At 47.2% G+C, this 67,872-nt stretch overlaps 1 protein-coding gene across 3 annotated transcripts; it reads left to right on the top strand.

The window, feature by feature from the left end:
* Window positions 1-10,913: 10,913 nt before the first annotated feature.
* ARRDC1 (arrestin domain containing 1) lies at window positions 10,914-67,121 on the top strand. 3 transcript variants are annotated; one of them, XM_053373877.1, is made up of 8 exons: window positions 10,915-11,346; window positions 36,969-37,079; window positions 59,038-59,088; window positions 62,358-62,512; window positions 62,801-62,980; window positions 63,695-63,871; window positions 64,324-64,735; window positions 65,552-67,121. In XM_053373877.1, exons 1-8 carry the CDS (start codon window positions 11,229-11,231, stop codon window positions 65,614-65,616), a joined length of 1,269 nt encoding a protein of 422 aa, XP_053229852.1. In that variant the 5' UTR covers window positions 10,915-11,228; the 3' UTR covers window positions 65,617-67,121. The 3 variants fall into 3 exon arrangements, with proteins under 3 accessions (XP_053229853.1, XP_053229852.1, XP_053229851.1); XM_053373876.1 differs by having other exon boundaries at window positions 10,917-11,346; window positions 62,798-62,980; XM_053373878.1 differs by lacking the exon at window positions 62,801-62,980 and having other exon boundaries at window positions 10,914-11,346.
* The last annotated feature ends 751 nt before the right edge of the window (window positions 67,122-67,872 follow it).

Raw genomic sequence — 67,872 nt, 5'->3', positions numbered from 1 at the left:
CTAGACAGCATCTTAAAAAGCAGAGACATCACCTTGCCAACAAAGGTTCGTATAGTTAAAGCTATGATTTTCCCAGCAATGATGTAAGGAAGTGAGAGCTGGACCATAAAGAAGGCTGATCGCCGAAGAATGGATGCTTTTGAATTATGGTGCTGGAGGAGACTCTTGAGAGTCCCATGGACTGCAAGAAGATCAAACCTCTCCATTCTTAAGGAAATCAGCCCTGAGTGCTCACTGGAAGGACAGATCCTGAAGCTGAGGCTCCAATACTTTGGTCACCTCATGAGAGGAGAAGACTCCCTGGAAAAGACCCTGATGTTGGGAAAGATGGAGGGCACAAGGAGAAGGGGACGACAGAGGACAAGATGGTTGGACAGTGTTCTTGAAGCTACGAACATGAGTTTGACCAAACTGCGGGAGGCAGTGGAAGACAGGAGTGCCTGGCATGCTCTGGTCCAGGGGGTCACGAAGAGTCGGACATGACTAAACGACTAAACAACAACAACATTACAAAGACACCACAGTCTCTGTTGCACCTCATTCTCCAAAAGGGAACACAGACCTTGGCAAGCAATTCTGCAACCCCTGGAATCTCACACTGATCATGGAACTTGGGGTTGCAAGTAACAATACATACACACATGCCTGCAGCGCATTCATCTAAAATCCTGTGTCAGGTAAAATGCACTTGTGCAACAAGTACTAATTAGCTAAACTTCTGCTAATTATAGGGAGGAGCTATGACCACCCCTCCCACGAGTGTTGGTGATTTCATCAGTGATAGCTCACACATTTCTTTCACGAGGGCCAGAAACTTGAGCAGTGAGTTTCTCAAGATTGCTGAATTTTCAGCTTGATATCAAATGCAGTGCTGCCCTGACTCGTTGCATGGGCTGAACAACTTCTGTGGGTCCCCTTATCTTGCAAGAAACAAGGGGGTGCCAACTGAGAATGCGCCCAAGCTGACTCCAATCTTGAACAAAGATTGTTAGAATCACAGTCGGTGGGTTTGAACACTGGTTTCGTAGCCTCAGTTATTACTATTGAACCTGTTGGCTGATTTGAGAAACCTTGATTAATCACTGAGGGTCATATTCAAGTAAGCTCCACTCAGAGTCAAGCCATTGAAAATTATGGACCTAATTTTGTCATGTTCATTAACTTCAATGGGTCCACTCCGAGTAGAACTTAGTTGGGATTAGTTGATTAACTGTTTCATTGATTAATCCTGTATCCTTTTCTACCTATCAAAAACTACAAACGGTGCAAAGTGAGGAGAGCATCCTTTGTTTATAAAAGACGGACACATAGGGGCACTTGTTTAAGTTGTGGGTCAAGACAACAGTGTTGTTAACTAAAGGGTGTGTGTGTGTGTGTGTGTGAGAGAGAGAGAGAGAGAGAGAGAGAGAGAGAGAGAGAGAGAATATAATGCCTCTTTTCATATGTCACCTAGGAATGCGGGTGGCACTGTGGGTTAAACCACAGAGCCTAGGATTTGCCCATCAGAAGGTCGGCAGTTTGAATCCCCGCGACGGGGTGAGCTCCCATTGCTCAGTCCCTGCTCCTGCCAACCTAGCAGTTCGAAAGCACGTCAAAGTGCAAGTAGATAAATAGGTACCACTCCGGCGGGAAGGTAAACGGCGTTTCCGTGCACTGCTCTGGTTCGCCAGAAGCAGCTTAGTCATGCTGGCCACATGACCCAGAAGCTGTACGCTGGCTCCCTCAGCCAATAAAGCGAGATGAGCGCCACAACCCCAGAGTCGGCCACGACTGGACCTAATGGTCAGGAGTCCCTTTACCTTTACCTTCATATGTCACCAGTCACCCATCTCCCTGTGTTGCACAGTTATCCATGCACATGTGAGTGCAGGCATCATATCAGAAGAGGTTTCCTCTCTGCTAAAGGAAGAGGGAATGTCTTTTCTTGGAAGAGACTGTGCTGCATGGGGTTCTATGTATGTGTCACAGCCTGCATCCTCTCTCTTCAGATAGCACCCTCCCCCCTGCATTGCCTGTAGGTCTTACAACAAGCCTTGTCTATGAAGAAGCATTCTCTCTTCTAAGGGAATAAAGCCTCTAAGACAGGGCTTGCCGCCTGAAGCTCTTTCAACTCACAATAGTCAATTAATTTTGTCATTAATTGATATGGTTCCATGTTTATTTTATGAATGCTTAAAAAAAATTTTTGCTAGGGGGTAACAGCTCTGCTTGAATCACTTCCCATGAACATAGCCAGGATTTTTTTTTGGTGGGGGGACAGGCCTTTTGTTAGAGGGGGCTAAAAGGTAAAGGGACCCTGACAGTTAAGTCCAGTCATGAACGACTCTGGGGTTGCGGCACTCATCTCGCTTTACTGGCCAAGGGAGCCGGCGTACAGCTTCCGGGTCATGTGGCCAGGATGACTAAGCCGCTTCTGGCGAACTAGAGCAGCACACGGAAACGCCGTTTACCTTCCCGCTGGAGCGGTACCAATTTATCTACTTGCACTTTGACGTGCTTTCGAACTGCTACGTTGTATACTGCAATTTAATTTAATTTTTTTAAAATGTAGCTAAGAACAATTAAAATAACTAAGAGCAATGCAAAAATTAAGCAAGCCACCAGCTGACTGTTACAGAACAGTATGTTTTTCTTAATTGTCCTCATAATGGTCATATAAATCAAACTGAGTTGTTTGCTGGATTGTCGAATTAAAGTTTCAAACTGATTTAGTATTTGAATGTTATTGTAACAATTGACTTGCATTTTTATTGCTCTGTTGTCAGCCACTTTGAGCCTGTTTATAGGGAATGTAGCATTCAAATTTAAATAATAAATTAAAAGTTTCCCACATTCATCTTAATCATTCGGGTTTTTTTTTTAAAAAAAAATATGTTCAGGATTATATGGGAGTGATTTTTAGCTGATCAAAACTTTTTAAAAATTGATGTTGTTGAACTACAACTCCCATCATTCCTGAGCTCTGGCCTTGCTGGCTAGGGGTGATGGGAGTTGTAGTTCAACAACATCTGGAGACCCACATGTTGAGAAAGGCTGGCTAGCTGATGAGCCAGTTCCAACATGGCAGCTTTCATTCCTTTACGTGTCCCATGTCACGACACTGATAGATAGCAGACCGTTCAGAGCTGACTCAGGTAAAGAGATGACATAATCTGCCACCTCTTGTGGGTCACTGTCTTGTGGGTTGTGACATGGTAGGAGTGTGCCCTTTGTAACTGCGCCATGCGGAGAAACAGGTTGCTCCTGCCTCACCTCACGAGAGCCCTCTGGCAAACACAGTTGTGAGCTCTGGAAATAGACCTGATCATGCCTAGTTCTTATCCTATGCCTACTTCCAGTCCCAGTTAGTCCTACCTAAGGAAGAGCTACTGAAATTTATGGGCAACTAACTTAGGTTCGTAGGACGTGGGTGACGCTGTGGGTTAAACCACAGAGCCTAGGACTTGCCGATCAGAAGGTTGGCAGTTCGAATCCCCACGACAGGGTGAGCTCCCGTTGCTCAGTCCCTGCTCCTGCCAACCTAGCAGTTCAAAAGCACATCAAAGTGCAAATAGATAAATAGGTACCACTCTGGCAGGAAGGTAAACGGTGTTTCTGTGTGCTGCTCTGGTTTGCCTGAAGTGGCTTAGTCATGCTGGCCACATGACCCGGCAGCTGTACGCTGGCTCCCTCGGCCAATAAAGCGAGATGAGCGCCACAACCCCAGAGTCGCTCACGACTGGACCTAATGGTCAGGGGCCCCTTTACCTAACTTAGGTTCATGAATTCCAGTGGGTCTGCTTTGAGGAGGACCTAGTTGGGATACAAATCACAGCTGCTCTGGAAGACGAGGAGCCTTGGTGCAAAACCGAACCGTTCTTCCAATGTAGGCACAGAGAGCCTGAATTCAGATTGAAGTCATAGTCTCTCTGTGTGTCTGTGTGTATGAGAGAGAGAGGAGGAAGGATGAAAGCTCCCTACCACCTGGGACCTGATATACATTGGGGTTTGTCTACCCCCACTATTTGCCTTTTTAAAATTCCATGCAGTTGCCTTGCATACATTGGTGGAAAGGCAGGGTAGAAATCTATTTTTGTTATTAAGTAATATTAAGGTTGCTGCTGACCCATGACAGAGCCTTCTCAGTGGTGGTTCCCTGGTTGTGGAATGTCCTGCCTAGTAAGATGTGCTTGTTTCCATTACAGTCATACCTCGGGTTAGATGTGCTTCAGGTTGAGCACTTTCAGGTTGCGCTCCGCGGCGCTTCTGGGCAATCTCCGCTTCTGGGCAATCTTCTGAGGGCCACATGCCAGGGGTTGCCAGAGCAAAAGGCAAAAGCGAGTGGAGCAAATTAATGCTAGGACCAATGGGTGTGGCCTAGCAAGAGTTCTGAGGGATACACAGACAGGCCTGGAAGACCACATCCAGCCCATGCCCTGAGCTTCCCCACTGCTGCTCAATACTGTGCTACCTTTTCACTGATCACCAGAAAGCTTTCACACAGCTGTTTCTTTCAGACATGTGCATTTATTTTCACACTTTGGTCACCGCCACATTAATTGTGGTGTCCGTTTACATTCCAACTGCTTGTGATGCTCCTCTCAGATGCCTTGTCATCGAGAGCAATCTTCAGGGGCCAGCCATAGACCTGATGTGCATATCTGCAAGTTTTTGCCTTGTGTGTTCAGTCAGATGATTATCAGCTACTTTCATCACTTGACGTGCAGAGGTGACTAAGGAGGAGAGGTGTGTAACCGTGCACTTGACAAAGAGCCTTGGAGGCTCAGGATTGATCCGCAAGGCTTCGGTCCCGCATTCCTGGACTTCCCCCTGCTTTGTTTGTGTTTTGTAAGGCAAACCTGCTTTGTCACCATTCCTGATCACTGCTCATGTAAAAAAATATATTCCTGGAATCATAAAATCAAAGGCTGTGAAATGTCTTCTCAGCAGAAAGGAAAGCACGCTGGTTGCGTCTTTTAAACAAGCACGCCTGAGTGTTGTAGAACAGCGGTGGGGAGCCCTCAAGGCCACGTCCTTCGCCACCCTTGTCCCACCCACTTTTACATCTGGCCCCACCCATCCCTGGATTGCAGCCCCCAGTCTATAAAAGTACAGAGGTATCTCGGGTTAAGTACTTAATTCGTTCCAGAGGTCCATTCTTAACCTGAAACTGTTCTTAACCTGAAGCACCACTTTAGCTAATGGGGCCTCCTGCTGCTGCCGCACCACTGGAGCCCGATTTCTGTTCTTATCCTGAAGCAAAGTTCTTAACCTGAAGCACTATTTCTGGGTTAGCGGAGTCTGTAACCTGAAGTGTATGTAACCTGAAGCGTATGTAACCCGAGGTACCACTGTACAGTGGTACCTCGGGTTAAGTACTTAATTCGTTCCGGAGGTCCGTTCTTAACCTGAACCTGTTCTTAACCTGAAGCACCACTTTAGCTAATGGGGCCTCCTGCTGCGGCCACGGCACGAGAGCACAATTTCTGTTCTGAAGCAAAGTTCTTAACCTGAAGTACTATTTCTGGGTTAGCGGAGTCTGTAACCTGAAGCATATGAAACCTGTATTCCACCCCTGTTGGGTTGAGAGGCTGTGTTTGTTTCCCCCATTATTGCATCTCTCCACTGCGAGGGGAATGTCACTGTCAAATAATCTATGCCTCACTGGAGATATAAGAAGAGGCAGTGTGGTTTAGGGGTTGGAGTCCTAGGCTATGTTTGTGGAGTCCTTGATTCACTGCTGCACTCGGATGCAAAGTTTGCAGGCTGTACGTTGCTGAGCCAATCACTATCCTTCAGCTTAGCCTACCTTGGAGGCCTGTGGTGAGAATAAAAGGTGTATGGGAATAAAAAATGAGGTGTGTGCACACCTTCCCACAGCCCCCCCCCACATTGTAATCCTTCAGCAGGAAGGAGGATGGGGGCAAAATTAAAATTAGTTGGCTCCGCCTATTCTCGGCTGTGGCTCCACTTCCTGTTGGCTGCCCTGCCTTCTGCCCTTATCAGTCCCATATAAAACTGCAGAGTCACCCGCCACTGAAAGCCCTCTTGAAAAATAAGTTCTGCAAAACTAAAAGCAAAAATGTTAGACAAACTTGTCAACGTTTGACCAGGAGCTGATCCATAGAGATGGAGCCACCACACCGAACCCCCAGTTTACAGAATTCTTAACAACACTGCTATGGAAGCGTACAATTGCAGGACAGGTGCTTATACAGTGGTACCTCGGGTTACAGACGCTTCAGGTTACAGACGATTCAGGTGACAGACTCCGCTAACCCAGAAATAGTACCTTGGGTTAAGAACTTTGCTTCAGGATGAGAACGGAAATTGCGCAGCGGGAGGCCCCATTAGCTAAAGAAGTGCTTCAGGTTAAGAACAGTTTCAGGTTAAGAACAGACCTCCCGAACGAAGTTCTTAACCCGAGGTACCACTGTAGAGGCAAGGGGGCGCTTCAGGTAACCTGGCCCCCAAGCTGCATTGGGCTTTAAAAATACTGTGCTGAAAACATAACATTGAATTGAGCCCAGTAAAGTAGCCATTAAAACAAACAAATGTTTTGCACTCCTCTGTAAGTGTGCAAAAGGCAACAGGTTGTATATAAAGCTTGTTGTATGCCACAGAGAGCCATTGATAAATAATGGACATGGCCAACTTAGATCAGGGTCTTCTCTGAGTAGAACTTAGTTGGCGACACCCCTAAGTTTGCAGTGGAAAGGGCAGTCAACAGTAGGCTATTAACACACACACACACACACAACCTACATTACCAGTTTGTTTCCAGGCCAGGTTCAAGGATTTTGTGTTAATTCCAAAAGCCCTAAGCAACTTGGATCCAGAGAACTATCTGATCCCTTATATTCCACCTTAATTCTCTGATAGGGCACTTATGGGGTTCTCCATACTCTTCAGGGTTTGGTTGACCTTTACTAGGTGCCCTGTGGAACTCACTGCCACTTGAGGTTAGGGCAGGAACCGTCCCTGCCTTTTTTCAGACATCCTCTGAAAACTATTGTTTAGACCTGCCTTTGCTCTATGAATTTCTCTTTTTGACCAACTGGTATCTACTTATCATTTTTTGATGTTTTTTTTAAAAATTAATTTTACAGGTATTTATGTATCGATTTCATTCTGTTTTGTAACCTGCCTGGAGATTATAAAGGTGAGATTATAAACATTTAAATAAGATATAGAATATATAAATATAAACTTAGGGATGCTGGGGTAGTGGAATTCCTACATTGGCTGGGGGGTTGCTAGATGACCTCTGAATTCCTTCCAGCTCGCTTATTCTGTCTACCATGTGCCTAGCTGATCTCTTTTCAATCTTTGCTTCAGCTGGGTTCCACTTCGGAGAGCTATGAAAAAGGCCAGAGGGTGGGAAGTGAGAGAGGATGTCCTGACCCACAGGCCCAAAGGAGGGCCTATGCGAGTGGTTTGGTGCAAACAAACGAAAGAAGGATGTCAAAACCACCAGAATGGCCAGTTCTAGTGCTTTATTAATGAAAGGTGTAAACTTACAACACAGCCCTTTACAGACTGCAGAGGGATGCCAAAGCACCAAGCTGTCGCCATGACTTGTCTGCTAGGTGCCATTAAAGATTCAAGGAGGTAGCCGTGTTGGTCTGACGCAGTCTAAATAAATTAAAAAAATTTTTAAATGTCCAGTAGCACCTTAGAGACCAACTAAGTTTGTTCTGGGTATAAGCTTTCATGTGCATGCACATTTCGGTGCTGTTAAGTTAGTCATTAAAAGGTAAAGCGACCCCTGACCATTAGGTCCAGTGCTCATCTCACTCTATTGGCCGAGGGAGCCAGCGTACAGCTTCCGGGTCATGTGGCCAGCATGACTAAGCCGCTTCTGGCGAACCAGAGCAGCGCACGTTTACCTTCCTGCCGGAGCGGTACCTATTTATCTACTTGCACTTTGATGTGCTTTCAAACTGCTAGGTTGGCAGGAGCAGGGACCGAGCAACGGGAGCTCACCCCGTCACGGGGATTCGAACCGCAACCTTCTGATCGGCAAGTCCTAGGCTCTGTGGTTTAACCCACAGCGCCACCTGCGTCCCTTAAGTTACTCATTAAAGGTAAAGGTACCCCTGCCCGTACGGGCCAGTCTTGACAGACTCTGGGGTTGTGCGCCCATCTCACTTAAGAGGCCAGGGGCCAGCGCTGTCCAGAGACACTTCCGGGTCACGTGGCCAGCGTGACAAAGCTGCATCTGGCGAGCCAGCGCAGCACACGGAAACGCCGTTTACCTTCCCGCCAGTAAGCGGTCCCTATTTATCTACTTGCACCTGGGGGTGCTTTCGAAGTGCTAGGTTGGCAGGCGCTGGGACCGAGCAACGGGAGCGCACCCCGCCACGGGGATTCGAACCGCCGACCTTTTGATTGGCAAGCCCTAGGGGCTCATTACTTATACACAAAGGCTGGCATCATTAACCCACCCCTGGCTTAGAGGCCCATTCCCAACTCTTCATCCATCTCCCAGGTAAGGGAGTAGCTACTGGCTCCTCCCCCACTTACCTAAAACTAAGGCTTCAAAGCAGGTAAACGTATATGAGCTCATTCTTGCAGCTCTTAACTATTAAGATGGCATTTATAGGCCTTCTGGAACATTTTCACCATTTGGTTCTACACAGGGGACCACTTGCTTCTGTCAAAATTAAGTAATTTATCCATAGGAGGGGGGTGTTATTTCACCCACTCCTTGACTTACATCTTGTCACTGCAGTAAATGAATAGAGAGAGACAGAGAGACAGAGAGACAGAGAGACAGAGAGACAGAGAGACAGAGAGAGAGAGAGAGAGAGAGAGAGAGAGAGAGAGAGAGAGAGAGAGAACACATATGCTTGGCTGCCCTTCATGTGGCTAAACACTCTTGTTGCCGATAACCACCAGCCACTAAGTTCCTGGAACATGAATCAGTGCTCTGAGCTCAGGAGCCTGTCGTTAACCGTGACAGAGGAGACAGCTCTGGGATAATGTGCAGCAGGCTAGCTTTTCCCTTTAATAGGGTTACCAATGGTTTGTGTGCCATTATGGCTTACTCTAGGGGTGTATGGGGGGGGAACCTTCTATCAATCCCTTCCAAGTGAAATCTACATTTGTTGCTCCACCCCACCTTTGCCCCTGGCTCTGCCTATTATTAGCATATGGCCCCCAGTTGGCTGCCCAGAAGGGAATGTGGCTCTCAGGCTGAGAAAGGTTCCCCACTCCTGCATCAGGAGCTCCTGTGCAGAGCAACATGGGAACAGGGAGGAAAAAGTGCACCCCCATAGCCACAGCTCTGGCATCATGATTGGTGTGTTTCCCTGCTTCCTGGTGTCCATTCTCACAGCCCTTATCGTGCATGGTTCCAGGTTTCGTGGAAACTTCCACATGTACAGCTGTATGCTCTAAAGCTCCCCTTCCCTGCAGTACTCTGCACTTTGCACATGACACGAGAAGCATGGCTGCTTGGTCCGGTTGCGTCCAAGCACTCCTCTTTGTGAGTGCTATGGCACTTCACTAATGCTTAAGCCATTCTAATGCTTAAGAAGTAATTTTAGAAGTCATTCCAAGGCTGGGGATAACAAGGTAAAGGTAAAGGACCCCTGACAGTTAAGTCCAGTTGCGGACAACTCTGGGGTTGCGGCGCTCATCTCGCTTTACTGGTCAAGGGAGCCGACGTTTGTCCACAGACAGTTTTTCTGGTTTATGGGGCCAGCATGACTAAGCCACTTTGGCGAACCAGAGCAGCGCACGGAAACGCTGTTTACCTTCCTGCTGGAGCAGTACCTATTTATCTACTTGCACTTTGGCGTGCTTTCGAACTGCTAGGCTGGCAGGTGCTGGGACCGAGCAATGGGAGCTCACCCCGTCACGGGGATTTGAACCTCCAACTTTCTGATCGGCAAGTCCTAGGCTGCACAAGGGCATGAATAATTCCCAAAATATAATTACAAATGAGCCTCTTAAATATGTAAAAGTATGCATTCAATGAGAGGCGTGAACTTGCTTTTGCTGGGTTATCTCATTTATATTAGGTCTAACTTGAGACAAACAAACTCTCATCTCCTCATCAACACAAATAAACCTTTCTGTTTTCTGATCTTTAATATTTGTCAGAATTGAAAATCCCTGTTCCCAACAATGCATCGTGGAGAACTATAGAAGAATATCCAATGCTCTTGGAAAGAGGCATGGAATCTTTAATGTTTCTTTGATTGTCCCTGAATCTTCCTGCCTCACTTACCATCCTCTCCTTCCACACCAGTGTGGGGCATTGCACCCTTAAAAACCACTATAAGTTTATAGTATAGAGAAACTTCCAGCTCTGAATGGCTGGAATGTAGTCTACTGTAGAAAGGGAAGAGGCATATCCATTTTCCTGCCCACTTTTGCCCTTGACCCTGCCCATCCACGGGCATATGGCCCCTGGAAGGTAGTTCACAAGTGAATTTGGCCCTCGGACTGCAAAAAGCCCCCACCCCCAATGCACAGGATATTGACTAGAGGGACGGATGGTGTGACTCAGTACTAAGGTGCCCCCAACCCCCGCGCAGAAGACTGGGTAAGATAGGATGGCAGATTTTACTTCTGTTAACTTGTTAATTCTGTGGTTTTCTGAAGCTGTGCAGGGGTGATGATTGAGAGATTCAGCAGGTATCTTTTGCACTGGACTTGAGTGAGAATGACCCCCAAAGCCCTGTCCTGACGGCGCTGCTGCTTGCGGCCGGGCGATAGACTGCCTCCGAGCCGGGAGGCTCCATCCTCAGCTCTTCTGTCTGGAAGATAAACCTGCACAGCGTCTTATGAATGCGGCTGATCCTCGTGTGACACACAGAGACCCAAACATAGACCCAACTTCCAAGATAAACCCATCATCTCATCTCGCGGGGATGAAATCCAAACGCGTAAATAGCGGCGGCGCGGAGTTAGTGTTTCCTTGACTGGCTGCCTCTGAAGCTGAACACCAGGATTAAGGAAGGCAGGAGGAGAGGAGGCGGGGCCACGGGATGGCCCTTTAAGGGGCCGGCCATGCGCAGGCCGTCCCCTGAGCAAGCAGGTAGAGAGCGAACGAGAGACGAGCTGCGCCTTCCGCAGTTTTGCCCGGAGAGGCGGAGAGAGCAGAGCGGAGCGTAAAAGCGCAGCAGGCACCAGCCGCCGCCGACCGTCGTCCCGAAGCAGGAATAAAAGAGGAGCCCGTAGCGACAGCAAGAGCGCAAGGCCTCCATCGTTCGACCCCTTCTAGCCCCGGCTCGGCTATGGGGAAGATCCAGCTCTTCGAGATCCGCCTGGGCGACAGCCGCGTCGTCTACAGCCCCGGCGAGCCTCTGACTGGCACGGTCACCGTCCGCCTGGCTGGAGCGCTCCAGTACCGCGGTGAGCGAGCAAGTAGGGAGGGAGCGCCGGGCGGAGGGGAGGGGGACTCCGTTTCCCACGTCCGTTCCACTACCCTCTCCACGTCTTCCTATTCACATTAACCCTCTGCGCGAAGCCTGCTTGCGAATAGGTGCAAGGGTTCACAGCTGTCGGGACACTTTTTTGGGTGGGTGGGGGGAACCTTTCCACCTGTCGTCCATCTTCTATCACTCTCTAAGCCCCCTTGCAATTAGGTGCCGAGGCTCACAGTCGCACCGTGTAGCGCCAGGGTTACTTTCTTCTTCCCACTTTCTTCCGTGGGGGAGAAAGAGGAGTGGCTTTGATGTGCGCGCAGCGGGGGGAAGTTTAATTACGGTTGAGGAAAATATCCTCTGTCTATGCTCAGGGACTGTGTATTGTATCTTTGCCTGGTTTGAGCAGCGAGACTTGATTTTGGGGCGTTGAAGGAGGCCTTAACGTCAAATAAGCCACACCCCACAACTACCTGTCTGAAATGATAACTTTTTCCCAGTTGCCTGTGGCTCTGTATCCCTCTGCCCCATGTCTTTGCTGCCATGTAGGTGTATTTCTCTCCGTGTCTCTTCTGTAGGTCTACGGTGGTAAAAATCTTAACCCCACCCAGATCCGCTGAAGTGGTGGGATGAATCTTAAAATACTTTAGGACCTACATTTTTATTATTGTAAGTTGTTTTAAACTGTTGTTGACATTTTGTTTTAGTGTTATAACCTGCTCTGGGACTCTAGGGTTAAAGGCAGGTAATAAATTAATAATAGTAATAGCCACACACAAGGAAACCCCCCCCCCCAATTGTCTGGCTAACTCTTCAGCATTCTTTCGGAAAGGAGTGCCCCAGAGGCTTAACTCCTGAGTGAGTGGTCAGGTCTGGTAAAACCACTTTCTGTATGTTTTGCCTCGTGACGTGATTGTGTTAGGAGCTTCTGAACATGTGGAGAGTGCTTCAAATTCTTAGTGCTTGAGTAATCTTAGGCATCTGAGCTTAATGGGTTCAATGCTTCCAGATTTGGTGGAATGGGAGAGTTACAGCACCCCAGAACTCTCTTAGTAGAACTTAAGTGTGTTCAGCACAGTTAGGGAGTTTGTGTGAACTGGGGTGGGGAGTGGTCTTCTGGAAGGGGACAGTGTTCTGTTTGGTTTAAGGCGGGGTGGGCAGGAGACAACCTGTGGCTCTTCAGATGTCGCTGAAGTCCAACTCCCACCAGTGCCAACCAGCATGGCTATTAGTAGAGGATTATGGGAGCTGTGGCTCAGCAACATCTGCAGTGCCACAGGTTTCCCCACATGTATAAGAAGCAACCCTGAGATTCTGAAATATTGGTTGCAGGGGAGACAACTTTTTCTATATTCAGCTGAGCCGGAATGAATCAAATATACCAAAAGTCCAAGTTGCATCCCTCCTTGTTGATGGTTGACTGAGGCCACAATCCTGTGCATGCTTACCTGAGAGTAAGCCCTATTGAGCATAAAACATCTTGTTGTAGACATGTATATCATTGCTCTATCTGTGGCATAAACTCCGGACAAACCTTTTTCTGCACGAGGAGAAAAAGGCTGGGTGAGATATATTATTACATTGACTTCTTGAATTTTATGGCTTCCCACCAACCTTGCATGGTAGGTGGGTGACTGGCCCATAGTGACTAGGTGAGTTTTGTTGAGTGAGGATTTGAACCCAAAGCTCCCTAGCTCTGATCCAATGCTCTTAGCCACTACCCCAGAGGTAGCCAATGTGCCCGCTAGATGTTGCTGAAGCGCAACTCACCCTTGACCATTGGCTGCACTTGACTGGGCCTGATGGGAGCTGGAAGTCTGGAAACATCTGGCAGGCACCAGTACACCACTAGCTATACCTGCACTATTAGACGCATGAATAGCCTCTGGAGGCAGAGTGACTTGCTGTGCCCTTTGCGTGGATGCGCATAATGTGTGAAATGTATGTAGCATTGACATCTGGAAATTGGAACATATGGTGGACTTGGATAAGCAGGTTAGGCTTGGGTGTTGTGTGGCCAGGTGATGGTTGGGGAAGGTGTAGAGCAGAGCTTTCCAAACTTTTCATGTTGGCGACGCACTTTTTAAGACATGCATCATTTTGCGACACAGTAATTCAGTTTTACTAGCAAACCAGAGGTTAAACTAACCCCTTCCCAGCCCTGGAAGGGAGTGTGGGGAACGTTTGTGTGACACACCTACGCACTGCAGCCTGACACATTAATGTGTCGCGACACACGGTTTGGAAAGCTCTGGCACAGAGGAACCTGGATAAAACAGATGCCTACATTGGGAGTGGATTTGGAAGTAGATTTCCTTCAACTGTGCAGATCTGCAAGGTAGGGATTGAAGCTTCCAGTTTTCTTGTTTTCAACCTGTCCCAATGAGATATAATGCCATGATATTCATCAGCAGGTAGGGAGACTTCTACCAGCCTGAGGTCCACATTCCTCTCCTAGGCAGTGTTCCAAGGGTTGCATGACAATGGCGGGCACAACCAGAACCCAAAAGTAAATGGAACAATGGCTTGTACAGTAGGCTATAGTACACCAAAACCAAGATCAAGTTCAGTCTATAATTTTTATTATGATGACCCACCCTTTAGCAGCAGGTCCCAGGGCAGGTTAGAATAATTTAAAATCCAGTATTAAAAGCAGTGAAAACAGACTGCAGTCACAGGAACGGGGTGAGCTTTAAAGTCACATAGTTCAGGTTTGTCTGCATATACACACAATCTTCCATTCTTCAGTCACACAGAAGCACTCAAGGAGGACACGAAGTGGGAGTGGAAAGGGGTGTGGTCTGGGAAGAGGGGGTGTGGCTTGCAGAGAAGGAATGGCCATATCTGGCCCTCTGGTCCTGAGATTTCCCCCTTCCTGATATTTGTAGTTCAATTCTTAAGCGCTCAAAGTGATTTTCTTATATCTCCAGTTGTTCTCACAGTAGCCCTCTCAGGTAGGCTGATGATATTAACCACATAGTGCAGCTTGTGTAGGCTGGACTTGAGTTGTTATTATGTTGTTATTATTTATTAAGCTTATATACCACCCTCTACCCATGCTTCACAAGATAAAATCACAATATAAAAACGCAAAATGCATAATCAAAATAAGGCAGTTCAGTGAAGTCCCTGTTGGAGGTTAGGTTCCAATGGGCAGGGGTACTTCTTCATCATGCACAGCAAATACTTCCACCTGCTTACTGGGGGAGTAAGTCCCCCTGGGGCTTAGTAAATTGACTTGGTATAGCTCAACCTCAGGATTTTTACTCACAAGTAAGCCCCTTTATGTTCAGTGGGAATTCCTAGCAGGTGTGCTTCAGGCTACAACCCTAATATCTCTTGGCCACCTTTGTTAGAACTTTTATTCCAAATTATAACCTATATTTCTTCTGAGTATGCCTAGTATCTGAAATGGTAAGTATCATTGCAATGTCCTTGCAAAGAAGTAGGATAGACTGAGAGGTGGTGATTTGCCCAAGGCCACCCACTGAACTTCAAAGCTGAAGTTCAGTCTAACACTCTAACAGGAATGGCCCATGGTCAGAGAGGATGAGAATTTTAGTACAACAGCCAGTTGTGCTGTGGTCTGTTGTCAGAGACCTGTTGCTATTTCTGCAGCAGGGGCCCTGCTTCTAGCATTATAGAGCCACTCCATCAGCATGAAAGGGGGATTTTTAGCCACTGTGTACTCCAAATCGGGATGCAGGTGGCCCTGGGATGCAGGTAGCGCTGTGGTCTAAACCACAGAGCCTAGGGCTTGCTGATCAGAAGGTTGGCGGTTCGAATCCCCACAATGGGGTGAGCTCCCATTCTCGGTCCCTGCTCCTGCCAACCTAGCAGTTCGAAAGCACGTCAAAGTGCAAGTAGATGAATAGGTACTGCTCCGGCGGGAAGGTAAATGGCATTTCCGTGCGCTGCTCTGGTTCGCCGGAAGTGGCTTAGTCATGCTGGCCACATGCCCCGGAAGCTGTACGCCGGCTCCCTCGGCCAGTAAAGTGAGATGAGTGCCACAACCCCAGAGTCGTCAGCAACTGGACCTAATGGTCAGGGGTCCCCTTTACTCCATACTCCAAATCTAAGTATTTAGGATTACTGAAAACACAAGGAGCTCCATTTTCAAGAGCATGGCATGCAAGCTCTTTTAGGTACAATGGAACTCCACAGGAATCACAGTTCAAGTCATTCTGAAAGAAGATATTGGATTACATGCCTACTGCCCCAGGAAATTATTTTCTATGAAACATTCCAAAATTACACCAAGCTTAACTCTGCATTGTCATGCAAGACAATGTCAAGAATACTGCCCTATGCCAATCATAGTGTACAGAGGGTGGGGTTTATACTCCCAGTGCCTTATATATTTCTAAATACACTATGTTTTGGGCAACCAGAAACCATACACTTGCAGAGCTAGGAGAGTGATTCCTCTTAGACGTCCCAGTGTTGTCTCTAGGTCAACACTAAGTTTTCTTTCCAGGGTAGGGAACCTTTTCCAGCCTGGGTGTCGCATTCCCTTCTGGGAAAGCTCCCAAAGGTCAGTGGTTGGTGGGGTCAGAGGCAAATGTGGGTGGAGCAAGTAATGTAAATCATTTAATGCACAGTAGCCAAAATTCTACACTCACTTGCATACCCTTCTCCATCCTTCAACTAAACAAGGAAGAGGCATGATAAGAATTCAGGGACATACAGCGGACACTTGGATTGCGAACGTGATCCGTGCAGGAGGCACATTCCCAACCCGCAGCGCCGTGCCTGTGCACTTGTAGGTCGTGACTCGGTGCTTCTGCACATGTGCAAAGCGCAATTTAGTGCTTCTGTGCATGCGTGAGTGCCGAAACCTGGAAGTAACCTGTTCTGGTACTTCTGGGTTTGGTGCGGTGCGCAACCTGAAAACGTGCAACCTGAAGCGTCTGTAACCCGAAGTATGACTGGCAAAAACACTGAAAAAAAGGGGTAAGGCATGTGATCTAGGGAAAGTTCTGAGGACCAGATAGAGAGGTGTGGAGGACCACAATGGGATTCTGGGTCTCTCTGTTCCTTATTCCTAATGGTTCCTGGGTCTGAAAAGGTTGACGACAACTGTCCTGAAGGATACATTCTTGGTTGTGTCATTGTAGGATAGGATGTTGTTCAAAGCTATGGGACAAGGATAACTGTGACTTTAAAGGTGAATGGGAACCCTTTACAAAGTATTTGAAGACGCAACAAAGCGAACTGGACTCCTTGGCTGGCTTTGAATAAACATTCACAAACATTTAATTGATAATAATCAGCTAAATAGATTGAGGATCTATACCACTTTGTAACATGCAGAAAACAGCATTCTCAGAGAAATCAAAGACTGGAACTGAGGGAAGTTGGGGGGGTGTGGGAGGGAGGGAGGAAAAATGGGGGGGGGGAATAAGGTTGATATGTTTCTGGATAATATGTTTTGTTTTAATTTTGAATTTTTTTTTAAAGGATGATGTTCAAAGCTTAGGGTGCATCCCTCCACTTCCTTACTTTTAAGTGTGTTTTGGGGTCACCCCAGGTTTAATAGCATAGAACTAACAAACAGGCTCTTACTGAAGAATGTTCTTCTGCATTGCACATGGGACAGGTCCTCAATCATGGAGGTGTATTGGCTATGGGATAGTTAGGTCATATAAGCATCAACTTCTTATCGAGCCTCTGCACTTTTAAAAATGTATTCTTGTTATTTCTGAAATACATGCAACAGGCAAACATAGACAACAGCAATCATATTGTGGCTGATCCCTAAATGGGGATGCATGGAGAAAATAACAGTCTTGAAAGGTATCAGACATGTATATTCATTTCTTAAAGAATTCAGTCCAATAAGTCTCTCCACAGGTTATAGTGGAGAGCGTGCTTTGTTTCGAACTTTTGTGGGAATCTGGAATGGGGAGCTAATAACCCACTTTGACCTTGTGAAAAGTGAACTATTTTGTTGTTTTTAAAGTTATCCACTTCTTGGACATAAGGTGACTTGAAGGCAATTCTCTGTAGTTAACAGATAAAACCGTGCTACCATATATATATATAGCAAAAAACCAAAACCACCATATCTTCTTGAGTTTTCCTCTGTCCCTATAAACAGGTGGAAAATCTGTGGCTCATCATGTGCACAAGAATATTAAGATTTGATTGGTAATTTTGCTGATGATTTTATAGTTTATATTCTTTTTGTAAATTGATTTGAGATATTTATTATTTATTTATTTTTACAACCAAGTGGCATATAATTGTATGAAACAAACCAAAAATCCACATGGCTGGGGGAATACCTTGAGTTTTCCAGAAATCTTCATCAGGTGTGATCAAGGTTGGGGAGCCTCAGTTCCAGGGGCCAATTGTGGCATTTCCAAACCTTTCTGTTTGGCCCTGGGATGCACCCCAGGACATCATCATCATACCCCGCCCAACTGACTGGGTTGCCCCAGCCACTCTTGGGGGCTGTGGAGATGCCTTATGCTTTTCTGGAAGGAGGAGGGGTGAAAGTATATATTTAGCTGGTGGTGAAGCCATCACTGTCTGTATCTTGGGTTAAGAACATAAAAATAGCCCTGATGGATCAGGTCAAAGGCCCATTTAGTTCAGCCACCTGTTCTCACAATGGCCAACCAGATGCCCCAATGGGAAGCCTGCAAGCCAGACCTGAGGGAAACAGCTTCTTGTGATTCCCTGCAACTGGCATTTAGAGGCATATACCGTATTTACCAGGGGAATGCAGGTGGCGCTGTGGTCTAAACCACTGAGCCGCTTGGGCTTGCTGATCAGAAGGTCAGAAGTTCGAATCCCTGTGACGGGGTGAGCTCCCGTTGCTCGGTCCCTGCTCCTGCCAACCTAGCAGTTTGAAAGCATGTCAAAGTGCAAGTAGATAAATAGGTACCGCTCTGGCGGGAAGGTAAATGGCATTTCCATGCGCTGCTCTGGTGTCAGTGTTCCGCTGTACCAGGAGCGGCTTAGTCATGCTGGCCACATGACCTGGAAAAACTGTCTGCGGACAAACGTCGGCTCCCTCGGTCTGTAAAGCAAGATGAGCGCTGCAACCCCAGAGTCGTTCGCAACTGGACTTAACTGTCAGGGGTCCTTTACCTGTACCTTTTTACCGTATTTACACAAATCTAATGCACCATCAAATCTAATGCACACCTTGAAACCAAAAAAGTATTTGCTGGTGAATGTAAACACATCCTCAAATCTAATGCACACCCTAATTTTCATGACATAATTTGGCCAAAAAAGGTGTGCATTACATTTGAGCAAATATGGTATACTGCCTCCAGTACTGGAATTGGTCCACAGCCATCAGGAATAGTAGCCATTATCCTCCTCCATGGGTTTGTGTAACCCCACCCCCACCCCCAATCCTTTCCTAAAGCCATCTTAAGTTGATGGCAATCACCTACATTCTGTGGCAGCAAATTTCCAGTTTATAATTCTGTGTTTTGTGAAGTATTTCCTTTTGTTTGCCCTGGATCTTCCAATATTCAACTTCATTGGATTAGTGCAGGTTCTAATACAATGAAAAAGGTAGGGGGGGAAATGTAACTCTGTCCAGTTTATATACCTCTGTCTTGTCTCCTTACTACCTTTCTATACAGACTAAAAAAGCCCCAACTGTTCCTTGATTGGGAGTTCCTCTCACCCAGTGATTATCTTGGCTGCCCTTTTCTGAATCTTTTTTCCAGCCTTACAATGTCCTCCTTGAGATTCAGTGACCGCAGCTGTACACAGGATTCAAAGTGTGGTTGCACCATAGATTTGTATAATGGTGTTACAATATTAGCAGTTCCTTTTCAATCCTAACGATCCCTTACATGGAAATTGTCTTTTCGGCAGTGGCTGTACACAGGACCAGCATTTCTGCCAAGCCACCCGCTGTAACGCCATAGCCCCAATATATTTCCTGGTGAGTCACACTGTCCTTTGCAGACCCCATCAGTGTATGTGTGAAACTGGGGTGTATTTCCCCCCCCCAGCATGCATTGCTCCACGCTTCCTTACATTGCATTGCATTTGCCTCTTAATGCCCATTCACCCAGTCTGGAGAGATCCTTTTGGAGCTCAACACCAGGACAGTTACATATATGTTGGAAAGCACAGGTCTCAATACTGATGCCTTACTCCACTTCTTAACATCCTTCTTTTGTAGGCACCATTAACCATGCTGGTTGGGAGCTGGGAGTCAGATATAATGGAGGGGCCCTTGATATGGCTGGCTTGATATGGCCTTTCTCAGTAGTCACACTCAAGGTAGAATTTATTTCCCTCTTGAGTTTGGATGGCTTCCTCTTTAACTGCCTTCCAAAGGCTAGTGAAGGCAGAATTAGTAGTAGATTTTGCCCAGCCGGGCATATCACCATCTTTTTATCTTAGAGTTTTGTTTGTAATCAGTTTTGCCTACTCGTGTTCTGTATTGTATGGTTTTTAAAAATACGTGTGTGTGTATATATATGTGTTTGCTTTTATAACGATGCTGTGAGTTTAACTGTTATAAGCTACCCTAAGTGTTGCATCTGCATTAACAGGGTAAAATTTTACAAAGATACACATATATTGCATTTATATCCCACTTTTCTTCCAATGAGCTCAAAGTGGCATAAATGCTTCATCACAACCCTGGTTAGGCTGAAAGACAGTCACTCACAAGAGGTTACCAAGTGATCTTCAGTATAGCTGACTGGTGATTTGAACCCTGGTCTCCCAGTTCCCAGCAGGGGCCTGTAACCACCATACCACTGGCTAATAGATAGGTAAATACCCTTGGGGTGTTTCCGTACCACAAATCTACATGAGTTGTTCTGCCTGGCTTTGCATCTGGCCCATCCACAATTGGCATATGGCTCCTGAAAGGTTTCCTAGAGGGGCATGTTGCCACAGACCGAAAAAAGTTCCCCATGCTCTTGATTTGGAGCAATATGAATGGGCTTCTGAGTTCTCAACTGGCTAACGGGAACCAAGGAACCTTTATAAAGCAGGCTGCCAACTGAGGCAGGGAGCCAGGACCACCCTCCTCTCCTACACAGGGATGGCCTTGGACAAATGCAGATGCCTTGAAGTTGGGAAGGGACTGTTGACTCAGCAGCTCCTGGAACATCTTGGTCTTTTCTCTGGCTGGGGGCTGCAAAAACAAGGGAGCGGGCTGGCTTGCCTCTTTCAGCATGCTATGTTCTGTCTCTCTCTCTAGGATCAGAGCTGTGAATATTAACACTTTGGGTGGTGTGGTGGTGAGAGAAATTCTCTTGGGTAGGCTTGGTGAGAAATCACCAAAGCAGGCAAGAGAAGCCCTCACCTCATACCCTGGCTTCAGATTTTTGCATTCACTTTGCATTTCTGCCCTGCCTTGTAGCATAGACAGAGATGGCAGCCTTGGCCTGAGGTCATGCATGATGGGGGGCTGAACCCCTGTCCCAACCCAGCATGGTTCACTCCTCTTGTCGCAGCAGCTAAGGCAGTGTCTGGTTGGCTAGGGTGAGGTGTGCCAAGTTGCCTTGGCAGTGGTGTGTGTGTATATATGAAGGTGTTTTGGAAAGAACACCCAAACAACTGCCAACTTTTTTGGGGGTGGGAATGCTGGAATTGCTTTTATAAATAGCTTTTTAACGCTGCCTGTGGTAATTATTCTGGAGTAAGAGCTAGCAAAGGGACACAGGTGGCGCTGTGGGTTAAACATCAGAGCCCAGGGCTTGCCGATCAGAAGGTCGGCGGTTCGAATCCCCGCGACGGGGTGAGCTCCAGTTGCTCGAGCTCTTCTCCTGCCGACCTAGCAGTTTGAAAGCACACCAGTGCAAGTAGATAAATAGGTACCACTCTGGCAGGAAGGTAAACGATGTTTCCGTGCGCTGCTCTGGTTCGCCAGAAGCGGCTTAGTCATGCTGGCCACATGACCCAGAAGTTGTACGCCGGCTCCCTCGGCCAATAAAGCAAGATAAGCACTGCAACTCCAGAGTCGGTCATGACTGGACCTAATGGTCAGGGGTCCCTTTACCTTTACCTTTAAAAGCTAGCAAGAAATTGATAGCAGGTTCCAATTTTAATACCTCACCTCTTCTCCCCATGATCCCTTGAGCTGGAACAAAGGCCTTATGTCAAGTCAGACGACTGGCCCCTCTAGGTCCCTCTATACTGACTGGCATCAGCTTTCCAGGATTTCAGATAAGAGGTTTCTCCCCGCCCTATCTGGAGATGCCAGGGATGCTAGTGGGGGGGGGGAATGAGTGTTTAGACCCCTGGGCTCTCACTTGTGGGTTGCCTCAGGGTTCTGTCCTCTCCCCCGTGCTTTTTAACATTGACATGAAGCCGCTGGGGGGTTTGGACTGAGTGTCCATCAGTACGCAGATGATACCCAGCTCTACCTCTCTTTCAAATCAGAACCAGTGAAAGTCCTGTGTGAGTGCCTGGAGGTGGTTGGAGAATGGATGGCGTCTAACAGATTGATGTTGAATCCTGACAAGACAGAAGTACTGTTCTTGGGGGACAGGGGGCGGGCTGGTGTGGAGGACTCCCTGGTCCTGAATGGGATAACTGTGCCCCTGAAAGACCAGGTACGCAGCCTGGGAGTCATTTTGGACTCGCAGTTGTCCATGGAGGTGCAGGTCAATTCTGTGTCCAGGGCAGCTGTTTATCAGCTCCATCTGGTACATAGGCTGAGACCCTACCTGCCCACAGACTGTCTCGCTAGAGTGGTGTATGTTCTAGTTATCTCCTGCTTGGACTACTTCAATGCGCTCTGTGTGGGGCTACCTTTCAAGATGACCCAGAAACTGCAACTAATCCAGAATGCGGCAGCTAGACTGGTGACTGGGGGTGGCCGCCGAGACCACATAACACTGGTCTTGAAAGACCTACACTGGCTCCCAGTACGTTTCTGAGCACAGTTCAAAGTGTTGGTGTTGACCTAAACGGCCTTGGCTCAGTATATCTGAAGGAGCGTCTCCACCCCCATCGTTCTGCCCAGACAATGATGTCTGGCGCCGAGGGCCTTCTGGCAGTTCCCTCATTGCAAGAAGCAAAGCTACAGGGAACCAGGCAGAGGGCCTTCTCTGTAGTGGCACCCACCCTGTAGAACGCCCTCCCATCAGATGTCAAAGAGATAAAGAACTACCTGACATTTAGAAGACATCTTAAGGCAGCCCTGTTCAGGGAAGTTTTTAATGTGTGACATTTTAATGTATTTTCAATCTTTGTTGGAAGCCACCCAGAGTGGCTGGGGTACAAATAATAAATTATTATATTATTATTATTATATTGAACCTGGGATTTTTTCCATGCAAAGCAGATGATTTGTCACTGAGCTGCAGTTTAGGAAGGTTGTTGGCAAACTGGAAAGTGTGCGAGATGATAAAAAATCTGGAAACCAAGCCTTATGAGGAAAAGTTGAAGGAGCTGCGTATGTTTCGCCTGGAAAAGGGGGAGACAGAGGAATTATGATAGCCGTCTTCCAATGTCCCAAGGGCTTTCACATGGAAGATGGAGCAAGCTTGTTTTCTCCTGCTCTGGAGGGTAGGACTCAAACCAATGGCGTCAAGTTACAAGAAAAGAGATTCCAACTAAACATCAGGAAAAGGTTTCTGACAGTAAGAGCTGTTAGGCAGTGGAGGGTCTCCCTTGGGAGGTTGTGGACTCTCCCTCCTTGGAGGTTTTTAAGCAGAGGTTGGATGGCCATCTATCATGGATGCTTTATCTGAGATTCCTGCACTGCAGGGGGTTGGACTAAATATTCCTCAGGTTCCCTTCCAACTCTACAATTCTATGATTCTAAGACTTTTGCTGCAGAAAGGTTTGTGGTTCTCTGCACCCAACCCCAAAAGAAATCAATGGCTAGGACATTTGGGTAGTCGGTGGAGAATTAGTGTGATGTCCCAGGATGTGGAAACTTGTTGAAAGCTGCATTTAAATGGGGGGAGGCAGCACTCAAACCTATGACTTGCTCCACGTGCATTCTAAAGTAGGGTTTTACCACATGCTCTATTCCTGATTGTGTGGGTCCGCTTGCTTGTGCATCATCTGAACACGGTGCTAAGCTGATGGCGCAGCAACACTTAAACATTCTGACGGTGGGGGAGGAATTTGTGATGACTCCACTCATGTTTACCATTGGTGACTCATGAACATGCATGATGTGTGAATTGGACCTTGGAACCTGTGGCAGAAGAGTGACTCAGCTGCACCCAAGTTTCCAAAGGTGCTTACAGGTGTGGACGTTGAACAGTGTCCCAATTATTGCTGCTCTCCTTTAAGCTGTGAGTGGAATAGCTACTCTAGTTCCATATTTCTTTAATTCAAATAACAGCCTTCCCCTCATTAGCCAGTGTGGTGTAGTGGTTAAGAGCAGTAGTCACGTAATCTGGGGAACCGGGTTCGCATCTCCGCTCCTCCACATGCAGCTGCTGGGTGACCTTGGGCCAGTCACACTTCTTTGAAGTCTCTCAGCCCCACTCACCTCACAGAGTGTTTGTTGTTGGGGAGGAAGGGAAAGGAGATTGTTAGCCGCTTTGAGACTCCTGAAGGGGAGTGAAAGGCGGGATATCAAATCCAAACCCCCCTCCCCCTCCCCCTCCCCCTCCCCCTCCTCCTCCTCCTCCTCCTCCTCCTTCTTCTTCTTTTTCTTTTTCTTTTTCTTCTTCTTCTTCTTCTTCTTCTTCTTCTTCTTCTTCTTCTTCTATAGATTTAAATCACTGAACAGGTGAATATGAGGGGGATGATTTGCTCGTGATGTCTTGCAGAAAAAAGGGAGCCTGGCAATTCTGTGTTGAGTGCCCAGTGTAGAAGTAAACCTAGACTGTGGGTGGAGAACCTCAGTCCCACGGGCAAAATGCAGCCCTCAAGGCCTCTCTGTTTGGTCCTTGGAACTCACACCTCACCAACCTGGCTTTGCAACCTGAGAGCTCTTTTCCTGTCTGGAATGTGTCCTTGAATGCTGTGCTTGCTTGCCTGGGTGGAGAATAAAGAGGTGTGTGTGCATGCATTTGCATAGAAAGTAGCCGACTGTACAAAGGTGAAATTTACATCCCTTGCTCAACCCATTTTTATCTCTGACCCCACCCGCCCTCAGGCACTGAAAAAAAAAGACTTGAAAAGATTATCCAAATCACCAGTCATCACAATTGGGGCAGGATAAGAAACTGCACTCCATCCTAGCTACATGAACAGGCCTATGAGTGTGTACAAAACAGTTTCCTTCAGACTTGCAAGATAATCAAGGGTGGCTGGGGAGCTTGATCTGTCCTGGTGCTAGGAACTGATAATAGGAGTAGATGGGTGTGTGTGTGTGTGGGGGGGGTGTTTCTTTTTAGAGCAGTGGTTCCCAAACATTTTTGGGCCACCGCTTCTTTGGTTCCACAAACTCATCCCCAGTGTCCTCTACCCTATAAAAAGCATTGTTCAGAATAACAGCTTGCACGACCCACTAAAGAAGATAGCAACACAAGAAAATACCGTATTTTCCGCTCTATATGACACACTTTTCCCCTCCTAAAAAGTAAGGGGAAATGTGTGTTCGTCTTATGGAGTGAATGCAGGCTGTGTGGCTATCCCAGAAGCCAGAACAGCAAGAGGGATCACTGCGCAGCGCTCCCTCTTGCTGTTCTAGCTTTTGGCTTAGCTGCGTGAAGCCTCTTCAGGGCATTGGGAGCCTTCATCCTGCTGCCCTGAAGAGGCTTCGTGTGGCTGTTGCTGGCTGAGGGCCGCCCCTCATTCTGTTCCCCCACCTCCCAGAAAAGCCCGCAAGAGCCGTGCTCTCTTTAAAGAGCCACGCGGAGTGTGTGTGTGGCTCTTGGGGGCTTTTCCCCGAGGAGGGAGAAGCCTGCAAGCACCGCACACATGCTCCTTGCGGCTCGTGAAAGGGAGTGCTGAGCAGAGCCTGGGACGCATACAGGCTCTGCTCAGCGCTCCCTTTAAAGAATATTTTTTTTCTTGCATTCCCCCTCTAAAAACTAGGTGTGTCTTATGTTCAGGTGTGTCTTATGGAGCAAAAAATGCGGTACTAAACAATAACCAATAATCATAGATTTATTCAAAATTCAATTAAAACTATTCAGTTTAATTAACTCAACAAAACTGATGAACTTGACCCAGTCATACCAGCTTTTCAAAGAATATTTATTAAAGTTTTCAGTAATAATACAATAAAAATCAAAAAAAGAAAAAATAACAAAAATACAAAAATAAAAGTAGTTAAAAAACACATGAAGTTTCCTTACTTGTTTTTCATTAACTTATTTCCCAGACCTCCTCATACCTCCCTTTTTTGTATTCCAATTCCAATTATTAGTTCAGCAAATCCTTATCAATAAATTTTAACCTATTTCTAAACCATTTTTTCCATATTCTCTTAAAGCATTACAGCTGGAAACCATTTAGTTTCTATCCGACATCATTCTAACATTCATAAATTTTACAATATTTCTGTAAATAGTCTTTAAATTTCTTCCAGTCATCTTCCGCTGACTCTTCTCCCTGGTCTCGGATTCTGCCAGTCATTTCTGCCAATCCCATATAGTCCATCACTTTCATCTGCCATTCTTCCAGAGTGGGTAAATCTTGTGTCTTCCAGTACTTTGCAATGAGTATTCTTGCTGCTGTTGTGGCATACATAAAAAAAGTTCTATCCTTCTTTGGCACCAATTGGCCGACCATGGTCATACCAGCTTTTCAAAGCCTGATAGTCACTTACACCTCCAGTGGCCTCTTGCTGCCCCCTTGCCTTTTAGCTCCCCACCCCACAAGGTAATCCTACTGTCCCCCATGGGGCAGTACCACCCTTTTCGGGAACCAATGCTTTTAGACCTTTGTGACTTCTAATGTCATGTTGGATTAATGTTTTGTTGTTAAAGCTGCACAATGGTGTCAGTGGAGCCGTGGTGTCTTGCAGTGTTGGTCCTGCTGTTTGAAGATAATCTCTCTCCCATTTGCTCAGTGGATTCTGAAAGGTGGGGGGAGCTTAGGCAGAGAAAGAGAAGCCAAATATCGAAGCTGGTCAGCAGATCTGTTCTGTGATTGTGCCCTGTCCCTTGTGCTCAGCTTCAGTTTGTTATTTTGCTGAGATTTAAAGTGGGTGAGTGTGGAATCGTAAGCTTCTGGCTGCTCATTGCAATCTCACAAACCCCCTCCCGTGTCTTGTGAATGCTGGTCATCCAAAGAGAAATGAGTTGATTAAAATTGAGGAATAGCAACTTAATATTGAGGCGTTGCAGGACTAGACAATTTATTCTGTCAAAGAAGTGGCAAGTTTTTAGGGAACTAAGAGTGCATTAGATTAATCAGCTCCAGTCTACCAAAGCTGGTGCCACAATAAATTGCTGTGTGTTTTTAAGAGTGTGTTATGGGTCCTCATTGTTAAGCTGCCATTTCTCATGTTTTTATCTACTCTCCTCTCATTTGACTGCAGCTTAAGATTTATTTCATTCATATAAACTGACGCATGCCACTGTCCTGGACCCTTGCATCTTATTTATAACCAATTGTTAAGAACATAAGTAGAGACGCTGCTGGATCAAACCAGTGCCCATCTAGTCCAGCATCCTGTTCTCACAGTGGCCAATCTGATGCTTATTATGGGAAGCCCACAGACAGGACCTGAGTGCAACAGCCAGTACTTGTGATTCTCAGCAACCTTGGTAGTTGTGATGATTTAGAGTTCCATTCTGTTAAGTATCTGGTGAAGACCTTCCTCTTCCAGTGAGCCTTTTAAGTAGATGTTTTCCCCAGTCTTTGTCTGTATTGGAACTGTGTTTAGATTAATAATAAAAACAATTTGTTACCTGCCCTTCACCCTAAAGTCCCAGGGCGGGTTATAACATTAAAACACAATATTAAAAATTGTTTTCAAACAACTTACAATCACAAATGTTGCATGATATAAACTTAACTTATATAGGGTGATAACTTATACACTACAGGGGTGCCCAAGCTTTTTCAAAGAGGGCCAGATTTGATGAAGTGAACATGTGTGAGGGCTGACCAAAGTTGAGCTTTTTTTTTTACAATTTTACCCTAAAGTTGTTGAGCTTTTTCTAGGATTTAACCCCAGAGCTGTTGAGCTGTTTTTTAGGATTGAAGCTGTTGAGCTTTTTTTTTTTTTTTTACAATGCTGAACCTTTTTTAGGATTTTACCCCAGGACATATACTGCCTGTTATGCAGGGTGTCTTTTGGGATGGTACCCAATCTTCGTTCTACTCAGAGTAGACCCACTGAAACCAATGGACCAAAGTTAGCCATGCCCATTAGGAATGACTATTGGATACAACTCTTGGAACTAGCACTCTTGAGAGGACTTTTTGAAAAAGCCTTTGGGGACAGCCCCAGAACAGATTGTTTGGGGATCAGACCTGAGTGGTGCATCAAACGCTTGATTGGTTCTCTTATCTGGCATAGAATTGGTATAAAGTTGGTCTGCTCCCTGTTTGGTTTTGCACAGTGAGCTCTGGCTCTCTGTGATCCTCCCTGTGCCTGCTTTCCAAAGACAGCTGCAAACCAGACCTTCAATCAGCATTTTCCATCCCTCTAACATTGTCCTCTTGCTTGGGGAGGGATGGAGTGTCTGCTGCACTGGCTTTGCCCCAGAGGCACCACACAGTTCCCTGTAGCCATTGCACACAATCCAGAGCAGCCTGCTCCACTGCTTTGTGTTGCAGGCTGGTATGAAGTGCATTACTCATTTTGGAATGAAGTGCCTAGGAGGGAGACTTTCAGAGGGTTTGCTGTGGTAAGTCTGTTGTTGCCAAAAAAAAAGGAAGAAAAGAAAAAAGGTCACACAGCACCTTTTTATGAACTAACAGGTGTTGTGGCATTATGGAGTAGAACCCATGTCATCAGATGTATGTCTGCAGCACTGGAGGCTGCTTCATTAAGGCGAATGGGGCACTGCCCCACATCCTCAGTCCTCCCTCAGTCACTTCTCCCTCCTGCCATTCTTACTTACAAACTAGCTCAGGGGGTGGCCAGCTTCCTTCTCCTCCTGAGGGCTCATCCAGACTTCTGCTTCTCCTGCCACTTTCCCCCAAGGAAGACCCCCATCTTTACTGCTGATTTGGAGCGAACATCAGTTGGGTTTTCCACAGATTCATATTTGCTCCAATTCAGTGCTTAAAGAACAAGATTTCCAGGGAAAGCAGTGGAGCAAACAGAAAACTGCCTGGACCTGTTCCTTCTAGAACTAGAACAAGCGGAAGTGTGGAAGAGTGTTAGTCCTGGTAGAACTCAGCAGGGAAGAAGATGGGGACAAAGCTAGGATTGGTTGGCTCATTGACTCTGGGTCCTCCTATCATTGGTTCTGGCACCAACAACTTTTGGGCTCCTTGCTTTCCACCCTACCAGTCTAGTAGGCACCAACTGATACTGTACCCTATCTACCAGGGAGTTTCTCTTCCTCCCCTCTTCCTGTTCCTTTATTTGCCTTGGGTGGGGGGCGCACCTTGTTTGATACCACTTTAAACAGTCATGACTCCCTACCCCCCAAACATCTGGGAGCTGGAGTTTAAGGATGCTGAAAGAAGACCCCCATTATTTGAAAGAAGCCATGACTGTTTAAAGTGGTGTCATAGTGCTTTAAACATATTGTGTGAATGTGGCCTTAGCAGTGTTTGATGACAGAGTAGAACCAGCTTGCAGGTGAGGGTAACCCTTCCTGTCTGAATGTGAGTGTTGTCAGGATACCATCTGCAGGGAGCAGCAGGGTCACAGTATGGCTGTGGCTCTTCAAGTTTGCTTTCTGGTTAGCACACAGATGGGCGGGTGGTCTGGTTCTGGGCTCCAAGCCAGCTATGCCCTTTTGTGCTAATAGCCATTTGAGGTGGTGGGATGTCGTCACAAACTCGAAGGGTCTCTGTGTCTGTTGCTAAGGAACTGTAGAGTTGACTGTGGCAGTCCTTTCTCTTTGAAAGGCTGTGTGTCCCACCCCCGCCCACCCCCCATTTCTGTCAACCCTAATCTCATGCCTACCCTACAGGACTCAAGGCTTGCTGTTTTGATCATGCATGTAACCCACCGCTCTGGTGAGCAACAGCAGCAGCAGATTGATTTGGCAAACCATCTTGATACAGGTTGGGCCACCTGCCACATTTCCAGGTGGCCTGTGTGTTTGTTCCCCCTCCTTTTTGCCTGATTGCTGAATAAAACCCCATTGGGTTAAAAATAATGGGTGAATTCATGCACCTTGTGCTGGTGCTGGCTTTCCATCATCTTGGAAGGGGTGGGTGATGTAGAGCCATTGCTGCCCACAACCCAGATGCTCTTTTTAGTGCTGGAAGTGAACGAACATCGGTAGCTGCCTCCTATTGAGTCAATGCTATCTCTAGCTTAGCATTTCCTACACTAGCAGATAGCAGCTCTCCAGGGTTTAAGGTTGCAGACTTTCCTAGCTTTACCCAGAGATGCCAGTGGGAATTGAACCTGGAACTTTCTACCTCTACCCTCTACCACTGAGCCATAGCCCTTGTTGTGCTCAAATGTGTTTGTTTGCCTGCACTTCAAAGTAGTAACAAGAACACCATCTGCACTGTACTTTCAAGCAGTGTCACACCACTCTGGCTTTCCCCACAAAGATTCCTGGGAATCGTAGTTCACGAAGAGCGCCAAAAGCTGCTAGGAGATCCCCATTTCCTTCAAAGAGCTACAAGTACCTGTGTGGTTCATAACAGCCAGTTGCTCTTCCCAAGGAAGTATGGGAACTGTAGCTCTGTGAGGAGAAATGAGAGTCCTCTCGGCATTGTTAGCAAACTATAGTTCCCAGGATTCTTTACAGGATGCCAGGGCTGTTTAAAGTGCTATTGTCAGCGCCGCCCAAGGTCCCAGCTCACACAAGACCAACGCTGCTTCTTTCTTTAGTATAAAAGTCTTTATTGAAGTTCAGTTTCACTTCCACACGCGCAGCGTGCAACGCTACGTCTGTACCTTAGACCGCCGAAGCTCCATCTGAATCTCCTCCCCCCTGACACCAGTTTAAGATTCTAGCCTTACTCCACCTCTTCCTCTGTTCCTTCCTTCTCTGGGTCCGCCTGCTAGTCGGAGTCTCACCCTTCCTAGACTCCTCTGACGCTGAGTCCCCTGACTCTTCTCCCTCCCTCCTTCGGGCTTTTGGACCTGGCTCCCAATCCGGGTCTTCTGCTGTCCCGCGCTCCTGCACATTTGAACTTGGCGCGCGCAGCCTCCCACTTTCCTTCTGACCGTTACACTTGTGTCACTGCTCCCCCCTTCGGGGAGGCTAGCTGGACCTGGCCTTCCCTCCGTTTCCCCACTTTCCGATGGGGGCGTGGTTATCCCTGACTCATCTTCTCTCCCCGCTGGAGGAGCGGCTGGTCCTGATCCTCCGCTGCTCCCTTGGGAGTCCCCGCTGGCCCCTTGTTTCTGGAGCGTCCCCACTGGGACCCCCCTTGCCCTTACCATAGGCGCCCCCTTCTGGGAATCTTCTGATTCGCTGGAGAAGCTCATGGAATCTCTCGGGTCACTGTCATATTCCCCTACGCTCCCCTCGGATTCCTCTCCTCCGCTCTCTATTTGCTCTCTCCCCTGTGCTTCTGCTCCTGAGCCTCTGACAGCTATGATGATGCTTAAAATGCATAGTGCAGATGGGGCATTACTTAAATGCTGTCTTTTATTGCCAGAGAATGCCGATATACAGTATAACATAAATCAGTGTAAAACACACTGTCCCTGTGAAGGTATATTAGAGATAGGCTTCAAAAGAGAAATTAATCAAGGAAATCTTTGCTATTTGGGTTGCAGAAGTCTGGAACCAGACTTGATATTCTTCTTACAGATTAAAGGAGAACAGCAAAAATTGGGCACTGTTCATCACCCACACCTGTAATCCTAAGACCCAGAAAATGGGCTCAAGGTGTATAGTGGTTGACAGCTGGGTGGAAGATCTCTCAGAAGCCCCTTATAAGTTGCAGCAGGATAGAAATACATAAAGTAATACACAAGCAGAATTAAAACAAAAAACAAAAACCAGAATCCCATTTGAGAGGCAGTGTGGTGTAGTGGTTAGGCTGAGTATTGGAGGTGGTTGAGAACAAAATGGGTTAACCCAGTGATTTCCAACCAGTATGCTGTAGCACCCCAGGGTGCCTTGAATGATGGTCAGAGGTGCCATGAGCAACACTGGCCTCTGCCACTCTTACCTTCCCTGCTCTGATGCCCTCTCAAGTCTCTGCTTCCAAAAGGCCTGCACAGCTGTTAGTTGCAGCAGCCCTGGCTACAAGCTCCCTGGGTGAATAGTGCTTCTGGGGCTGGCCAGGAGGTGCTTCCCAGGCCCCTGTGGGGCAGTGTGAGGAGGCACCTCTCTTTGGGGTGGGGAGGGCAGCTCAGATACCAGGGGTGGCAGCAGTGCCTGCCCAGAGGACTCCCAGGGAGAGGGGAGAGGAGGTTGAGGAAACACTCCACAAAGGAGGGTGTTTGAAAAGGGGTGAGAGGCTGCCCGCTTGGCTGGCAAAGGGTGCCATAACTGGGTTCCTGAGCCCCACAGGGGTGCCGCAGAAAGCATGTAGTTGGTCAAGGAAGCCGTGGACTCAAAAAAGTTGAAACCCCATGGGATAACCCCATGGCTCCTTGTAAGAAGGATGACAACACGACTTCAAAACATTCTCTCTTTTTCATTTCTTTCAGTACCATTGACTATGGTATCCTTCTGGAGCAGCTGTCCGAGTTAGGAGTAGGTGGAACTGCTTTATGGTGGTTCTGGTCTTACTTGTCTAGTTGTTTCCAGAGGGTGATGCTTGGGGAGTGTTCTTCAGCCCCGTGGAGCCTTCAGTACAATTTTATTCCTCATGCTGTTTAACATCTATATGAAACCACTGAGTGGGGTTATTCGGAGGTTTAGAGTATGTTGTCAGCAGTATGCTAATGACACACAGCTCTACTTCCACTTTACCTCTGCAGGTGAGACAGTGGATGTGCTGGATCATTGTCTTGCCTTGGTAATGGACTGGATGAGAGCCAACAAACTGAAACTCAATCCAGATAAGACTGGAATAGCGGGTGGTTCACTAGACAGGATGGAAGGGAGGTTGCCTGCTCTTGATGGGGTTACACTCCCTCTGAAGGAGCAGGTACATGGCTTGGATCTATTGTTGTCTCTTGGCTCAGGTGACCTCAGTGGTGTAAAGTGCCTTCAATGAGCTTTGGCTAGTGGTCCAGCTGTGCCCCTATCTAGGGTGGGATAGCCTAACTTCTCTTTTCTATGCTCTGGTAACCTCTAGGCTGGATTGCTGCAACGCAATATACAGGGGGCTGCCTCTGAAGATGGTTTGGGAACTTCAGCTGGTGCAGAATTCGGTGGCTAGGTTGCTCACCAGGGCAAGATGATTTGAGCATATAATGCTAATTCTGGCCCAATTGAACTGGCTGCCAATTAGTTTTGGGGCCCAATTCAAAGTGCGGGTTTTGACCTATGAAGCCTGAAATGTGGTCCCTCTCCACATAGAAACCTACCTGGATCCTGAAATCATCCCCTGAGACCCTTCTTTGTGTGCCTTTTCCACAAGAGGTCCGGAGGACTGGCAACACAACAATGGGCCTTTTCTGTGGTGGTTCCCCATTTGTGGAATGCTCTCCCCAGAAGGCTTGCCTGGCACCTTCCTTACATATCCGAGCACAATTCAAAGTGTTGGTGCTGACCTTTAAAGCCCTAAACAGCCTCGGCCCAGTATACCTGAAGGAGCATCTCCACCCCCATCGTTCTTCCCAGACGCAGAGGGCCTTCTGGCGGTTCCCTTGCTGTGAGAAGCCAAGTTCCAGGGAACCAGGCAGAGGGCCTTCTCAGTAGTGGCGCCTGCCCTGTGGAAAGCCCTCCCATCAGATGTCAAAGAGATAAACAACTACGTGACATTTAGAAGACATCTGAATGCAGCCCTGTTCAGGGAAGTTTTTAATGTGTGACATTTTAATGTATTCTTAATCTCTGTTGGAGAGATGGGCCAGATGGGCGGGGTACAAATAATAATAATATTAATAATAAATAATAATTATAATTATTAATCTGTAGGTGCCAGACAAAACAGTTCCTCTTTCCCCATGCCTTTGGCTAATTAAATAATCTATGGCCATTTAAACTGTATTGGGTGGTGTTCTGGTTTTTGTTTGTTACTATGCTATGTATTTTTGTGTTTTTATATTTAAACTATCCTGTGATCCTCAAATGAAGGGCAGTATAAAAATTTAATTAATTTAACAAACAAACAAAGAAATAATGAGGTGTATGGGTTGTTAGGCAGCGTTCGAAATTATCCTGCATCTCTAACTAAGAAAGATCGGGTACTGAGAAAGGCTTCTGCCTGAGATTCTGGGCAGCTGCTGCCAGCCAAGGCTGGATGAACCAACTATGGTATGTGGCAGCCCTACGTGGTCCTAGGAGACTCTGGTAATCAGTCCCAGTTCTCTTTTTTAAAAATCTCCTTTTGTGACTGGATCGAAATGTCCTGGCGCCACCCTCGGTGCCTGGCACCTCCACTTGCCTGCCTGCAATCAGCTGGTCTGTCGAGCACAGCGGTAGCAAAAGACCTTGTGCCTTTTGCCGTTGCGCTACCCCCACCAAACCTCTGATTTGCCTGGCAGCATAAATGAATAAATAAATTGCTGCTACCCTGCAGACCCCCTGATTAGCCCAGCAGCAAGTTAAATAAACAAATCCCCTTTCCCCCCACTGCCGGGTGAATCATGTTTTTTGTGCAGTAGTGCCATAGCAAAAGACGTGGCAAAATCCGCAGACCACCTTAATTCACCCAGCAGCATTTGGGGGGGGGGGTGTCTGCATGGCTGCCTGGTCCGGTAGCAGTGCAAAAGAAGAAAAAAAGACATTTTGTTTTTGCGCCAGCAACCTAGGTCCCATAAGCCCCATGGCTCCTACCAGTCCTATCCCAGTTTCTAACACAGGTGTTAGGGGAGGGGTCGTATCTCTGGTGGGGAGCAAATTGTGCTTCTTCTGGGGCAGTTTGCTCACCTTTGGTCCCCACTCTGCACTCATCTCTCACCTGGGGCTCCTGGAAGCTGTCAGCTTATAGCAACAGCCACACCCCAGGAAATGGCTTTGACTGGCTGGCTAAACTAGGTGAAGGCAGCCGATGGGTCTGAAATCCTTGGTGAGTTAGGGTCTTCCTGTGCACATGAAGACAGGCTCTGGAAGATTGAGTGGACAAAAAGACCAAGAGTGGCTCCAATGGTCAGGAAGGCAGTTTCTGCATGTGCTGTAGAGCAGGGGTCACCAAACTTTTTCAGCAGGAGGTCAGTCCACTGTCCCTCAGTCCTTGTGGGGGCCGAACTATATTTTTTGGGGGGAGGGAGTGAACGAATTCCTATGCCCCACAAATAACCCAGAGATGCATTTTAAATAAAAGCACACATTCTACTCATGTGAAAACACACTGATTCCTGGACCATCTGCGGGCCAGATTTAGAAGGCAATTGGGCCGGATCCAGCCCCCGGGCCTTAGTTTGCCTACCCATGCTGTAGAGCAGTGGTTCTTAACCTGTGGGTCCCCAGATGTTGTTGGATTACAACTCCCATAATCCCTGAGCTCTGGCCATGCTTGCTGGGGCTGATGGGAGTTGTAGTTCAACAACATCTGGGGACCCACAGGTTGAGAAAGGCTGCTGTAGAGGGAAGTGCGGGGCAGATGGGGCTCACCAACCTGGCAAGGTAGCCCCACTAGGAGAAGGAAAACTCTGATTCTAAACTTCTGCTGCCTTGCAGGGGAAGATTGGGTGGTTGGGTGGAGCCTTGTATACCTCCTTCTGGCAATTCTGCAGCCAAGCTGCTGCCAAATATATCGCTCTGCTTTCCTTTGGACCACATCAGTGAGGCTGAGAGGGGTGTCTTGTCATCTTGGCAGCCCAAGACCTCCATACACACTGCCCAGGCTTGCACTCCAGGGAGGTCATTTTAGTGCTGCTAATGCAGAGGTTTGGTTTCATCCCCAAAGGCAGACTCTATCGTCTTTCAAGACAGACAGTTGCAAACAATAATTATGGATGTGATTTTTTTTTAAAAGCATAATTTCTTCATAACTGATTTCTGTGTTGTTTTCTTCCTGCTTTCGCTTCCTTGCAATGAGGGTGTAGCTTGGCATACATTTCCTGGCTATGTGGGTGAAGAGCTGCAGCTCAGTGAACTTGGCATGCAGTAGGTCTCGGTTTTAATCCCCGACATCTCCAGGAAGTGCTAGGAATGCCCTCTTTCTGAAGCCCCAGAGAGAACTGTTACCAGTCAGTGTACTGAGCTGATGGGCCAAGGGTCTCACTCTGTGTTAGGCAGCTTCCTATGCTTTTTAGTTGACATGGCATTCACTGAAAGCAGTGGGTATCTAACTTAAAATCTGGTTTAATTCATTGGGACTTTGAAGCTGGTTTGCAGACTTAGTTTGGAGGGCAATTGGTGGCTTAGATACCCACCTTGCTTAACTGAAACTCTGTACCAAGCGTTCTCTGCAATGGGTGGCGTTACTGACAGATGGCTCTCTAGTCCAGCGGAGGATTCTGTCAGCAGCACTGCAGTGGGAAGCCATTTTTTTGCCTATTCCCTCTGTCCCCAGTCATGCTGTTCTGCCCTACCACCCATCTGCAGCAGATTTTGGAGGGTGCAGGGGCACGTGGTCAAAATATCCCCGTGGTACTGACAGAACCCTCTATTGGGTCAACAAGCTGCCAGGACACTGCGAAGGACATTGCTATTGGATATGTGCTAAAAACTGCTTGGTTCCACCCTCCCAGCCTACCCCCGCCAAGAATAGCATAAGAGAGAAAGGCGTTGCTAGGAGACGTACCTAAATCATAAATTGGGTGATTGCTTTATAGAGAAAAAATACCGTATTCTAATATTTGGGTTGCAAGTACAGTGTGTGTTTGTTTGTGTGTGAGAAAGAGAAAGGGAGGGAGGAAGAGGGAGAGAGAGAAAGAGAAAGAGAGAGAGAGAGAATCTCCTCCAGTGCCAAGTCTGTATGTTCATCCTGTGGGGCAGGACACAAGAAGAACATTTTGGGCAATATGGAACTTTTTCATTCTGTCCCACTCTTAACATGGCATACAGACATGGCATTAGGGTAGGGTGGCCCAGCATGAAGCCTGTGGGGACTTTTTTGGTGGCCCTTGGCAACATTTGATGGCCCACTGCCCTCACACTGCCTTCCCAAAGCCTGGTTAGTGAGATGCTGGGCTTTGGGAAGGAGGCATGAGGGCTCTAGGACCGTGCCAGAGCCTCATGCCTCCTTCCCAAAGCCTGCTGCCTCACTTACTCAGCTTTGGGAAGGCAGCACAAGGGCTGGAGGGGCATCAAATCTTGACCTCACTCCTGTCCCGCTCCACAAGACAGTTATTGTGGCCCACTTGGTATGAAAAGTTGGACAACTCTGTATTAGAGGAACCTTGGGTATATTTGTACCACAGCTTTAAAACACTGAGAACAACCTGTCATGGCTCGGTGCCAGCAACATCTGGACTTCTAACAGAACATAGTTAGGGAGCCACAACGTTCCTCAACTTTGGTGAATTGATTGCCTTACTCAGCACTGGGCAGCTTCCTAAGTTGATATGCTGATATTGATACTCTTTATTTTGGCTTGCCAAGAAAGCTAATATTTTCTCCTCCCCTCCTCTTCTTCTCTTCTCCCTTCCAGCTATCAAGGTGAGCTGTGTGGGTTCCTGTGGGGTCTCCAGCAAAATAAATGACACTGCGTGGACAGTGGAGGAGCAGTACTTCAATACAACCCTTTCAATGGCTGATAAAGGTATGATTGGGGGAGGAAACTCTGGATGTAGATGGGTCTGATTTTTGAAACATTTGTGTGGCAGCAAGGACTTGTACTGTCCCCTGAAAAGGTCTCTGACTCTTTTCTTGGTAGCTGGTAAAAGTCAAAGCACAGCTATGCATAAGTCTCTAACTCTGCCTTTGGAGTGTCAGACTAGGACCTGGAAGACCTGGGTGCAAATCCCCACTTGGCCATGAGGTTCGCTGGGTGACCTTGGGCCAGTCACTACCTCTCAGCCTCATCTACCTCACAGGGTTGTTGTGAGGATTAAATGAGGAGGGGAGAAACCAGTAAGGCCAGCTTTGAGCTCCTTGGAGAAAAGAGGGGGGAGGGTTGGATATGCAATGGGTCAATCGGTAACTACAGTCTGATTTTCCCCCACCCCGGTATTATGAGGCCATTGTGCTTCTCCCCTTATATTGAGTCAAACCATTGGCCCTTTCGCATTTTATTAGAAGATGCTATAAAACCAGGTGTCTGCTTGGCAGGGGGGAAGAGCTTAACAAGTAGAAAATGCTCTTCTCGCCTTTCCCCTTCTAGTTGCCACCTGCCTTGCATCTTGCAGGGCATCCTGAATACAGCATTGACAAGTGACCTTGGTTTGCAGGTGTGTTGGGAATGGGAGCGGACAGGTCCCAAACCATGCGGGATTTTACAGCAGGTGCAAGGAGCATATGGTACTCCAGATGTTGCTGATCTACGACTCCTGTCATCCCTGGCCACTGACCATGCTTGCTGGAGCTGATGTGAGTTGTAGTTCAACAAACTCTTGGAAGGCCAGATGTTCCCCACACCTCCTTTAGAGATGAGCCTCAGAACCTTGGGACTGGAAACAGATTGGAAGCTGGAGGTACTATTGAGCATCAGCAAGGTTCTGTATTTAAGAGGGTCTTCCTCTGGTGCCCATGAATCTGTTGAGTCCCCCACTCCCCTGTGTCCTCTTGGTCATGAGTGATAGCCCTTGAGGTGTTTCACTTGCACCCACTCCCCACCTACTACCCTCTTGGTGGTGAGTATTGCTTTTTAACTTCACAGTACCAGCACCATTTTCTTCCAAATGTTAAAAGTGTAGCACTTGCTGTAACAGCTTCGTGGTGAATACTGACACCTTTTCTTCTTTTTTTAAAGCACTGGTTTTGAGGGGCATTACCTCTCCACCACCACACTTGAGAAGTAAATATTATTATTATTATTATTATTATTATTATTATTATTATTATTTATTTCATTTATACCCCACCCTTCCCGGTTTAAAAATCGGTCTCAGGGCGGCTAACAGCAAATATAAAACAATGATTAAAAATAGCATAAAATACAACGTAAAATGCAGCATCAATATCAATAAAATTCAAAGATTCTGGGGTCATTTTGGGCAGGGGGGGAACCCAGTCAGTAGACATCAAATGATCCCCAGGGCTAACTGGCCAAATTGGTCCTACTGGGGCCAGCAAGGAGACCAGGGAAGAATTTAAATGTGGGGTCCCAGAAAGGGTTTCTTCATAGAAGAGAAAAGGGAATAGAGGATCAGGCTAATTCAGATTGAAGGCCAGGCAGAATAGCTCTGTCTTACAGGCCCTGCGGAAGGAGATCAAGTCCTGAGCTGAAGGAGGAAGTTGAGAGAGTGACACCCTTTCCCACTTCCACTTTCGACTCTATATGCTTTTCAAGGCTCAGATTAATTCCACTGGGTATACAGCTTTTAACAAGAACTCTTGGAAAAAGCAAAACGTTTTTGCGCTTTAAATTTAAAATTCCTTATAATACTGTGCTTTAATGCTGTAACCTGTGCTGGGACCTTAGGGTGAAGGGTCATACCTTGGATGAATACGCTTTAGGTTAAGCATTTTCGGATTGTGCTCCACGGCAACCCAGAAGTAACAGAACATGTTACTTCCAGGTTTCGCCGCTCGCGCATGCACAGACGCTCAAAATGACGTCACGCTCATGCGCAGAAGCGGCAAAACGCAACCCGCAGTTGCGCAGTTGCATGTTACATTCACTTCAGGATGTGAACGGGGCTCCGGAACGGATCCCGTTTGCATCCAGAGGCACCACTGTAATCATTTGTCTCTTGCTAGTTCAGAGAAGCAGAGAGAAAGGTGGCTGGGCTGGTGGCGCCTACAGAACTTTCCCAAACCCCCAAATGTGCTCAAGTGGGCCTTGGAGGGTTGGTGGCCCCTGCTGTACTAACTGCAGTTCCCCTGCTGCCTTCAAGGGCAGCCCCATGTACAATGTAAGGCAGTATCATATTAAAGAGAACCAGTGTGCTCCCAGCAATAATGCAAACTCTCCTTTTTGCATGCATCCTGTCCCCCAGAAGGAAGGGCATTTAACTAGTACAAAAAAAATCGCTTTTCTGGGCACAATGGCTTCCTCCCTGGTGGGAACAGCATCTTTCTTTGGGGGCTGCCTCCTCTTGAAAAGAGCCGCAGCCCACCTGAAAGATTCCTGTCAATGAGCCACTTGGCACAGATCCATGGTGTAAGGTGGATGGGGGACCTGGCCACGTTCCAGAGACTCTCTAGGGTTGAATGATCGGCGCCTTCCACTGGCTGGCAAACAGGTTGCAAAGGGCACAGATTAATTTTGAGCATTGAAACTAGTTGGTGAAAAACAGCAGCAGCCACTGCTGCACAGTGGTGCTTTGTTAGTAAATGTACACTGGAGGGGAGGGGAAGGGTGTGTAAGAGCAGAGGAATTTCAAATGACGCACTGAAAAAAATGGGAAATGTGGCCGAAGGGAGCAGCCAGACTCGCTTGGCAACTTCTGCTTGACTGCGGACTTTGAAGCAAAGTGAGGGGAATCATAGAGTCATAGAATCATAGAGTTGGAAGAGACCACAAGGGCCATCGAGTCCAACCCCCTGCCAAGCAGGAAACACCATCAGAGCACTCCTGACATATAGTTGTCAAGCCTCTGCTTAAAGACCTCCAAAGAAGGAGACTCCACCACACTCCTTGGCAGCAAATTCCACTGTCAAACAGCTCTTACTGTCAGGAAGTTCTTCCTAATGTTTAGGTAGAATCTTCTTTCCTGCAGTTTGGATCCATTGCTCCGTGTCCGCTTCTCTGGAGCAGCAGAAAACAGCCTTTCTCCCTCCTCTATGTGACATCCTTTTATATATTTGAACATGGCTATCATATCACCCCTTAACCTCCTCTTCTCCAGGCTAAACATGCCCAGCTCCCTTAGCCGTTCCTCATAAGGCATCGTTTCCAGGCCTTTGACCATTTTGGTTGCCCTCCTCTGGACACGTTCCAGTTTGTCAGTGTCCTTCTTGAAGCTACTTGTACACCCTGAGACAAAGTGTTGCTCCAGCTTCGATCCTCAAGCCCCACAAGACGGTGTTCCTTTGCTGTTGCAGGTGGCCTTGAGATCTTGCTTAGAGCCTTGGTTTGTGTGTGTGTGTGAGAGAGTGAGAGTGAGAGTGAGAGAGAGAGAGAGAGAGAGAGAGAACAAACTTCAGGTTGTTGCCTTCAGTAGGAGGTTCCTCTTCTGCCTTTAAATGCCCAGAGCAAAACGGAAAAAACCAGCTGAGGATTTCATCCCACCAAGTGTTTTGGCAAGTTCTGCAGCAGACGCGTACTCCAGTCTGAATCTGGATTGCTGGGCTATGACTCTTTAAAGGGCACTGGTTCTTGAGAAGCTATAGGACATCTTTCTGCTGATAATTTGTCAGCATGCTGCCTCTGAACGTGGGGGTTCTACCTGGCTATTGTTTGCCAAAAGCTATTGATTAGACATCTCGTGTATGGATTTGTCCAACTCCTTTTGTGTCTATCACACCTTGTGACACCAAGTTCCTCTATAAATTTCTAGTTTATTGAAGCAATTAATTTTGCTTTCCCTGAATTTACCTGGTCTTTAGGTTTTCATTAGGTAACCTCCAAGTGCTAGTATTATAGCGAAAAACAGCCTCTGTGGCCACTGTCTTCTGGTTTTGTAGGGAAAACATGCCGTGGTGCTCACAAACTACTAGATAATTCGGAGCGTTGTTGCTTACGAGAGGAGGTAAGTTTAGATGAAAATGTAGGTGGTTTATCTTAACCAGGCTTAGTGGTTACATTAGAGGGAGTGGATGGCACTTTGCTCTAAACCACTGAGCCTCTTGGGCTTGATGATTGGAAAGTCAGCGGTTCAAATCCCCGCAACCAGGTGAGCTCCTGTTGCTCTGTCCCAGCTTCTGCCAACCTAGCAGTTTGAAAGCACATCAGTGCAAGTAGATAAATAGGTACCACTGTGGTGGGAAGGTAAACGGCATTTCTGTGCACTCTGGCTTCCGTCACAGAGTCCTGTTGCACCAGAATTGGTTTAGTCATGCTGGCCGCATGACCTGGAAAGCTGTCTGTGTACAAACGCCAGCTCCCTCGGCCTGAAGCGAGATGAGCACTGCATCCCATAGCTGCCTTTGACTGGACTTAAACGTCCAGGAGTCCTTTACCTTTTTTCTTTTTATTTTAACCTTTAATGGTTACATTAGTCCTATCTTTACTGCAGTTCTGCTAATTGACATCAGGACCTGGGTGGGAGCCCAGATCAGTGTTAACCAGGCATAGGCAAACTCGGCCCTCCAGATGTTTTTGAGACTACAACTCCCATGATCCCTAGCTAACAGAACTGATAGTCAGGGATGATGGGAAATGTAGTCCCAAAACATCTGGAGGGCCGAATTTGCCTATGCCTGGTGTTAACCATTGTTAACTTGATGGAACAAGTAGCCAGGAATAACTAGCCAGTTAGGCAAACAGAGGGAATTGGATATGTGAGCAAGGGGAAAGTATGTGCAATCACGTGACCCTCTTAACCACAATTAAGACACATCCCTAGCACAGCCTCATTTGCAGAGCTAAAGGAACCTCTGGCCCTCTAGATGTTGATGGGCTATAGCTCCCATGATCCCTAACAATTGGCCACGATGGCTGGAGCTGATGGGAAATGGAGTCCAAGTACTGTACTAGTTTTATGGTCAGCAATGCAGTTGATGGGTCCCGGAGAGGCAAAGACCGCATAGACTGGTGTAGGTGTAATTGTTCTTTTTAACATTTTAAATGTGGTTTTTATTATATGGTTTTATGTTTTATTTGAGATATTCAGTGGTACCTCTACTTACGTGCCCCTCTTGTTATGTATCCTTCGGGATACGCACGTGGCAAACCCGGAAGTATATTTCCAGGTTTCGCCACATGCGCAGAAGCACTCTACCACGCCGTGCGCATGCACAGAACAGGCACCTCCAGTTGCAGAAACCGTGGGATCCGACTGGAGTTCCCATCCACAACCGGAGGTACTGCTGTATATGATGATGTTGCACTAGATAGATAGATAGATGATAGATAGATGATAGATAGATAGATAGATAGATAGTAAGCCAATAAGACCAACATTAACTTTTAACTATGCTCAAGACCACACACCCTCCCCTCTCGTACAGAGATCCCTCCCCAACCTCCAATTGACTGCACAATTTTGGGGACCTGTCAAATAAAATGGGCCATGTTTGCATGGGGCGGTATGCCAAACCTTGGCTATGGGCAAAAGTGCAACCCTGCTGGCTGCTAGAGAAGGGCTCTCTCCTGCTTTCTCCTCCTTCTCTGTTGAATGCAGAACTGCAGCTCAGACTAGGATTATTTGGGACCAAGAGGTGGTGATGACATACAGGAACAGGAGGTGCAAGGCTCTGGAGCTCCCTGCTTGCTTCCACTGGGTGTTATACAATATATGTATAAACAATTTTTTGGTATGGAACTACCTGCTGCAAGGTTCAATGACCATAGGCTTAGATGGCTCTCAAATGGGATTAGAGAAGATACCTGGTCAACAGCTTTTGGCAATTGAGGATTGGAATTAAGGTCCCCCAAGTGCAACCAGCAACTGCAGGACAAAACTTGGTTACAGAATGTGGCACCTAAACCATGACCTCAAGATTGGATGACACATTAAGTCAAACCTTGAACACAGTTAAAAAAGCATTTGCTAACCATCACCCACCACCCAGTCCCTGGAGTCCTTCCCATTCTGGCCTGAAGGGGCTGCACTCTCCCACTTCATCTCATCAGATTTATTTTGGAGCCCCTCCTGTCAGTTTTTTCTCTGCCATTTTTTCCATCTGGTTGCCAATACACACCTGGAATGTGGCTTGGTGAAACAACTGAATTTGTCCATTTTGGGTGTAGCAGAACCACAAACCTCCTTGAAGGTCACTTCCCTGACTTGCTCTGTACACTGCAATGGTTTCGTCTTGGGCTTTTGAACTGGACTGTGGGAGGAGTTTGCAATACCCCCCCTTTCTTATCCACTTCTTCCTACCTGTATGTGATGACACCAGAACGCTCTGTCTGCCATTCCCTTGCCATGTAACTTCCTCATGACCCGCCTGGCAGTGGGGAATAAAAGTAAAGGTAAAGGTACCCCTGACCGTTAGGTCCAGTCGCAGATGACTCTGGGGTTGCGACGCTCATCTCGCTCTATAGGCTGAGGGAGCTGGCGTTTGTCCGCAGAAGGCTTCCAGGTCATGTGGCCAGCATGACTAATCTGCTTCTGGTGAACCAGAGTAGCACACAGAAACGCCGTTTACCTTCCCGCCGGAGCGGTACCTATTTATCTACTTGCACTTTGACGTTCTTTCGAACTGCTAGGTGGGCAGGAGCTGAGACCGAACAACGGGAGCTCACCCCGTCATGGGGATTTGAACCGCTGACCTTCTGATCGGCAAGCCCTATTTCCTCCCCTGCCCTCACCCACCCCCCCATGCACAGGTGGCCACCCTCCAAGGGATTGTTCCCCACCCCTTAACTTTAGTTTTTGGGGACTGCACCGCTGGTTCTTCTTTAATTTTCTTTAAAAGGTTGCTGTTTTCTTCCCTACTTTTTGTTTTTTTTAACGCTTGGTAATTTTGTGTTTTCATGGTGAGGTGTTTTTAGTTGCTTTTGAAGCTGCTCTAGTTGCTTTTGATGTGCAGGGTCTAAAAATATTGTTTTTATTTTACGAGAAGTGCTTCCTTTGATGATGCTGTTGTGATCCTTTCTGGGTGGTTATGAGGCTGCTGGTACTTATTGCTACTAATACCGATAATGACCATACATAATAACAGCAATAATTTAAAAAAGAGAACTGGAATTAATTACCAAAGTCTCCTGGGATCATGGGGGAGCTGCCACATACCAGTTGTTGGTTCATCCAGCCCTGACTGGCAGCAGCTCTCTGGCAGAAGCCTTTCTCAGTACCTGATCTTTCTTAGTTAAAGATGCCGTGGGCTGAACCTTCTGCCACTGAGCTCTGGTCCCTGACTGTTCTGAAACTTTATTTTATTTACTTATTTCATAATTTTTTTACTACTACTGTACTTGATTGCAAGACAAAAACAAAAGAACCTCAAAGCTGTTTACAAAAAAAAAAAAGAAAACCAGTTTTGTTGATTTTTTTTAAAAAAAACCAACTCAGTTAGAAACAAGAAAATTTAAACTTGCAAAAATGGTTAAAACCAGATTAAAATACAGGTCACCGTTCTACATGTCTGGGTAAAGGTAAAGGGACCCCTGACCGTTAGGTCCAGTTGTGGCCGACTCTGGGGTTGTGGCGCTCATCTCGCTTTATTGGCCGAGGGAGCTGGCGTACAGCTTCCGGGTCATGTGGCCAGCATGACTAAGCCGCTTCTTGTGAACCAGAGCAGCGCACGGAAACGCCGTTTACCTTCCCGCCAGAGTGGTACCTATTTATCTACTTGCACTTTGACGTGCTTTCGAACTGCTAGGTTGGCAGGAGCAGGGACCGAGCAACGGGAGCTCACCCCGTCATGGGGATTCGAATCACCGACCTTCTGATCAGCAAGTCCTAGGCTCTGTGGTTTAACCCACATGTCTGGGTAAGCTTGCCTATACAGAAATGTTTTTAGCAGGCACCGAAAAGAGTATGGTGGAAGTCTATGCTTGATGTAAATAGGCAGGGAGTTCCAAAGTGCAGGTGCTGCCACACTAAAAGATTGATTTCCTACAAATGCGGAATGAGCGTTAAGTGGCACCTGCCTGCTCTGCAGAATGGAGCGGTTGGACAGGCCTTTATAGGGTAAGGTGATTTTTCAGGTAAACTGGTCCCAAGTTAATGGGAACTTGGTAGTTCTGGGCGCACCTGGACCTCCTTAGTTCCTGTAACACATTTCACAGAGTCTTTGGGGAAGCAACACTGACCCACTGGCTGGGTAGTCTGCACTCCAGAAAGCAAGCCAAAAAGGGCCCTTCCTTCTTCCATGCCTTCAGACAGCAAGCTGAAGCCACGTGTGCAGATACAAGCCTGGCTATGTCTAATCCTCTGTGTCTGAATTCCCATCTTTCCTCTGACATCACCTCCATTTGCAACCAGGTGGAGTTGTTCGTGCGTCACATAAACCTCTCAACAGCAGCTTACTACATGCACAAGAGCTGAGTCACCAGACGGACTCAGACCACAGAGGTCCATCAGCAGACCTTCTCAGAGGTCCAGAGAGGCCTGTGCCACTTCCAGCTTTCAATGCCCCTGGCCATTTTTTAAAAAAAGTATTGATGACTCACGGGGGTGGGGGGAAGAATGCATGTCTCTTACTAAATCACAACTATACTTTGCTGAAATTTGGAGCTTTAAGCTGAAAGAGTGCATCACGTTTGGGCTGATGTGTATAAATATATAACAAATGTCTAAACTTGTGACTCTGGCCCAAAGGCCCTCCTGGCTCTCCCTACCTCACTCCCACCTCCTCTAATTGGCACCTGGATCTAGAACAGGATGCAGGCCTGACCCAACAGGTGGTTCTTGGTTTCTTGTATAAACAGGTGGGTCTTCACATGTGAAACTGGGTAGAAGTCTCCCTCCCTCCCTTGTGTCAAAAGTAAGATTGGCTGGGTTGGTAGCAGAGGGAGTTTTGTATTGGAGCTGTTTGCTCCACACACAGCTATCCCTTTTGACTTTGTTGCATCGTCATTTGTGCCAAGTTTCTTTGTGTGTGTGTGTGTGTGTGTGTGTGTGTGTGTGTGTACCTAATGACACACACCATACACTACCAAATTGGTTTCCAGTAAGGTTGTATGCTTGTTAGTTCAACTAAGCCTTTGGTTTATTGAATCGTGGAATGGAGAATGTAAGACTGCTTCTTTTCAACCCTTGATTCTGTCATGCCACTTTCCTCAAAGAACCCTGAGAAAGTTCTGAAAGTTGTCAAGAGACCCCTGTTCACCTTACCAGTTGTTTTCCCCCTGAAAAATAAGGTGGGGGAACTCACCACAAAGTTGCTTGGTTAGTTTATTGTGGGGCCAGTCATAGTGCCACCCCCCTCCCTGGGCAGTGGCTAAATGTAAGATATGAATAATAAACTCAAGCAGACAATGGTTTGGATTAGAAATGGCCACAACTTACTGATTATTGATATAAGTGGATTTTTTGGCTTTGGGAGTATATCCATTCCGGCCCCCGGCCCCATACAAAAAATAATTATTATTTAATTTTTAAAAGGTAAGGGGAAAAGGTTACCTCAAGTTTAAAAATAAATAAATTGCACCTTTCAGAGGTACTATTTCAGGATAGGTCATCACACTCAGTCCCTCTTCCCAAGGAACTGTGGGAACTTTAGCTCTGTGGTGGAGATGCAGAGTCTCCAGTCAATTCTTGGGACCCTTAATGAGCTATACTTCCCAGGATTCTTTAGGGAAGCCATGACTGTGTGATACAGGAGTGTCACAGTGGATACGACCAGCTTGCTTTTGCTTCAAATGGTAAGCTTTCTATCTCATTCTCCTTTTCCACCTTCGGATGTAGAAGCCAAAACAGGTTTGAATATATGCAGTCTTAACTGGTTAGTGGGCAGATGACTAGTGAATAGGAAGACTGGAAGCTGCCTTATACTGAGTCAGACCATTGGTCCATAAAGCTCAGTATTGTCTTCATTGACTGGCAGAAGCTCTCCAGGGTTTCAGACAGGGGACATTCTCAGCCCTGCTTGTTGTTGTTTAGTCGTTTAGTCGTGTCTGACTCTTCATGACCCCATGGACCAGAGCACGCCAGGCACTCCTGTCTGCCACTGCCTCCCGCAGTTTGGTCAAACTCATGCTGGTAGCTTCGAGAACACTGTCCCACCATCTTGTCCTCTGTTGTCCCCTTCTCCTTGTGCCCTCCATCTTTCCCAACATCAGGGTCTTTTCCAGGGAGTCTTCTCTTCTCATGAGGTGGCCAAAGTACTGGAGCCTCAGCTTCACGATCTGTCCTTCCAGTGAGCACTCAGGGCTGATTTCCTTCAGAATGGAGAGGTGTGATCTTCTTGCCGTCCATGGGACTCTCAAGAGTCTCCTCCAGCACCATAATTCAAAAGCATCAATTCTTCGGCGATCAGCCTTCTTTATGGTCCAGCTCTCACTTCCATACATCACTACTGGGAAAACCATAGCTTTTACTATACGGACCTTTGTTGGCAAGGTGATGTCTCAGCCCTACTAGCATCATGTAAATATATGGTAAAGGATTAAGCAGTGGTTCCCCAATGCAAGCTTGGGTTAAAAGTGGGTCCTGGGGCTGAAACAGTTGGGACAAGCCTGCTCTGTACTGAGCTAGAAGGAACATAATAAGCTGCTTTGTTCCCAAATGGGTGTTCCAAGCCCCTTGACTGTTGCTCCACGGAATGCAGTTCCTCTTCTCTAGCAGACAGGATCTGGCCACTCTTGGCTCCTTGCAGCTCCCAAGCAGCTTCCCTCACAGAAAATGATGAAGTTACCTTTGCTGCTCATGTTTCGAGTGTCTCTTCTCCTCTGAAACCAGATCGCCTCCTCCAAAGCATCCAACCTGTGCCTTGTTATTATATTCTAGAGAACAATTCAGCAGTGTGGCCAGTGAGGCAGGTAGCAGCCACCTGGATGGGATGGGAAAGGCACAGAGATATGCTTGCATTCAAAGCCATGGAAACTTGGCCTCTATCCCACAGACTTATCTGCACCTCAGAGGGGAGAGGGCGAAGGAGGTAGCGCTGGGGGAGAGGGTTCTTGCTTATATCAGGGGCTTGCTTATATTTCTTGCTTATATTTCGACCTTCAGGGTCGAAAGAGGCCAAATATTTCTGTTGCCATTTCAAAAGGTGGATAGCAAGTTTTTGTGTTTTGTTACAACTATTAGTAGCTTACTATTAGTGTGCATTTTACTATTAGTATTTTAATAAAAGATAGATTCCGCTTAACTGCGTATAAGTCCTCTAAGCAGTTTACAAAGTATATCAACATTGGAATTGTCAGCAAAAAAAACAAGTCTTAAGAAGAGCAGAACGAGTAAACTCAACAATTAAAAGTATGCGTTATAAGGTAAAAATACGGATTAAAATATATGTCAACTTCACATGTCTGGGGAGGCGTGCATAAACAGAAGTGTTTTTAGCAGGCACACAAAACAAGACAGCAAAGGTACCTGCCTTATGTCAATGGTAATTGGGCAACAATCAAACCAAAAACTTAAAAGAGTGGGAAAGTATGGAACAATATATTATAAAACATTGTTCCCAAATCAAACCCTTGATATGCATTGACTAAATTTCACAAAGTAAAAATTCAGATAGATATGTTATTTATTGTGTGTAAATGAGATAACAAAGGTAATCAACACAACTGAAAAGAAAATAGAATAGAAGAAGCTGCAGTGTGGTTGTGGGAAGTCACGGGTGAAGAAATGTGGATATTATTTGGATTTGTTTTACACTTAACATAAGTTAAAGCATAGATTGGAAGATGTAATTGTATAACGAAAGAAAATCAAATAAAAGCATCACAGGGGAAAAATGTCAATGGGCAGAAAATTCAGAGCTTAGGATTTTGGGATTGTTATTTTATTGGTTAATCACGTTATGGGGGGGGAGATGTTTCAGTGACACTTAATAATGAAATAAATTAAAATGGATAAAATTAATTAAAAGCCAAATTAAAATGATATACAACACAAAATTCCCCCCAAACCCCCAACTCTCATCCAACTGTACATACAATAAAAAGAACAAGCCTTATCCCTGCCACACTCCCAACAATTAAAGGAAAACAAAGCTGGGAGACCTTTGACCCCTCTCGGTGCTGATGGACTCCAGTTCTTATCAGCCCCAAGTTTTAGAGTTGATGGGAGTTATAGGTCAGAGTTTCCCCAGCCTTTGTATGTGTTTTGAGTTGGCATCTGTCTGCCTCGGGAAACAATGGAGGAGTGCATCTTCGGGGGTGAAGTCAAACTGTTGGGGAGTTGCAGCGCCTGCTGTGGCTGTAGAGACCGAAATGGGAGAGACATGTTCTGTTGCAGCTGAGGCAGGTGAAAGTGGCTGGTTGTGCTACTGCAGTTGCATCATGGCGTTTCTTCTCTCTCCCTGTGGTCATTTCTCCTCTGGTCACTGCTGTGGATTGAATGATTGTCTCCAAGCACTGTGGTAATCTGCAAGGAATTCCCACTATAACTAATGAGGCTGTGTACACACCACACATTAAAACAGATTCCTGGGAACTGTAGTTTAGGGTCACTGGGAATTATAGCTCTGGCATGTTCAGTTTTTTTAAACAATCTTTAAAACCACTCCTTTCCTGATCTTGCTGGCTGGTGAAATCTGTGCAAGTACAGTGGTACCTCAGGTTAAGTACTTAAGTTAAGTACTCGTTCTGGAGGTCCATTCTTAACCTGAAACTGTTCTTAACCTGAAGCACCACTTTAGCTAATGGGGCCTTCCGCTACCGCCGGAGCATGATTTCTGTTCCCATCCTGAAGCAAAGTTCTTAACCTGAAGCACTATTTCTGGGTTAGCGGAGTCTGTAACCTGAAGCGTATGTAACCTGAGGTACTACTGTATCTCAATTACCTCAACGATAAATTAGTGTGTAACTTGACGAAAAACCAACAAATCATCCTTCAAAATATTTGTTGCTTTTATTGTCTGTGCCTGGAGCAGGGGGAGGGGCTCGACCGGAAAATCTTGCTCTAAGCCTTGCTTACACTGGCAGACCATCAATATATACTGCTCAGTTTTCTTTTCTTTCTAAATGAAAGCTCCATATGGCTTTCTGCAGAAATAAGGCATGAGGCTCTCCAAGAAGTTTCCTAGCTATCTCTCCACTGAGTTCACTGCTCCCACCTAAGCCCCTGCCTGTCTCCCTCCCTGGACAAAGGGGACAATGGGAGGGGGCATTTACAGGTGGAATCTGACCTAGCAGCCTCTAGGCATAATGACTTTCTCTCAGAGGTATTTTTAGCTGTGAACAAATTTCAGGAAAAGCTTTTGTGTGGGGAGACACTGAGCCCTTTGTTCAGGCTTCTGGGAATGAAGTAAGCCCTGAATGGTTTTTAGAGTTTTATACACTGAACTCCTGTCTGCCATGATCAAGACTTTTTTTTTATTTTTAATGGGGCAGAAATGGCATTTTGAGCAAATCTTGGAGGAAAAAAGGGCTGTTTCTCTGATCAAGACTTCTTGGACCAAGGTAACTTGAGGAGAGTCAAGGTGACTTGGGAAGAGTCTAGCCCAATAGTATCTGCTTGAGTTTTGAACTTCTTTCTTAGGCCCTGGGGATGAAGTCAACCCCCAGCCTTTGTGCTTGATGCCCTTAGCTGCAGATGCCAGGGGGTTGACAGTGGTGCTTTATGCATGCAATGCCAGGGGCTTTTACCCACTGAGCTATGGGCTTCTTTACAGTCATACCTTGGGTTACAGATGCTTCAGGTTGTGTTTTTTCGAGATGCGGACCACCGAACCTGGAAGTACCGGAATGGGTTACTTCCAGGTTTCGGCGGCTGCGCATGCGCAGAAGCTCAAAATCACACTTTGCGCATGCGCAGACGTGCCGCTGCGGGTTGCGAACGTGCATCCCGCACAGATCACGTTTGCAACCCAAACGTCCACTGTACATGGATCCAGCATTTCCTGCTGCTAGCTCACATTACTTTTATAAGCATTTTACAACAACCCTCTAGGATAGGTCATTGTAATTATCTCTCCCCCCCCCCATAACACAAAGAAGCTGAAAGTGGCTTTGTTGCAGACTTCCTAGTGAGAACATAGCAGGAGTGGGGTTCAAACCTCAACCTCTGAGAACGATACCAGCCTAGTATTGCTGTTGGCGTCCAGCACAGCACACTTTAGAATGTGTGAAGAACTTGGCAGACATTCATTCATCTTTGCAACAACCCTATTGTAAGGCAGGCTTGCATTCCCCTGTACTGTGTGCAAACCTTGGCCCATCACCCCAAGGCATCTCTCAAATGCATCTCTCCCTGGGCTCATCCAAACTTCCACTTGTCCTATGCTTTCCAGGCATGAGCCTGAGTGGTTTTTCATTTGCCCTGCTGCTTTTTAACCCGCTGATTAACACTGAATCAGAACAAACATAAAAGGTAAAGGGACCCCTGACCATTAGGTCCAGTTCCAGGTTATGTGGCCAGCATGACTGAGCCGCTTCTGGCGAACCAGAGCAGCACACGGAAATGCCGTTTACCTTCCCGCTGGAGCGGTACCTATCTATTTGCACTTTGACGTGCTTTCGGACTGCTAGGTTGGCAGGAGCAGGGACCGAGCAACGGGAGCTCACCCCGTCATAGGGATTCGAACCGTCGACCTTCTGATCAGCAAGTCCTAGGCTCTGTGTTTTAACCCACAGCGCCACCCGCGTCCCATAAATGCACCCCACTGATGTTTGGGGACAGGCAGAATTGTGGATGAGCCCTCTCTGTCTGCTTAACCCTCCTTGACTGTGACGTTGCCTAAAGTCACTAACCAGCAAGTCTCTTTTTATTAACAACTCTCAGTGTTTGAGAGCTGCTGCTTCACATATTGTGAGTGCTGTCAATTGCATCTTTTCCTCTTCCCCCTCTGGGGTGGGGATTAGGCTTTTGTTTGCGCTGTAAACAGAATACACAGTAGACTGTAGACACCAAGTTTTATTCTGTTCTCTCAACAATCAAGGAAATGTTTTGTTGGGGAGAGAGAGATTTTGTTGGGCTCAGTATGCAAATAATGGGTTGTGGAGAGAAGGTACCGTAGTTGTCCTGCTGCAAGCATTGACCTCTGCCACAGCAAGGAGATGCTAAACTTCCTTGTGCAAGGCTCACACTAAATGCCAGAAGAGAACAAAAGATACAGTGTTGGGGAGGGGAGGGGAGCAGAGCTCTAATGTTGCTTCAGCAACAGCCAGCCTTATACTGGGCCCTATATAGGAGCAAGCAGTGCTTCTTAAGTTGTATAACTTGGGTTAAGTACTTAATTAGTTCCGGAGGTCCGTTCTTAACCTGAAACTCTTCTTAACCTGAAGCACCACTTTAGCTAATGGGGCCTCCCACTGCCGCCGCGCCGCCGGAGCATGATTTCTGTTCTCACCCTGAAGCAAAGTTCTTAACCCAAGGTACTATTTCTGGGTTAGCGGAGTCTGTAACCTGTAACCTGAAGCATATGTAACCCGAGGTACCAATGTACTCTACTTTCACATAAAGGTACTTCTTCAGTTAAATAGGGGCCACCAGTGCCGGATTTACGTATAAGCTAAACAAGCTATAGCTTAGGGCCTCACTCTCTTGGGCCCCCCCCAAAAAGTTTAAAGGAAAAAACAAACTGGATGTACATTTCCAAAATACAGTGGTACCTCAGGTTACATACGCTTCAGGTTACATACGCTTCAGGTTACAGACTCCGCTAACCCAGAAATAGTGCTTCAGGTTAAGAACTTTGCTTCAGGATGAGAACAGAAATTGTGCTCCGGCGGCTTCAGCAACACAGGAAACTGCCTTATACTGCATCAGGCTATTGGCATGTGTAGCTCATTATAGTCTACACTGGCTGGCAGCAGCTCCTTCGGGGGTTTCAGGCAGGGATCTCACCCAATCCTACTTGGAGATGCAGGGAATGAACCTGAGACCTTCTGCATGCAAAGCATGATGCTCTACCTGTGAACTATGGCTCTTCCAGCTGTGAAGCAATATGCATTACAATGGTACCTCGGTTTACATACGCTTCAGGTTACAGACGCTTCAGGATACAGACTCCACTAACCCAGGAATAGTACCTTGGGTTAAGAACTTTGCTTCAGGATGAGAACAGAAATCGTGCAGCAGCGGCGCGACGGCAGCTGGAAGCTCCATTACCTAAAGTGGTACCTCAGGTTAAGAACAGTTTCAGGTTAAGAATGGACCTCCAGAACGAATTACATACTTAACCCGAGGTACCACTGTACTGTCTAAGCAGGGGATGGTGTGGTGTACAGGTACAGTTAATTTTTCCAAGTGTGCCAGAACTAGACAATAGGTGACTGCACCAAGCTTAATTTATATAGGGTGAGTCTTTTAAAAGAGGCCCCATGGAACATGTGTACTCTGTATCCACAGGACCTCTTTTAAAGCACTCACCCTGTATTTGTACCTGTTGGTGAAAAGCTACTTCTGATCCCCCTAGTGGCCAGGCAGGGTATAATATTTCAGCCTAGTTTGTAGGACAGAAGAGCCTGAAGCTGAGCACACTGGGGTAGCCAACGTTGTTGAATAACAGCTCCCATCCTCCCCTCATGGGATCCTTGGCCATTGGGCATCCTGTGTGGGGCTGATGGGAGTTGGAGGGATGAAAAATCCACCTATGCTTGAAGGCCTTTCAGCTTCCTGCCCAGTCTCGTAAAGGTAAAGGTAAAGGGACCCCTGACCATTAGGTCCAGTCGTGGACGACTCTGGGGTTGCGGCGCTCATTTCGCTTTACTGGCCGAGGGAACTGGTGTACAGCTTCTGGGTCATGTGGCCAGCATGACTAAGCCACTTCTGGCGAACCAGAGCAGCACACGGAAACGCCATTTACCTTCCCGCCGGAGTGGTACCTATTTATCTACTTGCACTTTGACGTGCTTTTGAACTGCTAGGTGGGCAGGAGCAGGGACCGAGCAATGGGAGCTCACCCCGTTGCGGGGATTCAAACCGCCAACCTTCAGATTAGCAAGCCCTAGACTCTGTGGTTTAGACCACAGCACCACCTGCGTCCTGCCCAGTCTCATAGTCCCTTGCTATACATCGAAGGCTGTGTGTGGAGTACTATTTGTACCCACATGAACCAGAAGGAAGGGGTTGGGGTCAGTGGGCTTCATAAGACTTGGCAGCTTCTCTGTCTTATCATGAATCTTTGCACCTGGAAGATGGCACACCTCCCAGGACATCCTGCTACCTCCACACACTGCTGCCTCTGCCCCCCTAAGCAGGGAGTCACCTACCACCACCACCACTCGTCTTCTCCTCCTCTGAGGAGCGGCAGAAATGGTTCTGTAAACTGTGCCTTCCACAGACATTTTAGTGTATTCTAGGGTCTGCAACTGCTGTCCTTGCTCCTCTGGCGCAGAATCAGTGTCCAAGGTGAGGGCATGGAATCAACCTTGCAGCTCCAGTAATACATGGATCCTGGCAGTCTCGCATCCACGTGTTGTGTTCCTCCAGGGGTTCATCTCCTGCATTGGGAGATCTTCCAACTCCCTAGGTGCATCACTGCTCCAGGACAGTCCACTCTGCTCTATCAAGGAATTCCTCCTCTTGGCCAGTAGCTCAGAGTGTGGCTAAGTGAGCTCAAATTGCTGTGCCTTCTCATTCAGCAAGGCAACCGAGTGTAGATTTGCACCTTCTCGGGCAAGAAGACAAACATGGCACAGGTGTTGCTGGTCACTGCAGCAGCTCCCTCACCACCCATGTCTCTTGGTCCTGGGTACCCCGTGAGGCAGCACTTGGGACCTTCCCCTCAAATCACCCTCACAAATGCCTCTGTTTACAAGTTCATATCATAATATCACACAATAATGATATTATACAACCATATTTTATAGCCATATCATTAAATCATGCAACCACAAGATCACATTATCATACAATCATAAGATCCCAATACAGTGGTCCCTCGGGTTAAGAACTTAATTCGTTCTGGAGGTCCGTTCTTAACCTGAAACTGTTCTTAACCTGAAGTACCACTTTAGCTAATGGGGCCTACTGCTGCGGCCGCGCCGCCACCACACAATTTCTGTTCTCATCCTGAAGCAAAGTTCTTAACCTGAGGTACTATTTCTGGGTTAGCGGAGTCTGTAACCTGAAGCGTCCGTAACCCAAAGTACCACTGTATCTTACAATCATAATATCATACAAACACAACACCATATAGATACATAATCACAACATCACAAGGTCATACAATCTTAATATCACAAATCACTATATCATAATAGCATATCACACAATCACATCATAACATCATCAGATATAATAGCCCTCAATGATACCCCCCACATATGATTGGATGAATGTGTGACAGTGTGATATGATTTTATGATATTCTGATTTTGTGATATTGATTGTATGATATGATGTTTGTGTGATAATCATGTTTGTAGTGTGTTAATTTTTTTTATAGAGACAAGCTAACCAGATCCATTTTGCACATTTGGCCATTCTGTTCCCAGGATGGACCATGGAGTGGTTTGTGACTTTTCCTGACCACGAATATACAGTCTTGTGGGACTGAGTCAGTTATAAAGTCTGTCTGATTGCCATTCTCAGTTTAAATGGGAATAAACACCATTAAACTTATTAGGACTTAGTTTGCATTTCTTCTGATGTATGCAAATTGTGTGTAATTTTGTCAAAAATTTGCACTTTTGCAGCCAGTTTCCCCTAATATAGTATAGGTTTTTATATTGCTTTCATCAGTATAGTATGTATTTTTATGTACACTTTCCCCAAGTATATACTCTCTTTTTTTTACATACTTTTAAAAATTGGAAATCCGCCCTGCAAAATTTGGAGGGGTGTGAATTTCAAATAATAAATGCATTGGGTTCATCTGCTGCCTTTGGGAAGTGTTAATTGGGTAGAGTCACAATGAAATGGGAACTGATTCAGTTTCTCACATGTCTTCATTTGCATCCCAAGCTATGAAGATCTACAAGCAACATTTAGAGTGTACTTGTATTACTAAAGGGTATGCTGGTGACAGCATTTATCCTAATCTTTTCAAAAAAAAAATTTTTTTAACAGTGAGAAATACATTTTTAGTTGTTCTTTTTATTTTTTTTAAACTGAGCTTCTTTCACCCTCGTCATATGAAGTCAAACATTTTCATGTGAGATGTTGAAGGCCTGTGGATTATTAATTAACTTGAAGTAGCAACTAGTAAATTTCATACAGTCATACCTCATGTTACGTCCGCTTCATGTTACGTTCTTTCAGGTTACATCCCACAGCGACCAGGAAGTACCAGAAAGGGTTTTTTTCCGGGTTTCGTCGCTCATGCATGCGCAGAAGCGCTAAATTGCGCTTCGCGCATGCACACAAGCAGAAAATCACACCGTGCACCTGCACAGATTTGGTGCTTCAGGTTGCGCTCTTTTCATGTTGCGAACGGGCCTCCGGAACGGATCCCGTTCGCAACCAGAAGTACCATTGTACTCTATGTAAGAGGCAGAACGTAAAAAGAGACCTGCAGCTGGATGAGGCCAGGGACCCATCTGGTCCAACATTCTATTCCTACAGTGGCCATCTAGAAACCTCAATAGGGAGCCCACAGGCAGGACCTTAGCCCAACAGCCCCTTTCCCCACCCCCTTGTGATTCCCAGCATCTGCCACTCAGAGGCGGACTGCCTCCAACAGCGGAGGTGAAACAGAGGCATCGTGGCCAGCAGCCTGTTCCTCCATGAATATATCTAATCCTCTTTTGAAGCCATCCAGGTTGGTGGCCCAAATTTGATTAGGGTTGATAATCTAATCAAAATCCATCTTACGGGAGACTTGTAAGCAGGACCCAAGTGCCACCCGACTATTCAGAAAATGAAGAAATGGGACAGATTCCGTCATACACGTGCTGTTACAGCTAATGTCTTGAAAGGTAAAGGTAAAGGGACCCCTGACCATTAGGTCCAGTCATGGACGACTCTGGGGTTGCGGCACTCATCTCGCTTTATTGACCAAGGGAGCCGGCGTGCAGCTTCCGGGTCATGTGGCCAGCATGACTAAGCCGCTTCTGGCGAACCAGAGCAGCGCACGGAAATGCCGTTTACCTCCCCGCCGGAGTGGTACCTATTTATCTACTTGCACTTTGACGTGCTTTCGAACTGCTAGGTTGGCAGGAGCTGGGACAGAGCAACGGGAGCTCACCCCGTCACAGGGATTCGAACCGCCAACCTTCTGATCAGCAAGCCCTAGGCTCTGTGGTTTAACCCACTGCGCCACCTGCGTCCCATCTCATATATGTATTGCAACATTAATATATATATATAAAAGGTCTCCAGTAAGATGGGGCATCTGGTTGGCCGCTGTGAGATCAGGATGCTGGACTAGATGGGCCTTTGGCCTGATCCAGCCGCAGGGTTCTTTTTACGTTCTACCCCCCACCCTCTCTGAATAACAGTTCCTGGGATTGCAAGTGCAGAGCATGCTCAGGTCCTGCCTCTGGGCTTCCCACAGATATCTTGTTTGTCAAGGTGAGAACAGGATGCTTTACTAGATGGGCCACTAGCCTGACCCATGCTCTTCTTTCGTTTTGTCTCCTCTGTTAGAGTACCGTATTTTTCGCCCTATAAGACGCACTTTTCCCCCTCCAAAAATGAAGGGAAAATGTGTGTGCGTCTTATGGGGCGAATGCAGGCTCCTTGGCTTCAGCGATAGCAATGCGAAGCCTCCGAAGCCTGCGCTCCGGAGGCTTTGCGTTGCTTCCGCTGAAGCCAGGAGAGTCTGCTCTTTGAGGCTGGCGGTGGGGGAAAGCAGCGCCTCCTCCATCGCCAGCCCCAGAGGATGGGGGGCAGCGGGAAGGCGCGCGACGCCTTCTGGCTACTCTCCGACCCGGCTTTGAGGCTGGCGGTGGGGAAAGCAGCGCTTCCCCCATGGCCAGCCCCAGAGGATGAGGGGCAGCGGGAAGGCGCGCGACGCCTTCCTGCTACTCTCCAACCCGGCTTGGAGGCTGGCGGTGGGGAAAGCAGCGCTTCCCCCATCGCCAGCCCCAGAGATTGGGGGGCAGCGGGAAGGCGAGCGACGCCTTCCCGCTACTCTCCAACCCTCCTGTGGGCTTTTGCGGGAGATGGGGGAATTCCCCCACCTCCCGCAAAAGCAGGCAAAAGCCGCACGCTCTTTAAAGGGGCTCCGCGGCTTCTGCTGGCTTTTCTAGGAGGTGGGGGAATTCCCCCACCTCGTAGAAAAGCCCGCAGGAGCCGCGCAGCCTTTAAAGAGTGCGCCGCTCTTGGGGGTTTTTCCCCGAGGAGGGAGAAGGGACTGACTGGCCGAGTCCATCCCTTCTCCCTCCTGTGGGCTTTTGCGGGAGATCGGGGAATTCCCCCACCTCCCACAAAAGCCGTGCGCTCTTTAAAGGGGCTCCGCAGCTTCTGCTGGCTTTTCTAGGAGGTGGGGAAATTTCCCCACCTCGTAGAAAAGCCCGCAGGAGCCGCGCACCCTATGAAGAGCGTGCCGCTCTTGGGGGCTTTTCCCCGAGGAGGGAGAAGGGACTGACTGGCCGTTTCAGTCCCTTTTCCCTCCTGGTCGAAAAGCCCGTAGGAGTCGCGCACGGCGGGAGGTGGGGGAATTCCGCCACCTCCCGCAAAAGCAGGGAGAAGGTCTTTGAGTAGCGCACAGGCAGCGTGCAGCCTGTCCGCTGCTCCCAGAGCTGCGGGGGGGAAATCATATTTTTTTCCTTGATTTCCCCCCCTGAAAACTAGGTGCGTCCTATGGGCCGGTGCGTCCAATAGGGCGAAAAATACGGTAAGTATATGCCTCTGGATAGAAGCTGCTGGGAATTACTAGTGGAGAAATGGTGTTTGCATTCAGGCCCTCCTTTTGAGCCTTTCACTGAGGCCACCTGGCTGGCCACTGTGAAGCCAGGATGTGGGTCTAGATGGGCATGTGGCCTGTTTCTTCTTAAGTCCTGTTTTACAGTCCCTGCTGGCTTCTTCTTTTACCTACACTTATTCTGCGTTTATATTTTGCAGGGGTCCTGGCAGCTGGGGAGCACACATTCCCTTTCCAGTTCCTGCTTCCAGGTACAGTGAATTTATTCTTTTGCTCTATTGTTCCCATTGATTTCCAGGACTGCGACTGAACAGTGACGTCAGACTTCCTATAACCTCGATTTTAACATCCTGTGAGCACAATCACAGGGCTGCCTGGGGTGTCATGCAAGTGCTTAACTGCTGTCAGATATTGCTATTATTATTGGTAATTTTATTTGGATTTCTTACCTGCCTTTCACCCTAACTTACCATGGCAGGCTGCAGTGATTTAAAATACACTGTTAAAACAGCTTACAACTAAGTTAAAAATCATAGGAGTGTGGTGGGTCTCCGTTGCATCAGCGGACAGAAAAGGAAGGTTTATTTTCAGCATACGACAAAAACTATGCAACAAAGGTGTCAGATGTGGGGTGGGAATTCCAAAACCTGTGCAAGAGCTAGCCATGGTTTTGTGTCAAGTGAATGAATGTGAATAAGGTGTGGTTCTGACAACCCCAGTCTGGTTTCAGCAAGCCCCCACCTGTCTACCTTGCTGCTTACTGCCCAGTCCAGTAGCTGTCAGATTGCGCCGCCTCCTCCTCCATCTCAATGTTGCCTTTGTAGAGGGAGGAGGAGGAGGATGGGGACAGAACTAGAATGGGTTGGCTCTTCCTCCCCTTTGGCAGCACCTCCTGTTGGGCTCCCTGTCTTATTTATTGGTTTATTTATTAAATATATATATATACGACCCTCCATCTGAGTTCACATGGTCACAAGTCACTATGGGCTCATACACACTAATGGTTCACTGTGCTTTTTAGGCACAGTTCTGTGCTTTTCCAGTCTGTGTCGTAGCATTTCTATTTTAATTTTTTCCTCCTCAGCCACTTTCCTCACAGAAACCCACTCTTTAAGGCACTTGGCAAAGCCCAAATTGTCATTTGTTCCAATTCGTTAAAGATCAGGTTCTCTTGGGGAAAGTGGTGGGGTTGGGGGAAAGTACTCTAGCACAGACCAGGAAAGTGCGGGTCTGTTGCCTAGAAAGCACTGGGCAAAAGCTAAGTGTGAATGAGCCCTACAGCTGAATATGTGGAACAGAAGCTGATCTGCTGTGCTCCCCCCCCCCAATTTGCACCCATCGGGGTCTTCAGGTTCAAATCATGCTCTCCATTCTCTCTCTTAATTTTTAAAATTGGTTGTTTCTATATAAAACCGTGAAACATTAAACAAGAACGTTATTCCCCTCCCCCAAAAACCCCTGCTTATTCATCATAGTTTTTTTTGTTTGTTTGTTTTAATTGAATGGCTGAGCTTTGACTTTGTGGATGTGCATAAGAGCATCTTCTCTGTCAGGAAGCTCACTGGGTGGATTTTGGGCTGGTCACACCTTTCCTGCCTAGCCTACCTGCAGAGTTGTTAAGCTGGTGTCCATGGGGGTGTTTCCCCCATGGGGCAGAGCCAGCGTGGTGTAGTGGTTAAGAGTGGTAGTCTCGTAATCTGGTGAACCGGGTTCGCTTCCCCGCTCCTCCCCATGCAGCTGCTGGGTGACCTTGGGCTAGTCACACTTCTTTGAAGTCTCTCAGCCCCACTCACCTCACAGAGTGTTTGTTGTGGGGGAGGAAGGGAAAGGAGAATGTTAGCCGCTTTGAGACTCCTTAAAGGGAGTGAAAGGCGGGATATCAAATCCAAACTCTTCTTCTTCTTCTTCTTCCAGTTTGTCTTGAGGGTTTGTTTGTTTAAAGGAAGCTGGGGATATAAAGAATAAACAGTTAACTAAAATAACTAGTAACTTCTAAATCAGTAACTTTCTAAATCTCTTTGAAAAAGAGAGTTTAAAAATGCTTAGAAAGAGGGGCTGTTGAAGAACGTGTCTGTCTGGGGCTGTTCATAGTCCATGCAAACACCAAATTAAAAACAGAATTTGATGCAAATCACAGAACTGAACATTCCTAAGAATATTTACATTCTGAAATTTGATATCTATACTAATTATGGATTGTATGGATTTCATCATGCCGTTTCTGGAGCATCGATTTTATCATGTCCCTTTTTTTAAAAAATGCTGTACCATTTTTCTACTATGTATGCTCCATATTTTATTCTGTAATGTACATTGTTTAGAGAGCTATGATTGCAGGTGATTCATGAATATTTTAAACAAATAAAAACAATTGGCATTCGTAAGGCAGCTTACAATATCCACCTGCTTTTCCTTTTTTAAAAAAAGAAAGCAACAATTTTCTAGTCCTTATGACCTGCACAACATACGGCCCACTTGCAGCTCCCCCAAGGATGGCCTGCAAAAAATGTAAAAGAAAGTAAAGATGTAATGAGTGCTTTTCCATGTGCCACTTGAACTGCCTTCTGCTATTGTGCCCAATGTTTTTCTTCTTGGGGAAAAAGGTGTTGGTACTGCATGCCCCTGAGTACCCCCAGAATAAAAGCGCTGATTGTGCCCATCATGTAATTTGGTGGATGGGTTGCCACTGAACATTCTCTCCTGTTTGTCACGTAACCCACGGCAACCAGCCATTGCCAATCTATCTCTAGTCCGAGAGGAGTGAGAGTCATATATTTCCTCTGTGTTTTTGGTCGTCAGGGACCAACGCAGCTGACACCCGCTATGGGGTGAGCGGCAGCAACATGAGGGCTTCTTACCCCACCCTTTCTGCGCAGCAGCCCACCAAGTTAATTTATCTTAATTGAAATTTCCCTTTTTAATAATATGGTTTATTTGCAAAACAGTTTAATCATTAATTATACCTTTACTTGGAAATTGGTCCGAAGAAGTTTAGCCTATTTTAATTTTGGCCCCTACCTACTGCCAAGTTGTGCAGGTCTGCCTTATGGCCAGGGCTGGCTCAGCCGTGAGGCGAAGTGAGGTGACTGCCTCAGGTGGCAAGATCCACCAGGGCAGCAGATCCTGATGTCAACCTTTCCTCCCACCCCCACCTTATTCCTGATGTAGATCTTCCCTCACCATTTCTTCCCTGGTGGGGAGGGAGGTGCCATTTTGGGGTCTGCCTCAGGTGCCAAAATGTCTTGGTTTAGCCATACTTATGGTTGTAAAATGCCCCCATCACCCTCCTCCCCCAAACCATCAGAAATCAAGAAGATGTACGGTTTTGGTTTTACTTCTAATGTTTGCAAAACATATGCATGTCAAAACCTTTTCCTAGAGTAGAATGAGATTTTGGCAAAATATTTTTGTTGTTCTTTTCTAGTGCAAGTCATAAGAGAGTGTGTTTGTGTGGGTGTTTAAAAGGTGGGGGGAAGTACATTATATGCCATGTCTTGTCTCTTTTCTCTTTGGAAAACAGCTTCAGCTCCTACATCCTTTGAGGGTCCCTTTGGGAAGGTCTTGCACCAGGTCAAAGCTGTGATAGAGACACCACGGTTTTCCAAGGATCACAAATGCAGCAAGATATTCTATGTCCTGTGCCCGCTGAACCTGAATGACATCCCTGAGATTGAGGTAAGGGTTGGTGGGAAGGAAGGAAGGTGGTAGGCACCCCCACATCTTGCTTTTCAATCCCAAGGGATAGTTCATTAAACCACTTTGGGAATTCCATGAGGGGAATAGGAATCTCCTCGCCATCTTCAGCAACCTTAAACTATAGTTCACAGGATTCTTAGAGGAGGAGCCAATGGCGGTTCAAAGTGGCCTCATAGTGCTTTAAATGAATAGTGCAGGTGGGGCCTAACTTAGTGGGAGGCAGGCTGTGTTTTCCCTTCTCATCCTAGTCTTCCTTTTCTGCAGCAGCCAAACACAACGTCGATCACAAAGAAGTTCAGCTACAAGCTCGTGAAAACTGGCAACGTGGTCCTGACAGCCACCACAGACCTCAAGGGCTACGTTGTAGGGCAGGTCATCCAGTTGCGGACAGACATTGAGAACAAATCAGGCCGGGACACCAGCACCATTGTAGCCAGCCTCATCCAGGTAACCGGGCTAGGCTTTTGATAGTGTATTGTAGGTGCTCAGCTTTGCTTGAGGGGCACTTGTTCATTTTTCGTTCCCTTGCTGCAGATGCAATCTTAGGAACGTAGGAAGCTGTCTTTATGAAGAATTAGGATTAGCTGTTGATTAATCCAAGGCAAAACTATAGGGTTGTATTCAACTCAGTTCTTCTCAGAATAATAGGCCCATTTTTTTTTATTAGATGTACTTGGAGTAGGTCTGGATTGTTGTTGTTGTTTAGTCGTTTAGTCGTGTCCGACTCTTCGTGACCCCATGGACCAGAGCACGTCAGGCACTCCTGTCTTCCACTGCCTCCCGCAGTTTGGTCAGACTCATGCTGGTAGCTTCGAGAACACTATCCAACCATCTCGTCCTCTGTCGTCCCCTTCTCCTTGTGCCCTCCATCTTTCCCAACATCAGGGTCTTTTCCAGGGAGTCTTCTCTTCTCATGAGGGCCAAAGTATTGGAGCCTCAGCTTCACGATCTGTCCTTCCAGTGAGCACTCAGGGCTACTTTCCTTCAGATTGGATACGTTTGATCTTCTTGCAGTCCTCCAGCACCAGAATTTGAAAGCATCCATTATTTGGCGATCAGCCTACTTTATGGTCCAGCTCTCACTTCCATACATCACTATTGTGAAAACCATAGCTTTAACTATACGGACCTTATTTTCCCTTTCTCTTCTGCCCAACCCAGAAAGTTGCCTACAAATCCAAGCGGTGGATCTATGACCTGAGGACCATAGCGGAAGTGGAGGGTTCACCCGTGAAGGCCTGGAAGCATGCAGAGTGGAGAGAGCAGATTCTCGTCCCAGCACTGCCTCAGTCCATCCTTCAAGGCTGCAGCCTCATCCATATTGACTACTACATCCAGGTAAGGTCCAAGTTCTGCTGAGGATTATGAACACAGGTTGTGGGCTACCAATATAGCAGAGGCAGCAGGGGGCCTTTTTCAGCCTGAGGGCCACATTTCCTCCTGGGCAGCCTCTTGAGGGCCAGAAGCAAAAGTGGGTGAGTTAACAGGGAAACAGGTGTATCAAGCAGCACATATATTTTGTAAATAATAAAAAAACACACCTTCCAGACACCAACATCCCTAGGGAGGGATGAAATGTAGACCTGAGGGCTAGACAGAGAGGTCTGAAGAGCCATATTCAGCCACTGGGACTGACACTTCCGCACCCCTGATGTATGGGTCCTTGGTCTGACCCCACAGGACTGCTCCTTATAGAGTCATAGAGTTGGAAGGGCTCTTAAGGGCTGTCCAGTCCAAACCCCTGCAATGTCCTCATGCATGCTGTCATATTGTTGTCTCCCTGCCCCTAGGTGTCCCTGAAATCTCCTGAGGTTTCTGTTGCTCTCCCGATCTACATTGGCAACATCGCTGTGAACAGGATCCCCCTCAACCCGACCCGCTTGGTCCCTCACGTCCCGTCGCCCGTGATCCCGAGTGCACCGCCGGTGGACGAGGAGGCTGCCGGTGGCTACCACCCCATGGACAACATTTCCATCCCCACCAAGAGCCACTCCCAGCAGCAGCCTTTCAGCTATGCACCAGGCTTGAGCTTCCCGGAAGCAAGGCTGGACTCTGAGCAGGGCAGCTCGCCCAACCACCCCACACTCTGCCTCTCGACAGGAGCGACGGTCCCTTACTATGCCGAGGGGACGGTGGTTCCGGTTCCCACAGCCAGCTCCCTCATCCTGCCTCCGGAGTATAGCACCTGGGGTTACCCCTACGGTAAGCGCCTGCCTAGCCTCAGATAGGATTCCCTGGCTGGAGCAGAGACCCCAGGGGTTGTGCTGTTTCCCATATGGGCAGCAGTGTGTGGTGCCTATGGGGACTGGTGGGGCAGAAGGGCAGGGAGGTCAGCAGCCAGTGGCACCAGAGCAGATGACAGACAAAGCCAGTATATTCTATCTTTGTCTCCTCCTCTCTGCTGAGTTCTGAAGGGCAACACCAAGACTAAAAAGGAAGGCCCACAGCTCTGTGACAGAGCACCTGCTTTGCATGCAGAAGATCCCATGTTCAGTTCCCAGCATCTCCCAGAAAGAACGGGAGAGTCTCTTTCCTGGGGAATTTGCAACTAGGCAGCCTCAACAGCACTGAACTGAATGGACCACTGGCAGCTTGTTATGTTCCTCAGGCTGCAGACGGTTAGAGCTCATGGACCACTGATCTGTGGACCATAAGAACATCAGAAGGCCAGTGGCCCATCTAGTCCAGCATCCCATTCTCGCAGTGGCCAGCCAGATGCCTGCAGGATCTGAGCTCCAGAGCCCTCTCCCCTTGTGCAGGTTGCAGCAACTGGTACTCAGAATCATTGCTGCCATGGAGGGTAGCCATCATGGCTAGTAGACACCATTAAATGTACTCCTCTGTTAATTGGTCTAATCCTCTTTTGAAGCCTTGCAAGTTGGTGGCCATCACAGCCTCCTGTGAAGTTAAGTTCTGAAGAATGACTAGGGAATGACTAGGGACCGACTGTGTGACCACAGTTTGAAAACTCTGAACTAGATGGCTTTCAACTTCTCTCTCTCTTTTGCTTCCTTCCAGAGGCACCCCCTTCATATGAACAAAGTTGCAGCAGCGCAACCTCCAGCCTGAGCAATGGCAACTAGCCACAAGCTCACAACCTGATGTCTGGCATGCCAAGCTGGGAGAAAGGACAGTACAAAACATTGCCTGGAGGGGGCGCTCTCTCCCCCAGCAATAGTTCCCTGGGCCATGGCTGCCTTGCACAATAATCTCTTTCCTTGTGCTGTACAGTTCATCATCTTACTTGCTGCTTTATAATCCGAACACCCGTGATGCCTTATCTGAAATGTGGGAGTCATCGTGTATGGAAAGATAGAGGTGTGTGCAGATCAGTGTGTGTGTGTGTGTGAGAGAGAGAGAGAGAGAGAGAGAGAATGAACGAACAAACAAACAAATGAATGAATGAATGTACATATGTATATATTTTGAGTGCCACCCCATATCTGTTGTGTGCTAACCAGAAAAGGTGTGTGGGTGTAGACAAATTGCTTCTCTGCTGGGCATCCCGTGATTTAAGCCCAGTGTGCCCTTTTGCACTAGCTTACCCTCTAGAGAACAGTACAAGCAGTGCAGGAAGAGCTGCTATCAACATTCCTTCTGATGTAGGGCAACTGGCATTTCCCTGCCATTTTTTTAAAAAAAATGTGGCATAGCACATCTGATTTTTACTCTGGGTGCTTGTAGTAGTTCCTTTTTTGGCTCTTGAGTGCTTGTAGTAGCTACCATTTTCCCTCTCTCTGCCACCCCTGTAATCCACAGACAGGAGACAACTGACAATCACAATTCTAGCCTAACTCTACCTCTTGACTTTGCTTCTCCCAGGAAGTGAGTCCAGATGGAGGAGGGGAAGGAGGAGAGCTTTTTGGAAAAGAAAAGAAAAACATACAGTTTGTTAAGCAGAATTCCAAATAGTTAGGAGCTTTGGGTAGTGATGCACTTGATCCATTGGATAACAGTGGGTGGGAACAGGTCTCGTGCTGCTCTCCACAGTGAGTGCCTCTGCAGCTTTGCAGTTCGTGGCCAGTGGAGGTGAGAGGCTGGTTGGCTATATTCCTTCTAGAGTTTCTTGCCTCCTCCTTCAAATAGAGAGTTCTGCCTGCTTACTAGCATAGCAGTTTTAAAAGTGGACTAGCTGTTGCCCAGAGAGGCTCCCAGCCTCTGCAATCTCAATGTTACAGAACAGCCAATGTCAAAGTACTTTTAAAGCAGGGCTTCTGACACACTGTGTGTGTCTGTGGGTTTGTGTGGGGGGTTATTTTTTCCATGGCTATTTACCACGTTGGGCGTTAGGTTTTTCTGTGTGTACAAGTCTGATCTGCTAAGCACCACCTCTGGAGTAGTGAAGCCTTTTTCCTTTCTCTCGGCCAGCCTTTCTTCATGAGCTCCTTCAAGTTTGCTGGGTGGCTGATCCAGCAATATGGACATGCAAACGTTCACATTCCCAGCACCACGTGGTTTTTATAGGACAATTAATCCTCTTCCACGACCCTTTTTATTTGTGTCTTTTTCCAATCAGCTTTGTTTAAATGGTGAAACTTTGAAAACACAGATTTTAAATGTATTTAATAAATTATTCTGAGACCTTGAATGTAAAAATGTCTTCTTTGCTTCACTCGCACGCCCCCCCCCTGCACTCCTCTCAGCAGCTCTGATTGAATCAGGAGTTGGTCCTCTAAGTGCTGTTCCGAACAACTGCCGGCCTCATCCTGCCTGTGTGTGACAAAGAGTTTTCCAGCAATAGAGGGCCAGAGGTTCCCCATCTCTGGATTTAACCATAAATGTGAAGCAGGAGTCATTCTGCCTGTCTTGGCTTATTTTGCAAATCCCCCTGTTTCTGAAGGGATGCAGGTGGTGCTGTGGGTTAAATCGCAGAGCCTAGGACTTGCTGATCAGAAGGTCGGCGGTTCGAATCCCCGCGACGGGGTGAGCTCCCGTTGCTCAGTCCCTGCTCCTGCTAACCTAGCAGTTCGAAAGCACATTAAAGTGCAAGTTGATAAATTCGTTACCACTCTGGCAGGAAGGTAAATGCAATTTCTGTGTGCTGCTCTGGTTCGCCAGAAGCAGCTTAGTCATGCTGTACGCCGGCTGCCTTGGCCAATAAAGCGAGATGAGCACTGCAACCCCAAAGTCGTCCACAACTGGACCTAATGGTTAGGGGTCCCTTTACCTTTGACTGTTTCTGAAACAGAAGAATGCTGGTGCTAATGTAGTCAAATCAGCAACACCCCCCAAGAGGGGGTGTATCAACAGGAGGTATGAGAAGTACCAAAAGTTGGCAGCCAGTGTAGGGTGGAGAGGAGAGAGAGACAGAGAATCTAGGTGCCCACGGTGAGATCTGG

Source organism: Podarcis raffonei, chromosome Z (genome assembly GCF_027172205.1).
Source record: "Podarcis raffonei isolate rPodRaf1 chromosome Z, rPodRaf1.pri, whole genome shotgun sequence".
Classification (NCBI taxonomy): domain Eukaryota; kingdom Metazoa; phylum Chordata; class Lepidosauria; order Squamata; family Lacertidae; genus Podarcis; species Podarcis raffonei.
This window is presented reverse-complemented; position numbering and strand designations above follow the sequence as displayed.

What these genes read in the sequence shown, in the direction of transcription:
- ARRDC1 (XM_053373876.1), top strand. Translation starts at nt 11,229, where the DNA reads ATGGGGAAGATCCAGCTCTTCGAGATCCGCCTGGGCGACAGCCGCGTC. An exon ending in TTTCCAGTTCCTGCTTCCAG is followed by an intron (nt 59,089 to 62,357) that starts GTACAGTGAATT and finishes TTTGGAAAACAG; the next exon opens with CTTCAGCTCCTACATCCTTT. An exon ending in CACCTGGGGTTACCCCTACG is followed by an intron (nt 64,736 to 65,551) that starts GTAAGCGCCTGC and finishes GCTTCCTTCCAG; the next exon opens with AGGCACCCCCTTCATATGAA.